General features: G+C 39.5%; 5 protein-coding genes across 6 annotated transcripts in view; 1 reads left to right on the top strand and 4 right to left on the bottom strand.

Annotated features, from left to right (window-relative positions):
* Nucleotides 1-2,605: 2,605 nt before the first annotated feature.
* Nucleotides 2,606-7,257, top strand: fgf16 (fibroblast growth factor 16). Its single transcript, XM_072438605.1, has 3 exons — nucleotides 2,606-3,454; nucleotides 4,494-4,597; nucleotides 6,090-7,257. Exons 1-3 carry the CDS (start codon nucleotides 3,151-3,153, stop codon nucleotides 6,333-6,335), a joined length of 654 nt encoding a protein of 217 aa, XP_072294706.1. The 5' UTR covers nucleotides 2,606-3,150; the 3' UTR covers nucleotides 6,336-7,257.
* Nucleotides 7,258-8,065: 808 nt separating this feature from the next.
* On the bottom strand, nucleotides 8,066-34,310 carry atrx (ATRX chromatin remodeler). The gene is made up of 35 exons (XM_072438636.1): nucleotides 34,139-34,310; nucleotides 33,161-33,204; nucleotides 32,504-32,547; nucleotides 32,284-32,405; nucleotides 32,136-32,207; nucleotides 31,944-32,053; nucleotides 31,797-31,864; nucleotides 30,052-31,597; nucleotides 29,379-29,865; nucleotides 29,242-29,311; nucleotides 28,940-29,091; nucleotides 28,695-28,856; nucleotides 28,469-28,595; nucleotides 28,066-28,168; nucleotides 27,755-27,958; nucleotides 27,442-27,583; nucleotides 27,264-27,373; nucleotides 27,008-27,154; nucleotides 26,755-26,932; nucleotides 26,467-26,604; nucleotides 26,225-26,400; nucleotides 25,470-25,587; nucleotides 23,896-24,026; nucleotides 22,429-22,517; nucleotides 22,207-22,349; nucleotides 20,643-20,793; nucleotides 20,457-20,563; nucleotides 19,692-19,800; nucleotides 19,437-19,614; nucleotides 19,160-19,351; nucleotides 12,612-12,761; nucleotides 10,264-10,392; nucleotides 9,808-9,903; nucleotides 9,606-9,734; nucleotides 8,066-9,482 (listed from the first exon to the last, which is right to left on the bottom strand). The coding sequence occupies exons 2-35, from the start codon at nucleotides 33,197-33,199 to the stop codon at nucleotides 9,267-9,269; spliced, it is 6,135 nt and encodes a 2,044-aa protein (XP_072294737.1). The 5' UTR covers nucleotides 33,200-33,204; nucleotides 34,139-34,310; the 3' UTR covers nucleotides 8,066-9,266.
* A 1,670-nt stretch (nucleotides 34,311-35,980) lies between these two features.
* kif3a (kinesin family member 3A) lies at nucleotides 35,981-43,526 on the bottom strand. Its single transcript, XM_072438650.1, has 17 exons — nucleotides 43,382-43,526; nucleotides 42,754-43,027; nucleotides 41,971-42,115; nucleotides 41,802-41,886; nucleotides 41,111-41,216; nucleotides 40,877-41,016; nucleotides 40,595-40,792; nucleotides 40,336-40,510; nucleotides 39,311-39,409; nucleotides 38,480-38,636; nucleotides 38,211-38,391; nucleotides 37,555-37,665; nucleotides 37,353-37,478; nucleotides 37,208-37,261; nucleotides 37,068-37,136; nucleotides 36,858-36,988; nucleotides 35,981-36,522 (listed from the first exon to the last, which is right to left on the bottom strand). Exons 1-17 carry the CDS (start codon nucleotides 43,385-43,387, stop codon nucleotides 36,474-36,476), a joined length of 2,106 nt encoding a protein of 701 aa, XP_072294751.1. The 5' UTR covers nucleotides 43,388-43,526; the 3' UTR covers nucleotides 35,981-36,473.
* An 86-nt stretch (nucleotides 43,527-43,612) lies between these two features.
* Nucleotides 43,613-56,244, bottom strand: sh3rf2 (SH3 domain containing ring finger 2). Of its 2 annotated transcripts, none has more exons than XM_072438663.1 (11): nucleotides 56,140-56,244; nucleotides 55,383-55,860; nucleotides 52,896-53,132; nucleotides 50,249-50,344; nucleotides 48,982-49,365; nucleotides 46,072-46,181; nucleotides 45,509-45,679; nucleotides 45,094-45,359; nucleotides 44,713-45,008; nucleotides 44,337-44,632; nucleotides 43,613-44,149 (listed from the first exon to the last, which is right to left on the bottom strand). In XM_072438663.1, exons 2-11 carry the CDS (start codon nucleotides 55,851-55,853, stop codon nucleotides 43,969-43,971), a joined length of 2,508 nt encoding a protein of 835 aa, XP_072294764.1. In that variant the 5' UTR covers nucleotides 55,854-55,860; nucleotides 56,140-56,244; the 3' UTR covers nucleotides 43,613-43,968. The 2 variants fall into 2 exon arrangements, with proteins under 2 accessions (XP_072294764.1, XP_072294772.1); XM_072438671.1 differs by having other exon boundaries at nucleotides 55,383-55,831; nucleotides 56,140-56,229.
* Nucleotides 56,245-67,084: 10,840 nt separating this feature from the next.
* LOC140353903 (BTB/POZ domain-containing protein KCTD16-like) overlaps nucleotides 67,085-70,951 on the bottom strand; it is a 10,937-nt gene continuing 7,070 nt past the window's right edge. The window contains exon 2 of the mRNA XM_072438682.1: nucleotides 67,085-68,220. Coding sequence (XP_072294783.1) covers nucleotides 67,781-68,220 — 440 coding nt within the window. The 3' untranslated portion in view covers nucleotides 67,085-67,780. The remainder of the gene's footprint in view (nucleotides 68,221-70,951) is intronic.

Here is a 70,951-nt window from a genome sequence, read left to right on the forward strand (position 1 = left end):
AACTTGTGTTTGCTGCACTGTTCATTTGTACAGTTAAGTTTACCTGGAATAACAGACAAACAATTTTTATTTTATTTTAGGCAAATACCAATAAATTGTTTGTTTTTTGTTAAATTACCCAGGGTTAATTTATACAGTTAAAGGAGAATGTGTGAAACACCATGCTCATGCACACATAATATGGACTTAATATTTTCCAAACATTGTAAATTAAAGTAAATCCAAGTAAATCCAATACACACACACACATATCGTACCCGTAGCAAATTATCTGCCTTGTTATATTTGCAGTAATTGTTTCAGGCCTGTAGGCTTGATTTGACAGGACAGTGCAGCGTGAAATGGGAACGAGAACGAGAATGACATGTAGCACGTTGTTAAACTCACAACCCTGCCTGCCCCACACAGCAGGCGTATATGTGCTATCCACTCGACCACGAGCGACACAATTGTTTCAATTTAATAAAAAATGGGAGAGACAGTTAATCATGAACTTCATCTCAAGAAGCCGAGACAACTGCACTATAGCTCTGCCACTGAGGACCTGTCAACTTTCTCTGTGTTCATGAAACAAACTTAAAGATAACACCTGCCTGCCCCTCATTAGGACTTATGTTAAACCCACTGATTGTATTTGTCCAGAGCGACCTGTGCTGACCCTGCACAAGAGAACACATATGAAGCTTGGTTAATCCAAACAAACAGGTGAGGCTCTTATTAGCCCCTAATTCTCAGTGCAAGTGTAACTTCATTTTCAATTCCTCTTCATTCTCTGTGAATGACTCATGGGAGAGGCTTCAAAGCTGCAGCCATGCACTTGAGGTCATTATCTTCATTTCTGTATCCTCGGCAGGTTCTCCACATATGGGAACATTTTAACTCTTTTTTGTTTGCAGCCATAAATCTGCCATGTCAACTATACAATATGTTTGACCAGCAGCAGATGTATTTCTAATAGCTACAAAAACTTAAATCAAACATGTCTACGTCTTGATTTTGAAATAGCTGAGCTATATCTTAATAGTACATACATTAAACACAATGTGGTTACAATCTTCTTCTTCTTTCAAGTTTTATGGCAGTTTGTATCCAAGTGTTACATTACCGCCACCTACTGTACTTGTACATCTTAGAATGTTTACAATGGGATTATTTGTGTGTTCTGAAGGTAATTGGCATCTTCAGGCCTCTCATTGATCTAATAATATCAATAGTTTCAAGCAAATGTTGAGTTTTCTTTCACTAGCTTCTTCCAATGGACAAGCATGTGATGAGAGAAGTGTTAAATCTTCATATTTGTTTGTGTGTGTGCAAATGTTACCTCTATGTGTCCAGTTGTGCAGTCCTAAGGTCTCCCAAGCAACGTCTTGAATAGTGTATGTATAGTATATGTGCAATATGTTGTTTGTCCTGGAGAATCCTAGCTGTCTTTCTCCCTCTTTTTTATTAATTCCTCTTCTACCCTTTGGCTTAAAAAATCCTTTCATAAGAGGCAGCAGCGTGGGCCCTGGTGTCTGAACGCACAAAGCCTGACCATCCCTGACTCCTCGTCAACCCCTTCGCCCAATCCATCAAGAGGAGGCCCCTGGGCCACCTTTCATATCCAGCACCAGCTGAGAGCCACTGTCCCTGCGCTGACTTCAATGCAGCCGTGACACACCCCTAAGATTTATAGTGGCATAATTAGTAGCAGTGAAAAAGGCCTGTGTGCTTCAGAGGGTCACTCGTACTGTATCCCACTCACATCTGCTTCAAAATAGATTACACTGCCACCACACAAGTTGATAAATTAACTCAGCAACAACGAGCATAGAGATCCATCAAAGGCACACAGTGACATCAAAACAATTATACATACTTTGAGGAGAGTTAACATACTATTTGTCACCATTCATTGAAGTGATACGCTGTGGTAAATACCATCTCTCTACAGGGAAGGGTGCCACTTGTGAAGAACAAGTCTCAGTTGAAATCCCCCCTTGGGACGGGGTTTTCCTGGAGCAGCTTGAAGGAGGTCTAAAATAACATGCTTAATACTTAAACAGTGTATATGTAATCATGTCCCCTCTCACCTATTTCACACTCAAAACAGTGAACTAAGTAAAAAACTCATGGATATGTTTTCATTTCATAGTTATCAAAGTCTCCACTAAACAGCTGCAGCATTTAAGGCTATATGTTTTTTCCTACTCACACAAGTTGGAGCCTGTTGCTCTATTGTGAGCCGAGAATTCCAATTAATTTATTCTTTTTTTCTTTTTTTTCCTTCATAAATTATGCTCATTATTCATTATTATAGTTCTGTACCTTCTTGACTTGAGTATGTCATCAGATAAAGGTCCTAAAGTCACACGTTATTGGCCTATAAACAATTGAGTTGTTGGTTTGTAGTCTGAAAGAATCCTGCCCCAGTGAGTCTTGATAGGTCATGTCATCAGTATTTGCGGTATCCTTTTCTCCTTGTCAGTGGTTCAAGTGGTTGTGGTTGCTGGACGGCAGCTTTACACTGAGCAGAGGGGCGAGGAAGCACCTGCTCCCAAAGAGGAGGTGGAGATAGTGCTCATGAAAACGTCCCACTGCAGCGTCTGGCGCTGTCACTTGCGCGGGATTGCTCTGAGATGATCCGCAGCTTCTTGGGGAATCCAGGACGATTGCAGATTCTATTAGTTGTTTTACCTTTTTTTCTCATCGTGACAGTTTGGTAACATGGCTTTTTTCTGACACATTTGCTTGTTATTTTTTACCCACTTAGTTTTTCCTAAACTTCAATTGGGATCTGTAATTTTCAGAGCTCACCAGTGCGCATCTAAGAATTGTTGCTTAGATTTAGGCTAAATATTACATCCAAGGTAGCATTACTGTAAAAGATTTAACAGAAGCGCACATTTTGAGAGGGAACTGATGCAAGTAAGAAGGGATGCCAGCCAGGCGTGGCTTGTGTTTGAATATCCAATCTGAGAATGCATGGGGAGTATGTATATAACAGAGTCTTTCCATCGATACACAGAGAAATCAAAGTGGGTGAATATAGGAGCATTTATAAAGTGAAAGGACTGCTGCGCTGTTTTGGAGGAGCAGAACGCGCTTTGCTTTGTGCGTGAATGGACCGTCAACTTCCCAAACCTCCATAAGAAACTGTCCACATTTCAAATGCCTTTGCTTAATCTGACAGCTGTGCACACCATGGCAGAGGTTGGGACTTTTCTGGGGACGCTCGATTTGGATTTACAAAGTTTCCCTGCGTTAGGAAATATTCCATTGGTGGAGTCTCCGGTCGGGTTGAATGAGCGCCTGGGACAAATTGAAGGGAGGCTGCAGCGAGGGTCTCCCACAGACTTTGGACACCTCAAAGGAATCCTCAGGCGGCGGCAACTTTACTGCAGGACAGGCTTTCAACTAGAGATATTACCCAACGGGACAGTGCACGGGACAAGGCAGGACCACAGCAGATTTGGTGAGTCTTTACTCACATACTGTATCTATTTTGATCTTGGGTTACATTTACTTTAATTAACTTGAGACAAATTCATACATTTAGAATGAATCGAATAGCTGAATTAAACCTAGACCACTATTACAACAACTGGGTCTGCTATGGCAATATTTCATAAAGCCAGTGAATGGAAAGAATTTGAAACATGGCGAGCATCTTAAATGAGCATGTGGTCCATTTTTAACATGGTTAATGGTGGGAATCATTCTGGTTATTTGCCAATCCGAGCTATATAATCAGGAGTGTTTAATTAGGTTTGCTGTGCTCCTATAATCCCAAGCGGCCGCATTGCGTGCGTCACTGCGCCATAGCTCCACACCTCGCGCTGTTTATCCCGCTGCGCGTGGGACACAGGTGTTCTCCACTGCAAACAAGCACAGGACAGGAAACTGATAAACACATGGCATGTCCCGTCCGCCCCAGTCCCATCGTAGACGTGGAGGTCTGTCTCAGGCGCAGAATTTGAAGCACAACTGTGGGAGTTCAAAGAGTTTGTTAAAAATGTAGCCAGCAAAAGCGGATGATGGGTGGTCCTCGTGCACTTGTTTCTGTTTAGTCTTAAAACGCAAGGTCTTTGTGTGAGATGTGTCTGATTAAAGGTATCCTACTTTGGCTGCAAATGAGGTCTTGTTGAGATGGGGACCAGGTGCCAGTCACCAGGGCCAGATCTATGACTAAGCTCTGCATCACAACACACAACATCACAACAGCCGCTGCAGGCCTCTCATTTTACATGGCGTTTCCTCTCCTTTGAAGTAACATGTTCGTTTTGACACTTAACTTCCAGTGACTCAGCAACGTTTTAGCCACAAGCTATCTTAATAAAAGTCCCTGCATGAGCTCAATGATCAGAACAGTAATATAGATATCCCAAGGAGAGACTTCACATTTACAGAAAGTATACAGACTGCTAAAAAGGAAAAAGGGTGTTGGTTACCTTCTGTTTAAGACAAAGAAAACTACTTCAGTCATTAAGCTGGTGCATGTGTGTGTTCTGCAGGTATACTGGAGTTCATCAGTCTGGCAGTGAGCCTCGTCAGTATCAGAGGCGTGGACGCAGGACTGTACCTGGGCATGAACGAGAAAGGAGAGCTCTATGGGTCGGTGAGTCAAAAACCTCTTTAAGATAGAACTCATCACTCCAGTGGTCCTATTCAAATCAATTTGATATCAAGCAATAGTGTCTTTCTCACATAAAGCACTAGACCAGAAGAAAAAATCAATTATGATTTCTTTTTTTTTTTTTAAGAAATAATACTAAAAAGATGACACTCCAAAGGGAAAGCGTGTAAACAAATACGATATGTTTTATCAGACACCACTTTTTGTGGGATGCTCACTGAGTTTTGATGCAAGATTGTATCTGGCTGCACAGCTGGACTCAAGTCGAGTTAGATTGATAAAGTACATGAGTTCAAACACTGGCACATATTGTTTTGGCTGACTTGGATATTCAGCAAAGGAACGCAATTACAACAATAGAGGGGAAGTGTGTAAAGGGTTACATGGATCAGATGTCCCAGGGCAGTTCCTGAGGCCCTTCAGGTCTAGAACAGCCCCCTGAGCCATGAACAGAGGCACCTTTAAGTACAGCCATTGTGCTAAAAGTGCATATTTCGTTACCACTCTATCAGAGTCTGGCTGATAACATGACCCAGGTTGGAGATATAATTGTCATTTAGGGGTCACTTTTCTGACACTGGGGGTTGTTAAGATTTGTATTTCTGAGCTAGAGCCCATGAGACGGGACGGGTTCCCTCCAGGGGACCTGGAAAAAGGAAGAGGGCTGCTTCCGCCTCGCGAGCACTGGACATCAACAGCATTTGATCCAGTGAGAGGTGTGTATGCAGTCATGTGCCAGAGCCTAGTGTTTACAGACAACAGCTCAGACTCAGCCAAGCACGGCCAGAGTTGATCATGACAATTATTGAGGATTTACTGCTATCGCCGGTGCATTGTGTTCCTATACTCTTGTCTACAAAGGTCAATAGAAGAGAAGATTTTGCTTGTTGGTTTTGGACACTGCTGGGAATAGTCTGACATGTATGTGACTGCATGACTGAGTGTTCTTGGCTGCTCTAATGGGTCTTATTGTTCTCACACACTCAGTGAGCCAGCACAGTTCACCTGCTGAACCCACAGCCATCGCTCATGCTGTGATGTCAGCAGAGGCCTCTGTCTGTGAGTCTGGTCCAGCTTCAGAGCAAGAGAAATATTTATCAGAAGCCCACGGAGAGGTTAACAGGTCTGAGAAGTGCATGTGGGGCGTAAAGTGAAAAAGACACTTGTAATGCCTTACCCTATTTTGTCATAATGAGCATCAGTTTTAATATGTTTCAACTGGTTAATTTCAGTTCACGGGGCAAACACAATAAGCTACGCCTTAACTGTTGTCAGTGGCACAAATTAGACTTGGAACTTTGTATGCGGGAAATTCGTGAGCAACCTTTTTGTCCTGTTGGTACAGAGAGCACTTTTGTCACCCAACATCAAGAACGTCATAAGTGTGATCCTTAAGAATTTGTGGAGATTCATGATAGGCTCAAGATGGATTGATTCCAGTGTTTTAATCACCCACTCATTTTTTGTCCTACAGAAGAAGCTGACGGCAGAATGTGTGTTCAGGGAGCAGTTTGAGGAGAACTGGTACAACACCTATGCTTCAACTCTTTACAAACACACGGACACGGGACGCTTCTACTACATCGCCCTAAATAAAGATGGCTCGCCCAGAGAAGGCAACAGGACTAAAAAACACCAGAAACTCACTCATTTCTTACCCAGACCAGTGGAGATTGATAGGATACCCCAGGCTTACAGGGACTCCTTCCTGTACAGGTGACCACAGCTGTTTAAACAATTCCTAGAGGTCAGAGAAACCGGGACAAATGTGAATATGCGGGACCTGCGATGAAACAGTTTACTTAAAGTTGTAGCTTGTTTCCGTGTCTCCTGAAGTCACTTTGTAAGACTGCTGCCAAGTATGCGGAGCACTGACATAAACAGCATGGATGTGCCAGGACGACTCGCTGACCTGACGGAGAGGACACGGAGAGGAAGAGACAGGACGAGTGTTTCTGAAAACACTACACACCTTTAAAGGTCTGATATCCCACTAGAGGCCAGGTTTCTTTTTGACCACTTTTTGAAGGCAACTGCATTTATCAAAATTACATGAAGTCATGAAGTGCTTTAACTAATAAGAACGCCATGTAAGAGGAGACAAGACTGCACTGCAGTAATGCCAATGATAAATATGAAAAGGACACATTCCGACAAAATGACAGGCTTGTCTACAGTCAGGTACTAGAACATTTTTTGTCAATCTGTTAAAAGCCAAACTGGAAATTAAATCAAAGGTACTGAGTGGAACAAAACCACTAAAATAAACATGGTATCAATACAATAGCACTTACTGCACACGCCTAGAGTCACATGTGTGTAAAAGGGGCTATGCTTGAGGGAATGCACTTGTTTGACCGCAAATGTAAGAGTACAAATAATGGTGACTTGTAATGTTCACTGTCTGGAACATTATTAAATGCAAGCAACTGAGGTGTACAAATGGGTGATCTTATTTATAAAATGTACAATATATTTATTTCTCCATATCAAATATAAATGTATATTTATTTATTGCAAAGACTTTATTTTGTAATGAACTTGAAGCTATATGAACTGTAGATTCTACTGAAATGACTCAAAAAAGACTGAAATGAAGAAATGACATGAACGTGACAATAAAATTGTCTTGCTATTGAAAATTTATTCTGCGTTTGCTTAAATACAATGTATGGTGCCAAACCAGATAGAACATTGGATGTCTTTTTTTTATTCACTCTTTAGTGAATGGATGCATGTTTACCAGTCAAGACATGCACATACCTTCTCAGGGGAGAACACCGATGCAATCCCATGGCAATATTCCCTCATAAACCCTTTACACTGCGACCTCAGTCTCCAAGGTCTTAGTCAGCTCCATACACCATATCAAATGAGATTCCTTTGGCAACTGGATACCAAATACTAATTGCCTTTACACATCAGCATGGTTTAGACCTACAATTGGGGTAGCATTGCTGGGGCCCCAGTGACCCCCACCCCATCATTGAACAGACAGAAACAGCTGTTTGCTGCAAAGAACCAGTGTGGATGTGCCACAATCCCAAGCACTGGTAATCTAGGGCTAAGAGGGGGTGGATCAACATTTCAACATCTGCAATAGTTGTAATGTTCCTCCACTGGCAGATATCTGTGAGAGCAGCTCCCTTGGGGAAATGGAATGGAAAAGTCAAAGACATGCAGGAAAACCTTGGCAGACTGAGAAATGAAAACAATACTGGGAAAGAAAACGGGATGACAGATTGAAGAAGAGGGACATCAGGCACTTAAGAGTGTGAAATGATGTGACATAGTGAATAAATATTAATGGTCGGCTAACATGTGATTTTTAAAAAGTATTAATAAAAATATCAAAAAGTTTATTCAGTGAATAAATGCCTCCTTTCAATAAATTACATTGATGGACTAATTTATTGATGGGACAAACTTTTAAATAAATCAAAATGACTCGAGAGCACACCGTTTGGTCACTTTATTAAATGTAATATTAAATACTTATCAAGATAATAGATCATGGCAAATCATGTAGAACATAAAAACATTCTTCAAAGGGTGTAATTTATACATTATGAAATACGATTCAACAGTTCTGTGTTAACAGCTACACCAGTCTAAAAGATAAAAAGCAAGAAAGTGGAAAAATGAGGTCTGAACAACTCCTGGTGCAACTAAAAAGACCAAGGGAGCACATGAAAAAAAAAAAAAAACAGACAACATTCTGAAATTCAAATTCAGTCCATAGGATCCACAGTTGTCAGACTCTGACAGATGAGTGAAGTAATCAGTCAGGGTGAAGGGGTTGTGCTTTAGGAGAGCCAGTCCTTCACACCCTGCCTCTAGTTCAATACAAGTGGAACTTAAGAACAGAAAAGAGGACGCACAGTGCTATGCTAGACAACACGTGACAATGCAAATGTTACCAAAGGGTAAAGAACCGGCAGGCAGTTTTGAACACCACAAGCATTGCATTACCACATTTCAGCGATAACTAAACACTCAAAATGATAATAGAAAATATTTTAACAAACTGCAATTTTATAATCTTTACATGTTTTTACGAAAGAAAGAAAAAAATATATAAAGACATTTCATGTTTTCTTGTCAATCTCTCTAATAGAGCTTCAGAAGCTCAGAATGTGTAGTTGTTGTATGTTGGCAATATCTATGGGGCGTATTAAGAAAACGCTTTGAATGATTCTGCCATTGACGACAATGGTCCCACTCGGGGTAATTTAGGCATTTAAAAACAGTATAAAAACTGACTTTAAATAATACCAAACCCTCTTTTAAACAAGAAAACCATGTTTTGCCTAAAAGCATTCTGGGCCTTTGTAAATACATGGAAAAAATAGGATGTAGAACAACATTAGTGCTGTATTTACACTTAAAATGTCCCTAATAGAACTGGTTCACACACTTATACAACACAATCCCTCTTCTCTGAACTACGAAATAATGAACTGAGAGATGATCCCATTTCTGGCTCTCACTGTACAGCAGGCGAGTCCCGAAATGACACCACTCGCATCCAAATTGAACTGCACCGGGCCGCTCTTGGTTCTTTAGGGTCTTATAAGTGGTGTTAATGGAAACAGAACCTTGCCGGAAGAGGCCTCTGGGACCAGCGAGCGGAGCGGGGGTCTTGTCTGACCTACAAGCCTTTGGAAGGCCCTGGATTTTTGCTCATAGTTTGATGAGGACTTAAACCATGGAGCTGCTGGTAGAGTCCCAACAGGTCCATCTGGCTCATCCCAGATGCTCCCAGAACGCCATTTTGCAGGGCCATGTGGTACTGCTGGTTGGCCAGGGCGAGCTGCTGCTGCTGCACCTTTCTGTTGTTGATCAGCTTCTGCACAAAGCTCATTAGCTGCAAAAGAGTAAAGGGCGCATATCAAATGTGGTCTTGACAGGCATCAGATCATCATATTCTATGTGCACGAGTAGAACAGCTGCTGTAAGGAATCTACAGGTATTTTAAACCAGCGCGTACCCCCTGCTGCCGGCCGAGTATGTCACGGTAAATGGCCTCCCGGCGCTTGATCTCCATCTCCACATTGGCCTGTCGGTTCAGCGCAATAGCATGGACCTGGTTCTCAGTCAGGGATGGGTTCTCTTTCCACTGAAATGTAGATTCACATTTAATGTGTACACAAATTACATAATATATCATGGGAAGATGGTTCCAGACTTACCACCCTGGCAATCGTATCCTCCAGTGTCTCCGGACTTAAAGACTTCAGTGAATTTGTGGCTTCAATGACTTTTGCTCGACCCTGGTTGATAAGATCCTAAAGAGAAATAAAATTGTGCCCGTATGAGCTTTTCAAACAAATGTGTAGCAAACGTTTGAATATTTGTCTTGTACATACTTAATAACATACTTAATATGTCAACTTAAATAACATACTAATTGAAATACTAAAAGATCATATGCCATTTTTAAAAAATAAAAATGCCCTTTGTAATTACCAACATTCAAAGCCGACTTTGGCCCTCACTTACATGTGCCAGCGTGTATAAATAGCCGCGGTCGCAGACATGGAGTATTACAAACTGTCACAATTAGCAATGGGGTCCTGAGGAATGTTGGATGCCATGCCGGGGGGGCAAAAGCGGAGCAGAGGGGGCATGTGGAGCTCATTACTTACCTCCAGCTGCTGGTTGGACATTGTGGTTAAGGCCGCCATGTTGAAGTTGACGTAAGATTGGGCGCCTGCAGTCATGCCCATGTCCATTTGGGGGTAGCCAGTAGGTGTGTTCTTCATCATGGACATGCCCTGCGACAAAGACAAACCGTTAATATGCTGCTAAAAAAAGTTGCCAGGGGCATGACAGGGAATCTGTGAAAGAGACACTTGAACATGATCATAAAATCCTGCCAATACTTTTATCCATAGATGCAAACAAAAGTGTGCGCTGCTATCCTGAATTTATGAGTGCGTTTACAAGTGGAGTGACCCAGGGTAAACAGTCTTGTCCCAGTAAAGGACAGCAGGATGCCGATGTTTTTGTGTAATTGAGCCTCTGCTGCAGATGGTTTCTCAGTGCCCTGTAATCTGGCCATCCGGTATGCGAGTGTGTGTGCGTGTTAGGGGCCTTGGACAGTCTTTTGTCACAGACAGGTGTGCAGTGCCAAACTGTACAAAACTTCAAAACAACCACTTACTGATGTCTACAACATTTTTAAACTTAAAAAACTAAATGTATAAGTTAACAGAAGAGAGTTACAAATTAGAGTACACAGGCTGTCTTGAACTTATGTGGACATGGTTTGCATGCATTTTAAATGTGCACGATGCAACTTTCATGGTGCAAGGTCTACAACCCGCTCGTCTCCATGGAAACTATTAAGTCTTTTCTTTAAATATTCCACAGTTTTGCAGGGTGCACGGTTGCAGACCCTAACCTAAAGCTCCCGCCTCTCAATAAGTCATGGGTTCAATTCCTGGGCCAGACCAACATCACATCTCTGAATGTTATGGTCTGCACGCCTTTCTTGTGTTCCAATGGGTTCTCTCCGTGTTTTTCTGTCATTGTTCATCAAGACATGCATGTGTTGGGTAAACTAACAACAGTTAGCAACTGTAAATTGCCCCCGAGTGAATGGTTGTCTGTGTGTCTATGTCTCTGCACCCAAATCAATAGAAAATTAATGAAAATACACTTCAGCAGTAAAACAAATCTAAAGGATATTTTGATTATTATTTTTGTGCCCATGTGCAGTCATCACAAGTGAACTGTAGGTCGAGTCTACAGTGGCGCTCCAGCTCAAGTTCTCACAGGTCTGTCCAGTTTCCTGAGCTGCAAATCTGATATTCATACATACAGCTTATTCCAGCCGCCACTGGCAGAGCCTTAAGGACATTAGCCGAGGTTGGGTTGCATTCCAGTTGTTTTCATTCCACAAAGCTCCCCAGCATTTAGAATGATCCTGCAGCCTCGTGCTTTCTCTGCATCCTCAGCGGATAACACACAGAACTACTGTGAAGACAAATTGGATCTCCTAACTCAGCCTTTGTGACTCTGTTCTTTTGTAAAGCAGAGGACGCACTGAAAACCAGCTTAAGGCAGACAGACAGGGCACAGGGGAGAACGTGTTGGAAAAATAATCATTAGAGTGAATTAGAATCTAGGATTACACAGGGAGAGGGACCAGCTTCTGATCCATTACAACATCAGCTCACCAGAAACACACCTTTACAAATAAACTGCACTAATTGCCTATTGAGGTTGGGGTGCTATGGAAAAGTGAAAACTGGGCAGCGTTAGCGACCCGAGTATCTACAGAGAGACCCTGTCAACTGCCTCAGTGATGAAAGGATTACAGTGATCCAACGCAAACACATCTACAGAAACAAGAAGGGCTTTGGTTTGATCCACACCGAACTGGAGGATCTTAGGAACGACGGACACAAAGGCCAATTGCTATTGTTATAGTGGGTTTACATGAACAGAGAATTCTGAGTAAACAAATTAACCAAATGTATATAGTTTTTGCCCCAAACTGTCAGACCACTCTTGTCCCAGTCTACAGCAGGTCAAATAACCAGTTAGGAGCGAGGGCCGAGAGACGTTCAGTGGAGTCTCAAAGCTTTGCAGATGTGTTTGTTTGTAATAAAAACTGTAATCATACATATAACATTAATCTGGCAAACACAGATAAGCAACAACTCATTTACATTGAGCATTTAAGTTTGATTTTAACATCAAAACAGCACAGCACTTACTAATCCTGATGTCTAATAGTTCCCTGGCTGTTTCCTACCTGGTGCAGTTGAATGCCTTTCCTAGTTTTCCCTCGTCTTTATTTGACAGTGCTTTTATATAAAGAATCAATAAGACTACACAGACTTCTCCAGATGTGTTGTTTCGATCTTTGATAAAGATGCCATGAGTGTACTTCCCAGGTTTAATGTATTTTGAGAAATCGATTCAAATTAGACCGGGCCACTTATCCAGCTTTCCCTGTAGTATGTAGTGAGTTTCTGTGTGTCACCTTCTTCTCAGCTTCATACTCTGTCCAAGCCGCCTTTCGGTCCTCTTCGCTTAGGGCTTCCTCCTCCTTATGGTCCAGCAAGGAATCATGCTCGTGGTAACCCACAATCTGGTCCTTGTTGTTCTGGAGCATCTCAGCCAAAACAGCATCCTGCAGTAAAATAAAGTGTAAAATCGTCAATCTACTGAATGGTTATTTGTTCAATTTAGGTGATTACTAGCTTTGCAAAATATATAAAGCATGATAGCCCAATCACCAGATATTGTAAACATATAATCTATACTAAGATATTAAATCTATATCTAAATCTAAATTGAGTACTGACACGAAATACTCATTTAAGCAGGTATCGATACTGACACACACAAACAGGACACTGGAATCTGCGCCGCAGACAACAATGAAGACGTCAGTTACATTTGCCCTCATACATGATAAAATCCTGCTTGTACATGGCCAATCGCAACAAGAACGTGACTGATGAGTAGAACCAACTCAAATGTTTGCCTTTTAGCATGGCAGTTAATTATATTATGCTTTATTAAACCCTCACACATTTTTAGAGCGTGTTGAGAATCCCCTCCCCACACACAGAAACATGGACTGACAAAACTAACACTTTTATGAGGTAAAACTTGGCCCTGACTGTAAAAGGAATTAGACAGATTAGACAACATATAAAAAGGAAAACAAAACAAATACCACATACTTTTTGTCAGAATCTGGTTTCCATGACCACATTGTTATTGAAAACAATACCTGAGTAAAAATGGAGAGCTGGACCAGATGCCGCTCACATAAACATGGTTTAAATTACTCCACACAAAGTTTTTTTTTTTTTTTTTTTTTTTTAAACTTTACATTAAACTGGGACTTCTTTCTGGAAACTACTTTCTGGAAACATCATACAGGAGTTGCATCATTAACCTCAGCAGGAGCCAGTTTATAAAGGGAGTGCCCCACAAGAGGAAAATTACCAAAATATTAATGTACAGATTTTAATTTAGGGTTTTCCATGACTTTTCCATAACCATTTTCCAACTTTTCATGACCTTGAATAAATTCACACAAAATATTTAATCATTAGCCTTGATTAGGTGACTGAGATTGTAGGTAAATTGCACCGGCTCCAGATTGCCAGAGTACAGCCGTGCTTTTGGGACAATTGAGATAGAATTTGGCATTTGGTACAGACGCTTGAATTTCGGATCATGCTATTTCTTAGCATTTGAAGCAGGCAACGGTGCACTTCTTTGTTCGTGTTTATTTTGTTTGGTAAACTCTATGTCAAGGTCTCTTAAATGCATGATTTCTTATCAGTTTTTAATTCCTCCAAAATAGTTAGAATGGTGCACACAGGTCTGATCTAAGCGGCGTCCCCTGTGCTTGTGGTTCTAACAACAGTGCTGTTTATTCCCAGTGTCAGGAGGGATTCACCTGAGCCTCGAAGTGGCTCGTGTGCGCTCCGGTCCCTGGTTCCTGATTCCGGAAGGCAGCGGGAGCTACTTTTTCAAACTAGCTACGACAATATTCCATACATTTCCAAAACCAATACAATTCTAAAAGTTTTCCAGGGCTTGGAAATTGGATTTAAATTTTCCATGACTTTTCCAGGTTTTTAATTTCCTGTAAGGCCATAGTTATTACTTGGTTTACAGTTTTTTTAATGAAATGTATTGCACAGGCGGACGAACTATAAATATAATTTCAATTTCAAAAGACGTTTTCTTCCAGGTTTGCCCAAAACGCACCACGGGAGGAGAGGGGGAGACGCGGCGCGCAGGTGAGTGTAACAGTAGATTTAGCGTGTTTTAGACGGACAGAACTGACGCTTAAGTGTGCACCCTCCCCCACCCAGTCACGGCAAAACGCGCTGAAGAAAATGTGGTAAACGGGTTTAAAATGTGTATTTGCGATATAAAGGCGCAGCAGACAGAGAGACGGGCGCGCACGCTCTCTCTCCGGGGCCGCGCGCAGGGACAGACCCGCCCGGAGTAGCCTCAGACTGACTTCCACAGGAGTTTGGCGAGAAATTGCTTCAAGCGCTCTTATCTTTTGACTTGATACCGTTTTTTACATTTAATTTAATGCTATTTTGCGTTGTCAGCGGTACTTCAAAAAAAGACAAAAAATAATTGTATTTATTTTGTAGAAATCAATAATCTAAGTGCGGCGGATCCGTAAACCAAGTAATAGAATAACTAAAGCCTAACTAAAAAAAGAAAAACTTGCTAAGTGGAAACAAAATGTATAAGAAAATTAGTGACACAATCTCACAATGACAAATGCTTTAAGAAAATAAAACCACAAAGACTAAACGGGAACATACACAAGAAGCCAAACATTCAACAATTCAAATAGGATACAAAGGCTTGGGTCAAATAAAGGTCAAAATCGATGTCACACCATGAGCCGAAACAACACTTTTAATGTCAGTCAAAATGTTCCAAAAATGTTTTGAACATGACAACTATTGTAGTACTCTGCTGTCAATCTCTAGCTGGTCAGAAGGAGCGCTTAAGACACTAGTTGTAGCGGGTCAGTGGCGCTGCAGGTCAGATGACAGTACACAGCCGGTGAGCAGTGCATTTGGAGGTACAACAGTAATCTGTGCTCGCAGTGGCTCTGGGGTGGTCCGTCCATCTCACAGGCAGCGTGCAGTGTGCCGCTGTGTTCAGAGCCAGCACTAATGATTGTAGGTAACTCTACCTGGGCTATTGTCATCCTTTAAGGGCCGCACGCTGAAGCCTATCACTTTACTGAGGGGAAACAGAAAAGCCCAAAGCAGTACTGGGTGGGCAAATGTACTGAAAAAGTGGTAAATTAACCCATTGGCCCAAAGCGTGGGGCGCAAAGATTGTTTTTATAGAGTCACATCTCAAAAGGAATTTTGGCATGTGGCATCACAGACGGTTGTTTTTATTCAATTAGGAAATGCCAAGCCATAACAAACAACAGGCTTTTTACATTCAAGACCAAAGACCAGACGCTGTCTCAACCCAAGTGCCATAATCTGTTGTTCAAACTTAAACACAAAGTATGCCTTATTTAACAAAGTATCTGGAAAAGTGCTAATAACGTGATGTGAGCTCCAAGAAGGAAATCTGCCACAGCTGACTTGGACAAAGAATCAAAAAGATAATAAGGCTAAATTTGTATGATATTTACACATTCTTGAAACCTATTTAAGTTCAATATTTGAAAGCAAATTAAAGCACTCTATGTAGGAAATGTACATCAAAGTCAACTGCAAAACAAATAGCGTTACTAGATTTGACAACATTGCCATGTAATGGAAATCCAAGACAATACATTTCCTAAAGATAAATGTATTATTTAAAATTTTGCTGAACCTGAAGGACCTTGCACTTCAATTAGCAAACAGTGAGGCAAACATAAATGAGGAATGAGAATTTGTATACTGGATTAAAAAAAAGAAAAACAGACCCTCTTTCTCCCTTATTCAGCTAGTGTTGCTTCTAAGAAATAAACTGTTACATATTGAGATCAGACACTGTTTGTCAGACACATCTTAAAACACAGGTGGGTTTACCATGGCAACACAAGGGGCCAAGACGGGATCACAGCAGCAGGAATGTGCGGAGCCAGGATATTTGTAATACCTAAACATAGCCCGTCAAAACTCTCTCCCCACCAGCTGCACATAAACGATACACATAACCCCAATGGCCCACTCCGAACAAGGTTTCTGCTTCAGGACCACGTTGTCTTAACACCCTCCAGGCCCTGTATGCAAGTGAGGGGTTGATCTGGCTGTCAGTCAATTAACAAAGAAACAAAATCACGCATGTCACAAAAGGCTAAACAAAGACAATAAACATGGTACATTCCTATAAAAACAAGCCCCAGCGAGCACCAGAGGGGGGAGGGTGGGGCTGAGAGGAGCGCGGTACAAGGGCAGGCCAGCTGGAAGGTCAAGCTGGATTCAACCAGACATCAAGTCCATTGTTGCAAATTAATAAACTTGTAGCCCAAATAAACTAAAAAAATGACAGATTATGCACACGGCTACCTACAGCAGAAACATCACAGCTAGACAACAGTGCACCCAGGATTACAATTTGTTTGTAATACAGTATCAACTTCAATTATAAAAATGAAGCGCAAACAATACAGTAATCAGGCATTATATAAACAAAGACCAGAGTGAGAAAGGAAAAAAAGAAGGAACATGGTCTCATGCTGTTACTATCATTAGAGCTCGCTTCTCCTCCAATCTGACAAGTTCAAACTTGTTCTGAGTCTGGAAAAACGCTGAAAAGCCAAACAAATCTCTGACTCAAGCACAAGTTGAGTCCTCAAACAAGAAGCAAAATATATCCTGGATGTGGTGTACATCCAAGACGGGTGATATATGATGATTAAATAGTGTTTAAGGATTTCCTTTTAAATCAAGAGTTTTCCTTTGGCTAATGAGACAAGCATGGTGAGGCTTACTGATCCAGTCTGTGTAGCACAGGATAAGTGCAGCCTCCCACTGGCTCTGTGCACCGCTCAGGGCACAATGACAAGAGGGCTGTAGCAAAATATCTAACACCAATAAATTAGGAACTTTATTTAGTGATACAGAATCAATTGCAACGGCTTCTATATTGCCATGCCCATTTCTAGGGAACATTTTAACAAACCGACGTGTAACAGACTAAATTTGGTGTGACGTAGTCCTACAGAAAATATCACAACATAATGAAAGTACTTCTTGCCACAGGCACAAGGCACGTAGGATCATCTCGATAAACCACTTTAAAATTTTCCATGTGATGTTGAACAGACACGCACGCACACACACGCGCAATTATAACTTTTTGGAGAAATAGGTCTCTTTAGTAATTAGCGTGAAAGGCGTAGGCTCTATCATTGTCCACAAAAGCAAGGCAAATATCTGGAAATCAAAAGAATTGGGTATTTTATCCAATTGTGAAGGACCCCGGGATTCCTAGAATACTACTGTACAAGTTTGACATTGTGCAAGGATAGGACAAATCTCATGTCTGGGTCACATGTACACTCCATGTCATTAGAAGGAAATGTGCCCTGTCGCTTTGTCTCCAATTATTTTCTCTGAGCCATCTTTAACAGTGGGGTTTCAATAATGACCCTTCATCAGAGTAGAGGCAGCCAGAAGGGGACAAGAAAAAACAAGTGATGCCGCTTTGAACATTTCGGAGTAGTGATGAGTAAGAGTAGCAGATGGAGACGATATCGAGCAAAGGAACAACAGTGAGGACATGGGGCGTGGTGGAAAAGATGATAAAATAAAAAAGGAGGCTGCTTATGTTGTGCAATAGGGCAGAGTGGAGCATATCTGAAAAAACTTCCTACTGCTACTACTACTCCCTTTACGCACAACGTGACCTTTAACGCACTACGTATCTTAAAAGAAACAGAAGACTGACTCAGTGGAAAATACTGCAGCTTACTATCGTTGCAAGGACGAGAATATGATGTGGTTTGTGTGACAGGCTCTGGAAAGATAAGTTGCAACAAACCACCACAATGAAATATGTGAAGCAGTGAAGCTCCATACGAAATGACGTAATGAAACGCATTTGCCTGATATGTAGAGAAAAAAAGTTGAGCCTTAATCGCTTATGGTTGACTTTACAGACACTTGACAAGCCACACATGGAAAAGCAAAGAAAACTGTGTAGATAAATATCTTTAAAAATATTGCACACCTGTTACAATGGCTGTTTAAACCATCGTCATGGAAGTGGTCAGCCTACTTTTGGCTCGCAGTGATGGATAGTCTGACTCATCTTCACATTTTTCCAGACGGCAAATTCCTTCCGAACAGCTGTAGTTTGACTGCCCCATTGCCAATAACCTTAAGGCAAAAGGTCCTGGTGCCGGACTATTTGATATTGTGTTACTGGGTTTATTAGAGATCCACTTGTGTTTACAGACCTCTGCCAAGTCAAGCTAATCAAACCAAAAAGCAAAACCACTTCAAAAAGAAAAGGGAAGATACGTGGGTAATTTAGAGACGAGAATAGTAATGAAAGGAAGAGAATTTGGGAAAAACTGTTTTATAGTGGTCTAGCAGCTTTGCAATGAGCAGACTGTTTAGTAAATAGCTGTAAACAGACAAACTTGTGCAGCTGTTCAAAGCTGCATGGACTATGCCATGGCTGTTTATTCTTATTAAACCCTTGGGGCCCAAATACTGACACAGCACCAGCATTATGGAGGAGAGGCAGATTATGAAAAGAAAACGCTAAGTAAAAGATCCCGGAAAGGCCAACCAGGATGCAAGCTGGCATGCCGTTTGGTGCAATTTTGGAATAACAAGCTTGGCATTTAAAAGTGAATTCCTTGCCATGTTTGTTAGAGCATAAAAGACACATTTACTACTGTTAATAGGTTTCAACCTAAAAGGTTTTGTTTGAAGAGTCAAGAAGAACACAATGAAATTTCAAGTTAATGGAATACGATTAAATCTAGTTTCCTGATGTCTTTTAGAACAGACCAGTTTATAAGTGTTCAAATGAACATGTACAATATACGAGGCGAGCGTATTGGTTTACCTTCGGAAGCATTGGCGTGTCCCTCTTTTTCTTCTTCTCTGAGGGGTTGTCCAGCTGGTCTGGATCAAAGGTGTAGAGCTCGGACAGCTCGTTCATGGTAAAGTGCCTTTCAATTTGTTGCTGGTCCACAACTCGGAATGCCAAAGACTGCTTAGTTATTTGTCGCTCATAAATCTTTTCTTCCATTGTACCCTGGAAAGCACAGCACATTTTATCAATGAATGATTGTAAAGCAAACTATAAATAATAATAATAAATACTGATTTAATGTTCATACCTGAGCCAAAAACCTGTAGACAAAAACAGTTCTAATTTGGCCAAAGCGGTATACTCTGAAGATACTCTGGATATCGTAGGAAGGATTCCAAGATGCATCAAAGATTATGACTCTGTTAGCTCCTACAAGGTTGATGCCCAGTGAGCCAGCTCGTGTTGAGATGAGGAACAACCGACCTCTGGTAAGATTGGAGGTTAATATTAACTATAGATCTCAGATAAAGTATTGGACACAAAAGCTGACTTTGAGTTGTACCTTATGTTAGTGGGGTCATTAAAATCCTCAGCCCACTTCTTTCTAGTGGTTGCGTTGGTAGAGCCATCCAGGCGGTAGTAATCAATGTTTCTGTACCACTTGCCTTCACCTGCACAGAATAATAGACTATAGAGTGAGTTTCAATGTACAATACATTTATATTTTTTCATTTGTCAGATGAAATGTATTAATTGACAGCAGAATTGTGGTTGTGTTGGTCAGACACCAACATGTTTAGCTTTCATGGCCCACCCCCTACCAGCCTTCATAACCAACATCTCTGTATGTTTCCAATTACAGCACTGTGATCTTTTCATTACAAATTACGAACCCTTGAGCAAACATTTTTTGTGGAATAAAAAGTCAAGGTCTAATCATTTCCAAAATGAAAGTAAAAACAGCTGCTCAAGTTTAATTAGAAACATGACCTTACACCAGCAGCGGTGAATTTGTAAGCGCCTGTGTGTGTTTAAAGTTAATAAGCACTCGAGTACAAGTATGTTGCATACAGGCAACTTCAAACGGGCATATCCATATGAAAAAACAAAAAACATGTTGGCATTTTTAACATTTTACAGTGTTTAGTCAGTTCAAAATCCATCAGCATCAAATAAAAACCACAAACCTTTGGACAGACATGTGGGCACATACAGTATACAGTGGCTGGTAAAGTATAAAAGGTACAATCTGTAAAGGTGTTATATGAAGCTACATTAGGCCCAGCCTTTCACAAAAAAGTAACTTTTAAGAGTCATGCTTCAGTACCTTTGTAGGGAGATGGCTTCTCTTCATCGTCTTCACCACTTCTACAAGCAAGTTCCAGGAAGTCCTCAATTAGGTCCAGAGAAATAAGAGACTGACTGAACACCAGCCTGAAGTATGAAGTTAACGTATGTTAGTAACAATTTAACAAACTAACAAACTATCATCATCAAGGTGCTGGGGACTTACACTTTCTCCTCCAACTCCTCTGCCATTCGAAGTATCTCAAAAAGAAGCGTCATTTTTCCAGAATGCGCCAGGATTTCAGAATCAGCTTCAGTGACAAACTCTCGGTGCCAGTCAGCAGAGGGACTCCCGGGATGTGAGCCAGACGGCCGAGCTGCTGGCATAAACACTGAGTCAATTCACTGCCACGGCGAACATTGAAATTACAATTGCACTGGAGAAAAAAGTGTCACCATTTCATAATTTTGTTTTCATCCCTAAATTTTTTTGTTAGAAAACAAGACAGAGAGGGAACAACAAAAACATCAGTTGAGACTCATGCAAGGCATTCTACTTTCTGATTGTAATTTGTTTTGAGAACCAAAATACGAAATTAGAATAGATTAGAGTCACGATCATCGTGAGGGGAAATATCGCGATTACATGATTATTGGCAAAAAGAAAGGAAAACCAGATATTTTTTTATTTCAACGTGCAAATATTCTTGAGATGAAAATGTTAATTGATTAATTTGAAAATAAAATATAATGGCCACAAATTGATTAAATAATATACATTTAAGATTACTGACACCTCATTTTAGCTCTTAAGCATTATATCAGTTATTAGTGATGAGCTCCATGGTAACACTCAGGGGAGGGGCTTGAAACTTTGAGAAAGTCACTTTCCCTTAGCTTACATCAACCACAAACAGCTTTGTGAAACTACCCGTCTTCTGCTCTTCTTTGAGCTTGTGTGTTCCGTGGCTCCATTTTCGGTGCGTGCCAAGCGGCTGCTTTGCCCCGTGTAAACTCATGAAGCAGTGGAATAAAACAACTGTACTCGCGCTGACTGCAGCTCGCACAGTTGACTCGCAATAGTGTGGACCTCTGTGTGTAACGGTGGACCTTGTGTGTAACGGACCGGTCGTTCAGTGCGTTTCCACAGGCATGTGTGCACCAGACAAATCATAAACAGATCTGCCTTGTTGACACGCTAGGCTCCATCCAACACACACATACAGGTGCGCGCACACAGCCTGTGACTCGCGTTGCGCCTGGACACATTTCTGCGGTATACCATAGGTTCTCAAAACCCCACGAATAACCTACCGTGGCCATAAATACTCACGGTTATTGAAAAACTGGCTAATTTTGCAATAAAGAATAAATCAGCATTACCATCGTTGTCAGTAGAAGCTATATTTGATTAGAACATGTATCTGTATCTGGGGACACAGAGGTCATGTTTATATTTTAAATCTAAATCTTACATTTGTTTTCTTTAATGTTGAAAAGAAATTGCAGTTTTGGGATTTTTGACTGCTCATAAATATTGGACTGTAATTATTGAAGCACCATTAATTACAGTCCAATATTTATGAGCAGTCGACCCAAAACACTTGATGGGCTATTTCCCTGTGAACAGTGTGCACTATGACATGGTCTTATGAAATGCATTTTCCCCCAGACGTGATTCTTCGTCTGAAAAAGCGTCACCATTTTGTAAGTATGTTTTTGTTATGATTAATTAGTTTATGTGTGTAACATAATGAACAAGTGAGGGTGTAAAGCTAAAAGTAACCTACGTTCTTCTACAGGCTCTGGCCGGCTGCGACCTCCTCCGCCTTCACCGTTTCGGCCTCGGGAGCTGGTGTTCCACTCCTTGATCACTTCCACATCATCACTATCAGAATCATCCGATGCATTTTTCTTGCCCTTCTTCTTTTTCCTAAAAACATTAAGAGGCCAGGAGAAGTTAAAAACACTCTATAGCATAATATTATTAAGTATTGTATTTGAATTTTTACTTCTTCTCGTCACCAGAGCTGAGACTCATGGATGACTCATCAGTTTCCGAAGCGATAAACTCATCCATACTGTCCTCATCAAAGAATCCCTGTGACACAAAGCAGATGGCAGGACAAGGAGTCAGAATCATATACAAGACCAGAAATCTATAGTCCCATTCACACATGCCGTCTGATCTGGGAATTTCCCAAGCATTTTGCCAGAGCAGGAACATGTGTGAATAAAGCCAGAACTGCTTTTCCTGCATTTTTGGTCAGGCAATTTCCCTGATAAATTCCCAGGACTAAAGCAGGGAAGGTGTATGTGTGAATAAAGCCAGAACATTGCCAGTACCACTGCTCGTTTCTTTAGTTACAAGCTTGATTTCCATGTACACTGTGTAGTTAAGTTTAATTTTCTGTTGTTCACTGTCGCCTGTCGAGGCCCCTCCTGTTTTGATTCTGGGCGCAACAAAAATAAATGTGATTGATTTGAATTTTACTGTCATCCTATTAAAATGATTCAGCACAGTACAATAGTGAGAGAATACAGATAAATATAATCATATTTCCTTTGTTTTATTGATCCATCTAAGTTTTAGTGATGTATTTTATGTCACTTCCTGATTTGACACAGCCAGCAAATATGACATAGGTAGAGGTAATGCTTCAGATGTTACTTAGCAACCAGATTGCAAACAAGGGCCATGTCCTTTTAGATTATACAAAAGTTTGGATTTGACAATTAATTACACCTGATAACCTTTATTTTGTTAAATTATTGTTGAAACTGTCAACAGGTGCAAGTTGCGTGTAAAGTTTCTCTGCGTTTTGATAGAATGTCGCTTTTTAAGATAAGATAAGATAAGATAAGATATTCCTTTATTGTCCCACATGGGGAAATTTCATTGGTGCAACGCAGGTAGATACAGAGGTAGATACAGAAGAACAGATCACTTATAGGAAGTCTGAAAAACACTTTCAGTAGAAGATCTCCTATAAATAAATAAAAACTCCCATAGACAAATAAATACATAAATACCAAAATACCATTGCATGTGATCCCGACAGTAATTGCACATGAATATGTGTCACGACAGCACATAGATTGCACATGAATTTCACAGTAATTGCACATGAATTGCACATGAATTCCAACAGCAATTGCACATATGACAGAATTGCACATCAGTATTAGGTTAGGTCAGTATTGCGACAGAGTTGCAGGTATTCGGTTATAGAACTCGGCACTACTTACAGTAATTTGCAACTTTGTCAAATTTTCTCAACAAACTGCAATTTACAGATGTAAAACTATAATTATTTACCACAGGGACTAGCTCCCCAAAAGTCGTCATAAATAGAAAAACATGAGAACCTGTCATATTGGGCTTTAAGTTTGAATGAGAATTATGTGTGAAGGGAGGTTTCATTAGCTGTGATGTTGACTTATTTACATTTTTGATTTTTGATTATCAAAAGTCCTACCCTGTTTTCTTTACTGATGTAATCCAGCTGAAGGCACCATGGATGGGTCCAAATTCTGCTGAGCATCTGGAAATCCTGGAAGAGTTTGGTACCAGTGCGGCCTCGGCCCCCTTCCACAGCATTTCCCGCACCTGCACCAAACAAACCCGAGTGAGAGGGATTCATGTGGAATTATTAATATGCACCTCACGGCAAGAAAACAAGCACTTTATATTCAGACAAAGGAAAAGTGAAATACCCATTGTTACTATCAGTCAAGTGACCATAATAAAAGGTCATTAAATGTGTAAATAACATTTAAAAATGTGATCAAACTTGAATCAGAATTGATCAAATCTCACAGTGAAAAGATTCAAAAGTAAGATGTTAAAAAAAAAAAAAAAAAAAATATTATATATATATATATATATATATATATATATATATATATATATATATATATATATATATATATATATATATATATATATATATATATATATATATATATATATATATATATATATATATATATATATATATATATATATATATATATATATATATATATATTTGTGTGTGTACACACACACACAAACATATGCCCAGTCATAGGTCAGTCCTGTATACAATTAAAAAAAATAGCTAATCACGTCACTTCACTTATCTACAAGTCTTCCAGATTTTTGACCACAGGAAATGTCTTTCCTTTCACTTTATGCTCCTGCATTCTCCCTTGCAACCCCACCCATGGTCCCCTCTGTCCCTGGGCTCTTCATTAAGGAGACGTGGGAAACTTGACTTAAAATTTTGCCTGGGGCATTTTGCCAGATGCCACTCTTCCACACAGGTCCTAGACCACATTTTAAAGCGGAAGTCCACTAAACGACTTAACAAAGCCGCTAAAAATGGCAACTCCAATCATCTCAAGTTTTACTTAACCAAAGGACAACCAGAATAACAAGCACTGCAAAAACCTTATTATATACAAAGCAGTCTTATGGTAGTCAGGTTGGTAGACAGACTAACATTAGCAAAATGTAAACTTGGCAATTCAAAGATCTGAAACACACTAGGCACGTTATGACTTGCTCTGGTCCCCACCAGGTCGCTTTGGAGCTCCTGGGCATGATTAGGGTATTTCCTTGCACCGGGTTTCACTTCTGTTTTAACGTCTATGTAACGTACTGGATTTGTCTGATGATAGATGCTTTGTATATCTATATAATATTTTCCGTCTTGACAGGAGTGATATACGTTGATAAACATGAAAAAACTAAAAGCTTAGCTTAGCCTAAATATGCAAGTTACCATCACTAGAAGTACAGCGGCTTATCACAAGATCAAGTCAGCGTTTAATGACAAATTACCATTTTCCATTAATATCTGCTTTTTGCCATATTGTTTTAATGAGTTTGTGCAGCTCCAGCTCAGCTAAAGCAGACCCGTAACTGAGAAGGGCAAGGACCCTGATACGGTTCACTTAAGTCATTGCACTTTCGGACCGTGACAATCATTTCCGATGCAAACCAATAGAAACAAGAGTACGAACCGTGACATGAAGACACAAAGCTGCTGTGTGACCGAAAACCCACCTGTGAAGTGCTCCAGGTAGTATCTGTACAGTCGACACTGGATGGGAGTCATTCTCACAGAGAGCACATATTCATGCTTCGGAGGCAGAAACTTTGTAAGTGCCGAGTAATCCTTCCTCTGTGGAAAACCGCAAAGAAGAAAATATAGGATTACACACTGTGGTACATAGAGTTAAGTATTTTTTTTTTAATTTAATTTCTATGTTTTTGGTCGGACATGTTTATGAACATACATGATACACATGCTATAAAAATGTTGAATTCAGTCATTTCTTTAGTAGTAACAAAGACAATGTCATATTTTCTACTAAAACAGAGAAAGTGGAACTTGGTTTGATAGCTTAATACACTGTATCAAGCATTTTGTTTTTGTCAATCAGCAGAGATGCAAAAATCACTATGTTAAAAATAACAGGATGAGAAAAAGACATCAGTTTAGATTCAGTGTTAGCTCCTCCCTTCAAACAGAGCCCTGGCAGAATTGAAGAAAAAAAAAAATGTAATTTTCAGTTGACAGAATTACATTTTATATGAAAACATAACATCTGGTATATGCAGACCTGAAGTTTTTTGGCATATTAAAAAAAGGTCCTAGATTATGCATTAGACCATCAAAAAAGGAGGATTGCGCAAACAAACACTTTTTTTTACTCAGTTATTTTGATAAGCATATAGACAATGATTATATGAATGTCACTTTAGCATAACAAACCTTTAACAATTATCAGTGAAGTTATTTTAGAGCCATAAATTACCTGAACACAACCATTCAACATCTCGTACAGAATGTGTGCCCTCTTCTTCATAATGCGGACATCCTGCATCGTGGAGTCAGCGCACTGTCCATTCTGGATCGGGTTAATGAAGCGGTTCCTAAACTCCTTCACTGAACCAAGCAGGTTTTCCTTGATGAAGTTAACCATGCAATGGTCTGACATAAAAAGATATTTTTAGACAAATAAAATAATAAACATTTCAAAGTACAATGGAATCATACATTCAATAAGGTTATTTTGCAGTGGTGTTCCTGTGAGGACCACCCTCCTTCTCGTCCTGATGGAGTTCATGGCCTTGGACACCGCAGAGGCTTCATTTTTAAGAATATGACCTTCATCACAGATCACCAAGTCTGGGCCTGGTCAAAAGAAACCAATGTAATGAATATCATGATCAAGTGCCTATTCAAAATGCACATTTTCCACATTGAACTGCAGTTTATATTGTCAAATATTTAAACCATAAAACAAAATAATTGTTTGAAAAGTACAAGGAACACATTATGTACCTGGATCTACAAGTGTCTTCTTAATGGTCTCTTTGAGTTTCTTGCTTTTGATGTTTCTCCCCTGAGTGAGATTTCGATACATCTCATAACCCATAATCATTATGCCACCAGATTCTTGCCATTGCTGTAGTGCATAAGCCCTTTCTTGCGGTCTTTTTACTGTGGCCAACTCTGTAACCTATGACCCACAAACCAAACAATTGCCATATTAGACAAACAAAGCCATGTGTTATTTTACAAATTTCTCCTTTACCTCCAGTGTCTCATCATCCTTAAAACCTTCTTGCCACTTCTCAAACTCATTGAGCCAGTTTAGGACAGTGTTCAGAGGACAAACCACCAAGGCAGTGGCGAATTCCACTTTTTCAGAGAGCAGCAGAGTGTGGAGAAATGTCACCACCTAAAGTACAAAAGCAGAATTACATATTACTGTGGATATGTACTAGCTACAGCATATCATCCACACGGAATGCAATTCTGAATGATTCTACCAAAAGCAATTGTTGTACCTGAAGTGTTTTTCCAAGACCCATGCAGTGGGCAAGGATGCAACCTGAGCCAGCAGATTTCTTAACCTTTCTCACAGATTCACAACAGCAATCCCACATAAACTGAACCCCTGAAACACAAGGTCACAGTGTGATTAAAATAAAATTATAAAACCAAAAAAATGTTTTTTGTCCTTACCGTCAACCTGGTGAGGCTTGAGCTTCGTCACAAGGTTTCTGTGAACCTGCACTAGAGGCTCCTTGGTCTCCTCATCCTCATCCAGAATGAGTTTTGTGGTGATGGGGCATGTCATTTGGGATGATTCTTTCACTTCAATAACCTAAAAAGGGGTCATGTATGTTGAATATTAAATGTAGGAGGAGAAAATAATTTAAAGGCAGTAGAAAATCAGCTTGGAATAAAATCAAAAGCCAAATATTAAGGGCAACAACTTCGTACAAAACAAAATTATAGATGCAACAGTAAAAGTGAAGCACATATCGTACGGTACCTCTCTGAGTCTCTTCCGGAGTGCTTCTCTCTCTGCTATCCTCTTTCTCCGATCTTCCTCTTCTTTAAGGGCATCCCGTGTCTCTGTGCGCAGTTTGTCATCCTTTAAGATTTTGCGGATCTTCTTACGTGCTTTGCGGCCTTCTTCACCCTCCCCATCATCGTCTTCACCCTCCCCATCTTCACCCTCCCCCTCCTCTCCACTCTGTAAAAATGATCATAGCACTTGGATTAATACCACTTTTACAGAGACCGTGTTATTAGGAGTTTAATTTTGTGGAATAACTTTATTTGCAATAGACATGGCCTCACTTTCTCATTACTAGAAGATGAATCCTGAACTTTGATCCTGCGCCGCTTCTTCTTCTGCTGCTGCTTGTAACTTCGTTTCTCTTCAGCCTTCTTTTTTGAAGCTCTGTAGTCATAAAAATAAAAATGTTAAGCGCTGCAGATGACTATTACAAACTTAAAAAACAAAACTAGTTCATTTTTCCAGCGGCCGCACTTTCTTAATACAATCCTAGCACCCAATTATTCAAAAACTTTATTATTCAAAACTTTCAGAGGACTCATTTTGACGAGAGTCGTTTTAAAATACATCTGTACTGGGGCAAGACACGTTTTAATTTCATGACATAAATGAAATTGAGTGCAGTCACTTTAGTTTGGCTCAAGGCTCTAAAGAACATGATACTAAAAAAGCGATTGTTCATACCTCGTCTTTCTTCGCTTGCCTTCTTTCTCAGAGTCGCTCACCTCCTCACTTAACGCTTCTGAACCTGAACTTTGTGGGCTGGAGTCCGGGTCCTCAAAATCCGAATCTTCTGAATTATCACTTTCCACTGAAAAAGGACAAGGAACAAGAAAAAACAGAAGGCACTTAAAAGGCCCCATGCAACACAGGAAAGCTAGGACAAATGGTGTATAGAAGTTATACTCACCAGTCTTCTTAGCCTTCTTTTTCGATTTTTCCTTTTTAGCCTCTTTGTCCTCGTCCCCAGATTCACCCTCGCTCAGGGACAGCTTGTGACGGAGAAGTTTGTGACGTCTGGAACCTTTCTTCACGTCAACATCAGAACCCGAGTTTTCTGTATCACTGGAGTCTGTACACGTGAAAGGCAAAATTATGTCTGCACTAACTGAAGTTATTGCTGAACATGGAATTAGCATAGTTTAGTATGGCTACCTGATGTATTATTCTCATCTTCTTCACCCTTTTTCTCTTTCTTAGCATTTTTGGAGGCATCTTCTTTATCCGATCCTTCATCATCAGATGAACTTTCAGCACCAGATGAATAGTTTGATTTAATTTTAGCAAGAAGCATCTTCTTTGCAATTCTTTAGGGATAAAATTAACAGACTTACAGTACAATGAGGCCAAATGCAATTTGGGAAAAGGGAAAATATCCCTAATCATTATTTAAAAAGTTGGCTTGATTAAAAAAGGCTATTTAAATATAGATTTTTTAAAGCCTTGCGAGTCATTACCTGTTTTCAGGGTCATCTTCAAAATCATCTTCTATTGGCTGAGAGACAGTTTTCTCATCAACTTCATCTCCTACACAAACCAAACTGTAAGTGAAAGGGATCTGAAACCTGAAGCATGTGTGAATCTGTGTAATTACCTGAAGACTGATGAAACTGCGCACTTTCACCAACAATATTCTCCACAATAGGCTGTATCTTCTGATCATCGCTGTCCCCTGCAGCTTCTGTGTCAACCTGCTGCTCTTCCTCCTCATCACTTGATGACGATTGCAATTTAGATGCCTCTATGGGACTCTTGCCTGTGCGTTTCTTTTCGTAGGACCTTTTACGATCCCCTGGCTTCTTCTCTGGAGAACTTGTTTTCTCATTGCTTTCTTTTTTCTTTCCTTTCTTTACTCGGGTGGATCTCCTTTTTGATTTGTCCACATCTTCTGAATCAGAAGAGTCAGAATCCTTTTGTTTTTTCTTCTTTGGCTTAGTTTTGGTTTTATTTTCTTTATTGTCTGAATCTGAGCTTTCAGACTTCCTCTTTCGTTTTGAAGAGGGGGATGTGTTTTTTAGTTTGAATAAACGTTTCTTAGCACAACTGGTTTTCTGCTCATCCCCAGAGCTATCAACCGCTTTCTTAGCACAACTGGTTTTCTGCTCATCTCCAGAGCTATCATCCGCTTTCTTAGCACAACTGGTTTTCTGCTCATCTCCAGAGCTATCATCCGCTTTCTTAGCACAACTGGTTTTCTGCTCATCTCCAGAGCTATCATCCGCTTTCTTAGCACAACTGGTTTTCTGCTCATCCCCAGAGCTATCAACAGCTTTCTCAATAAGTGCATTTGGAACTTCATCAGAGTCAGAATCCAGAGTCTTTTCTTCCCGTTTCTCATCTTTATTGTCATCCACTGATGTACTGGACGCAGCTTTTTTTTTTGAGTTTTTCTCAGAATCTGAATCCGATGACTCCTCTTTGTTCTTGGTCTCTGTCTGCTTCCTTAAAGGAGTAGTCTTGACACGACTTGACTGATGAGTGCGCTGTGGACTGCCACCTTCCGTCTTAGTCTTCTTCTGCGTCTCCCCTTTCTCTTTGTTTTTAGATCTGGACTCACGGGTCGTTACAATAGGCACAGGAGTTAATTTGACTATCAGATTCTTGACCTTGGGCTGGGATCGTTTGGAGTCTGCTGGATTCCCATTTGACTTGCCATCTTCTTCTGTAACTGACGTAGTGTCACTATGTTCAAGTTTGGCAGAATCAGCAAGACTTTCAACCATCTGAAAAAGTTCTTCGGGGACTGAAGGGGGAACAGCTAAAATATCCTGATCTAGTGACATTTCACCAGAGTCTTCCAAGGCTTCCTCGCAAATCTCAGTCTTTATTTTAATTTCTGGAGTGGTTTGATTCATTTTGGAATCCACGTCAATTGTACCAGCATTTTTAATTTGTGGCTCTTCAACTGCATCCATTTCCTGCATCTCTTGAACTGGCAATTCTTCAGCTTTTGTGTCCTCAGTGCTGGGGCTTGCCGGTGTTTTGTCCTCCTCCATGTCCGGGGTGTCCTCCTCTGCAGAGCCCGGGTCATTTTCCTCCATCTCTTCCATAGATGCTGAAACCAGACTATTGCACTCTGCCATCTCCTCAGCAGCAGATTCATGGTTGGTTTCTTCGACTGGCTCCTCAATAGCAGTTTTCTCATCTAAAGCGTCCGAGGAATGGTCAACATCTAGATCATTTTTCAAGAGGCTCGGTTCACTTGAGTGTTTTGTTGCACTGGGCAGGCCATTCAATAACTCCATATTTATAAACTCTGGCTTTAGTGCAGCCTCCAAAGCACTGTGGGCCTTTTTTAAATCTGCAAGTACTGATTTGAAAGCTTTCAAATGCCGATATCTAATTGAATTATCAGTCTCTTCTTCTGCCGTCTGTTGTATGAACTGAATAAATGTATTGTTTAGACTGGTAGTAGTTTCAACAAGTTTTTTCGTTTTCTTTACAAGCTCTTTGGGTACTTGTAGTTTTTTATAGGTAAAGGTCATTGTCCCTGAGGCTTCAGGCTGTTCTTTACCATTAACAACTGCTTTATGTTCCTTTACTGCTTTCTTTTTATCTTTCTTCTTCTCAGGCTCCTCACTTTTATCAGTTTTCTTTTGTTTGCCATGTTCTTGAATCTGTTCCATCATACCATGACACTTGGAAACTAGATCTTCTAGAGGTTCAGCCCTGCAAACAAAGCAATGCCACTTGGAGTTTTCATCAGTGATGAGCGATAGCTCTTTTCGTCCCAGGTTGCGCAGGATGCACTTCTTACAGAAAGCATTACTGCAGTAGTCACAACAGATGAGCTTCCCTCCTTCAGCGCACCACCTGCAAAATAAATGTATGCAAACTTAACACCACAAACATTTTTATAAACAAAAAAATTGTAGAGCATATAACAATGAATATAAATGTAAGCGAAAACAATTTAATATTACATTGAATCGAAATAAGATAGGTGGATAAGTGTTTAAGAAGATAGCTTTGGTTATCCCTTGAAGAGAGTAAAAAGAGTCAAATTTCAGACCTGCATTGTTCGTCCATCCCATCAGAGTCCTTGCTGATCTCATCACTTGTGTAATAATTGTAACATGACTAAAAAGGACATTATGAAAAATGTAAACATACATTTGAATCAGCAACTCATATACTTTACAGATTTAATATTCCCTACCTTACAAATAAGCACTTTGAGCACAGGGTGCACATACACCGAATTGGACCGGAACTGGTTAACTTGCTTCCCACAGCCTGTGCAGCTGACATTTTTTGAGAGAGCATCATCTGTGAAGGGCCAAAACATTATTTCAATAAGTTTGACATTGCAGATAAATGCAGATTTTCACATTTGGTCATAGAAAATTACCCTTTTGCTTTTGTTTGAAATCCACCCTAAGCTTCATGGCTCCTTTACTCTCATTTCCAGTATGCTTCATTCCTACAGGAGAAGAAAAAGATGAATGAATTTGCAAGTTTTCAGCATCTACAGTTTGGCCATAAATGGTGCCCATTACCTTTTGAAGAGTTTGATTTGTTTCTTTCTGAAGGACTGTCAGAAGTGGCACCTTCATTTCCACTTTGCTCTGAGGCATCAGATTTGTTTTGTCCAGATTGCTTGGTCATTGTGGCGGATTTTCTAAATAATAGATAAAAATATTTCAAGTGTCAAAACTGGAAAAAGTTTACACAATTTGAAATAAAATGTACAAGGTTATTAAAGGATTGTTTTCTGACCTCTTATTACGAGACGAAGGCTTCATAGTTTCTGAACTACAAGGCTGATGTGATTAAAAGAGTTTAATACAAAAAAAGGGGAAACAACATTAGGTCTAATAAAGTGGTACAATTAATAGGACAATCTGAGAGCTTGAGTTCATGGGTTTCAGAGTGAAGAAATTGTACTGTTGCCGTGGCAATCAACAATTCAAAATAGTCCATCTTTGAATGGTGAAACATCCTAACAATTGTCACCAGTGAACAGAAACTGGAACCATGAATAGCCTATATAGACTTGCTTTTCAACCAGTGTGCCTTGAAAAAATGTCCAGATGTCCTAGACACTTATTTCCATAGAGTTCAGAATTATGCAAAACTAAAACTGGTGCCATAGCAATTAACAATCTAAAATAAGATATATTTTTTTAAATGGTAAAAAGTCCTCAAAAGTTGCATATAACAGGAAGTTGAAACCCATACCAAAAAGAAAGCAAAACAATTATCATTGCCAACTTTAAAGAACGTGATAGTGGCACAGCCAAATTTGTCCCATAATATACCACATTTTTACCAGAAAGTGTGCCATAACTCAAAAAAGGTTGAAAAACACTGGCCTACTCATATTTGATAAACGTACAATTTGGGATCTTTTGAGGATTACTCTGAAAAGCCTACCTCTTCCGTTTCAGTCATTTGGCAGAGATCCTCATTCATTTTATCTAAAACAAAGTTGAAAAAGTTATTAGAAGCAACACTAAACACAGGGGAAACTGTGCATATTAGAGTACAATAACTGCATCAGCCATTGGGTTAGAGTTTTTTCAACTGGGCCATGAAATTATACATTTGTTAAGACATAAAAATTCCCCTTTACGGAGGGGCCCAAAACCATGAGGCGGGCGGGCGGGCTTCGTTGTTTATTTTCCCGTTTTGCGTCATCATAATGTGCTGATTACGTCTGAGCCGCTGCTTGACTTTAATGGCGCTAACTTAACACATTGTGTAACAAGCACAATCAGCAACATTAAAGCAAGTAACATTTTATAGACAAGTGATTTTATTAATCAACGTATGTGCAATGTTTTAATTCCCTAAAAATATCTCACCATCTCAAATTAGGCTCAGTCACATTAGCATTTTGAGTAGCTTGACTAGTGTGGTGAGATTTGTGTTCATGGCGATCGCGTAAAGTATGCGGAACATACAGTCCAATGTGCTGGTTCGCACCAGAACATGCGTGAATCCCACCCAGGGCCCGGTTCTTGTACTACTGTCCAGGACCATGGCCGAGACATGAAGCAGAGCTAACTCCAACACCAAATCTAGCACCAAAAGTAGCAAAAGGCATTTTGTGCGCCACAGAACAAGTAATGAAAGTGCTCTTTTTAAATCATTAACATTAGAATGTGAATCACACACTACCGCAATACTAGTTGGCATTATGAGACTGGGCAAGTTTATAAGGGAGTAAAAGAATAATAACATTGCCGGGTGCGCAGCTAAGTGTGCTAACCTGCGGAGCTTGTAACGTTAGCTGGCACTCATGGCCCGGCTTTCCGCTAGCAACTGTAGCTCTGTGAGCGGCCCATTAAATATATATATATATATATATATATATATATAGGCTATGCAAACACTGAGCTGTTGTCTTACCCAGTTTTCACGACTGACATTTCTGATGGTGCAGAGACGACTCTTGAGATGTAAATTAAAAAGTCGTTTGTGTTTCCGATGTCACGGAAGCAAAGGCAGCCGAAAGCTCTCCAGTTACAGGAGACAAAGCGGGAGGACCATCTTGCCGGATGGCTGTGGACGCAGTAAAATGGCGCATCAGCCTAAAGCCCATGTGCTTTCCCATTGGCCAATGGCGTCAGATGCTCTGGCTCTCTTCACTCAGGATGAAAGTGGTCTCTGATGCTAGTGAATTAATGTTGTGTCTGAACAGACAGAAAAATTTATTGATAGATAGATAAATGGATATAGATGTACAAGGTCTGAAACAGGACTAACCCAGAATCAAACTCGGTCTAAAGCAGAATTAAACAAGGACTAATTAGTGCAAACTCAAAACTAAACCAGTAAAAAATATTAAAATTTCAATATTTGGAAGATATGGACCGGATTAAATCACTTGGAGGGCCTGATTTGGCCCCCGGGCCTTATGTTGAATTGCCCTACTCTTAAGCTATGTGCTTCCAAAGCAAACAAGTCTAATTTGAAACTTGCAAGAGTTTGACTCAAAATAGCCCAAATGCACACACACACACGCACACGCACACACACACTCACATGCCGGGGAAACACTAACTGTTAATCTACATTAATTCAAGTTAGGCTAGCAAGATTTAAGCAAACATAAATAAAAGGGGGTTTCCTTTACACCTTACTGTGTTACAACAAGCTTGTTGATAAGGGTGATTACCATTAGATTGGCAAGTATGCTGCCAATCATAGTGGAACATGTAAGAATGAAAATTATGAACAGTTTCCATAAAGAAGTGTCCATATTTGGTGTCTTCCTCTGATGCATCTAAATGCTGTGGTTTATAAGTGAGAAAATGCATGTGATCAACACACTTTCGACCCAACCGTGGATATCTCCTCTCCTCGCTCTGCCAGTGGTCTTTAATTATGAAGAAACTCATTTACACTTTTGGGCTAGTCATGTTTGGTGCTATTCTTAATGCAACAAGATCAAAATGTGATCAACGTTGCCTGCTGCAGAAAATGAATAAAACCGTGAATGACTTGATCTTGGAGGTAAAGTAACTCTTGTCGTTGTATTTATGCTTCGTTTAAAAATCCTAACAATTGTCTTGTCATTAAAGCACCCACAGGGAAATGTGCCGGCAATACCTGGAAAAAGCATTTGTAAAGTAATAATTGTTCAGCTTTTTATATTTATATATATTTAGTTTGTCTTTTATAAACTAAATTGTCTTTTACAGAAATGTTGCTTCTGTTTTGCTGAGAAGTCCCTGCTTACCACTAACAACAACAGTACAAATATGAAGGATTTGAAAACACTTTTGAGAAAGTACAACGAGGTAATGTTACTATCTTATTATAATGTGAACACTTTTTTATAGTGAAGTCTAAACTGTTTCAAAAGTATCATTGCATTTATAGTATATGTATTAATCTCCCAATCTTTTTTACAGATTCAAATGGAAAATTGTGATAACAACTCCACAGTGACAAATACCATCAATGTGGTGCTGTTAGACATCAGAAGATGCGTTATTGCTGCTTTAAGGAATCTTCACCTCCCGGGATCGAATTCTTTGTAGCAGTCTACTTGTGGTTAACACGCTTATATATCCTGTATTTATCTGTATTTAAAGTCAAAATATTTTACTGTATTACAAATGGCATTTTGTATTTAAATTTCTCAAAAATAAATCAAAACGTCAACTAATGTTGTTAAGCTGAATGTGAGCTCTCTTTTACACCAGGGTGAGAACTTTTAACATGAATACAGGAAAGAGCAGCAGGTGGGGATATCACCTATTTATTAACAGAACAATTGTATGCGAGATAAAACATGAAAAATAATTTAATAAATAAAAGCTGCAGTTTGGTGTTTGTAAACATTTGACACATCATGATGCAAAACAAAAGTTGAACCGAACAGTAATGTGCCCCAGTCCACAATAACCTTCCAGTGCAGAAATCTAAGGCGGCAGTAGCCTATATTTGTGACTAAAATTACGATATCATAGAGAATGTGAGGACATGGCACTAACATGGCATGCAATATACGTTTCACTTATTTTAGAATGGAAAAATTACCATTCAATAGCAATGAGAACTATTGCGCTCTAAATGTATTTATGTATACAGTTAAATACACAGCTTAACAGTTCCCCAAAATGCGTGTTCAGTCATAATATAATACAAATAATGTGGACAGTGTGATTAAGTTTACAACATCAACTTTAACAAAATGCTTCTTCACATTTTGAAATAATTGTTACCTAAACTTGTTTTACTGCAGAAGAGATTCGATAACAGCATCTGGCCTTGCTGATCTTTTCCTGTGTGAAGATAGAGACATGATAATTATTATCAATGAATTCAGGAAGCGTGTTAATTTTTTATTTTTAAATAGAGCACCAGTACGCTTGCTTGAATTTGTCTCTCGTCTAAATACTATACATGTGAAAGCTACAAGTTATTTTTATTAAGATATGGCCTAAGCCTTGTCAAGCATGCAAAGAGCAATACAATCATCATAGCTAATTAAACTTAAAATATTTGGAAAGATCTACTACAAAGTCTGGGCAACAAAAGATGGGCAAGACAGAGCAAACGTTTGAAAAAGTTGTTTTGATGGTCGTATTTAGGGGAAAAAACTGTACACTGTAAATACCTCCGTCCTGTCTTTGGACGTCCACTTTTACTGCTTTTGGATGTCCTGGGTCTTTCTAGCTTCATGAGTGACTGCCGCATGCTTTCTTCTGTGTATGCAAGGTACACATAGGACAAGTCCACCTCAAACGGCTGAAAATTGCAGAATTACAATTTGTTCACTTGGTTAAGAAGAAACTTTCAAAAACATTGAAATAAATGGAAAACATACATCTTTTTCTTTTTTGTCTGGCACAGGGATTTGTTTTCTCATATTGTTGCCAGTATAAGCCACACATTTCTGTAATTAAGGTTGAAAAGTCAAACAGATTTGGCCAGATACATTACGGCACTATGTCAGGGTTTACTCACCAACTGCCATTCTCCAATGTCTTCATTCCAGTGCACATAATTTTCGATCATCTCCTATTAAAAAAATCAAACTTAAATCACAATAGTCAAATTTCCCCCCCCCCCCCCCCCGCAAATTCATAAATCACTGTGAAATGTGGTAAACCTGGTATTCCTGTGGAATAAAGCTGTCTATGATGAGCATCTGCAGACGCAGCTCTCGGCTCAGCTGACGGATGTTTTCCAGGAGACCCTCAATTTCTCTGTGATGCTCCTGCTGCAAATCGGCCATCTAAAACAGCAGACACCGCTTTGTTGAAAAACTAAAAGAGGAACACCACAAATACTATATTGAAAAAAGTTCTTACCTCAGACTTAGCAGCCATCAGCATGGTCCACACTTTCTTTAGTTTCTTTGTTTTTCCTTGGGCTTCTTCTTGAAGACTTGTGTACTTTTCTTCAATATCTAGACGTTCTTGCTGTTTTAAGATTTTAAAGAGATTTAGAAATTTTAAAGTTACGACACATAATTCAGATGGCAACAGATTGCTCAAACCATAAAGTTCCACATGTATACAATTCATTGCGTCTAAATGCTTAAATGCAAACAATCCATTATGACCAGCCCTACGTCCACCTAATACCCATCATCTCCAGCCACAATCCAACACTAAAATGAAAAACAATTATAGTGAAATGTGGTTGTGTTTGTATGATGTCGTGTCCTGATGGTGCAATACAAGAAATGCTATGCTAGTGAAGCATTTAATCAGAAGAGACCAGATTTTAAATACAATTATGTCATTAAAATGCATAATCTTATTTAGTGTCCAGAGAAACACAGCTATATGCAAATGTAGGCTCAACATCCATGTTTCAGATCACATCACAACATTGGCAGTTATTAATTGGCAATTTTTTGTCATATTTCAGGATAATGGACCTTGTCAATAATTAAAAATATTATGCGTATTCACACTTTTGGGGGCATCATAACAGTGTAGAATTAGATCAAAAGACTAACCTCTTTCTCCTCCAATTCTTTGCGCAGCTGCTCCGCTCTCCTGCGACGTTCTTCCAGCTCATTGTTTGATTCCTCCAGCAGCTTCTCTTGTTCCTCAGCCTTAGCCAAGAGGTCTACTCCACCAACAATAACCTTTTTCTCCAAGGCGGATAGCTTCTCCAGCAGAAGATGGTGCTCCTGTCTGTTGGAGTGTAACTGGTTTACTATTTTTATGTTCAAGCAGTATTTTTCAAGTTTAAAATTAAGGCAGAAAAAAAGAATATACATACTGAGCTTTGAGTAGGTCTTTTTCCCTTTTCTCCAGCTCTGCTCTGGCCTTGTTTCTTTCCTCTTCCTCCATATCAAGTTTGGCCTCTAGAGCCTTTCGTTCCTCTTCAATCTTTGCCTGCATTTCCACCATCTTGTCAGCAGATACCTTCTTTCTCCCTAAAGAAAAGGTGGTGTGTAAGCATATAAACATGGAGGTTATGGACAACAACAGTGCAGTGCTAAAAATGTTGGCGGAAATATTTTTATGGTCAGTAAGGAATACCCTTTAGTTTGGTCAAACCACAGTGTGCTCAGGATCAGGTCCATAGTTTAATCAAATCAATAAGGAGATTATAGAGCCCTTTTCACACATGTATTCGATTTATAACTACACAATGTATAATACACTATACAGCTTATTGCTAATGTGTCCGTAGAGAAGTGATATATTTATATGATGTTGTTGTGAAAATAGGCTTAAGTTTAAGAGTGGTTGAGAAATTACTTTAGAATTTATTCTCTGAAAGCGAAAATAAAAGCTCTGAGTCACTGCTCCTGAAGGTGACCGTTATGGGTGAAATAACTAAATGACACACCAGAAGATCGTTATCATCAATCAGTCTTTCTATAAACGTAGGACTGTTTACGTGAACTATGTGGCAAAGATGACAGTATTTTGGAAATTCCAATGTTTAAAAAGTGCATGATAAAGCATAGTAGAGAGTCTGAATTTTAACCTCAGATTGAGATCATTTTCTTAAGTTTAGTCAGTGTCAGACTAATACAAAAAGCAGATATCAAGATAAGTGAACTAAGTAAACAGTCACATTAGCCAAATTAACTTCACCCACCTCGTCTTCTTCTACGACCTTCTACGGCTTCACCTGGCTCATCTTCACCTTCATCCATTTCTTCAGACTCACTTCCCTCAGAACCTGAGATCTCCTCTCCTAGAAGTGTACACAGGCGCAACACATAACATAACAGTGTAATTAGCAAACGCATGAAAGAGGCCAATTCATAATTCACACAGAATCAAGTTTGTTCTTGAACCTAGGACTACAAACGGATGTAATGATTTAATTTAGTTCTTGCAGCTCGTTTTTGACACCTCGGCTGAGCAGATCTTTTTGGGTGAGGCTAATTCGAATCGCTTTCTCTTTTGAGAAACAATTCCCATTTTTTGTCATTTGGATTATCAAAAGGCTTTGTTAAGTGATGATTGTAAAATAAGATATCAAAGAATATCGTAGTTACACCATCTGATATTATTTTGTGATATTATTTATGTCCCCTGCATTGTCTTTAATTCATTATGAGGCTCAAAGAAAGTTCCTACTCAATTTGGTCACATGACATCACACTTTTAACAATTATTAAAACTGTGCTGCCAATGTTGACAATCTTCATAGCAACAACATACTGTATCTGCTGTGGCATAGAGCGGTTAGGCAGTTCTGATGGAGCTTGAAATGAGGCTCGTTTTTGGACAGATTCTCGTAGGAGGAAAGGAACTTAGCTGAAGACTTTTCAGAAGAAAATTCAGAAGTACCAAAAAAATTGCACTCATTTATTTTATTGAGACGACTGTGTGAGGGACTTTTCTTACAAAGTCTTAAGCTTGTTATTGAGGCTGAGAGAACAAACTTCTTATGGATTGAGACATTTCATGCTTCTTGTTCTTATTATTAGTATTGTTTGGCAATACTAATAATAAGATTGTCTGACTCCCTCGCCACCACAGACATTGTTGATTCATTTCTCCCTGTGGCCCTCAGAGGCAACTGTTGTTGTGATTTTGGGCCTTACAAAAATAAATTGATTTGATTTGGCCTTTACATTATTATAGGTCAGTGGAAATAGTTTGTAGAACTACCTTCCTCGAGCTTCTTCTTTAACTCTTCAATTTCCTTCTGAAACTGACGAAGTAGAGCGTCTTTTGGATCCTCGTTGATCCTGGCTTTGTTCTTGATATTTTTAGCCCTGTTAGCATAGCGCAGCGTGCTGATGGTCTCATCATAGTTGTAGTCAGCAGGGCCTATATTTGCACACTAATATAAAAAAGAAAAAATAGGTCCGTTTTCAGAGGATGGAGTTTAATGGTCTACATCTATGTTTATATTTTTTCACATTACCATCATGGTCTTGGAGTTGCCACCTAGGGAGTCCTGCAGAAGGCGTGTCAGTTTAGAGTTCCTGTAGGGCACATGAGTGCTCTTGCCATCCACCAGAGCAGAAATTACATTACCCAAAGTAGAAAGAGACAGGTTGATTTTGGTGGCTTCTTTCAATCTCTGACCCGTGGCTCCAGTTTTACCCTGTCTCTCTGAACCCTGTGTGGGGAAAGGGATAGAGGAGGTGATGAAAAAGAAAGAAATATGACATTTCTACACTCAGATGTAAAAAAAAATACATACAGCAAGATCAACCAGATGAAGCTTTCCCATGCGCACATGCTGATCCCCATCAACACCCTTGTCACTGCACTCAATTGTAATGGTGAAGATGGCGTGAGAACGGGAGCTATGTTCGTTCATATTGGTTGCTCCAACTGATCCTAACAAAAGAGAAAATGAAAATATAATTCAACAGTTCATCCTGTCACATTTCATATACAAGACCATGAATAAGTCAAAGCCCAAAATGCTTACTGTTTTTGTGCCCTAGTGTCATAATTCTATCCATGTCATCGGCATTGTTAACAACATAACCAGACAAGTCCTTAATGTACACACCAACATCTGGCCGTTCCTTTACCTGTTAGGAAAAAAATGCTCAATTGATAAGGCTTGCTTTCAAATATTTAAAAATAATTATTGTAGCAAAAACATACAGTAATCTGGACAATTTTTTTTTTTTTTTTTTTAAACAAGGCGACTTTCATTCCAAGTATCATTATCAATCCAAAGATCTAGTCTGGGAACTTGGATATTTATCCTACTCTGAGCTGTGTAACTCTAGCTCAAAGTAGAATGAATATCCGAGTTTAGATTAATCAGGTACTCATCAGTGATGAGGGGGCTAAGGGAGCAGCAGCCAGCTAACAATAGGATTTCTATGGTCCATTACTGGGCTGTTAGTCCAACAAAGAAGATTAATTTTGGGGGAAATTTAAAACAATGCAAAGAAAAAAATAGGTGAACAGGACAGGCTATTATCAGGAGGTTCCACGTCAGAGAAGGATAAATATCCGAGTTTGCAGACTAGGTCCACAGATTGAGAATGACTTAAAAAACCATGTCCAGATGACTACAACTGAATCTTTTTTTTAAATAATTGAACACTCTTGGATAAATTAGAGATGACACCAAATAGTGTTTATATGTAGATACAACACACTACCTCAAGCCGCTGCAGCTGATCTTTACCAAGCAAATCTCGCACCTCTTCATTGTAAATTTCAAGATATGAAACACGAACCAAAAACCTATCCATTTACAAACAAAATCAAAAAGGAATTATACAGTATTAAATAATTGTATTAAATACAACTCCTACATTTAGATTATACCTTGTATCACCCTCTGCCTTTGCGATGTGGCCAAATATGTGGGCAAAAGAATTTGGGATAATGCCTCGGAGTTCTGGCACAGCTCTTACACCTTCCATGGTAAAGGTTTTTCCTGTTCCCGTTTGTCCATAAGCAAAAATTGTGCCTGAAATTAACATGGAAGTGTAAATTAGAAAAGTGTACAATATTTCGTTACCAACTTGAGGCTATTTGACATTGTTTCAAGATGTATCAAAGTCTTAATTTAAATTGAAAATGAATAACCTATGCCAGGGGTGGGCAATTATTTTCCTCCGAGGGCCATATTCAAATCCAGGCAAGCAGCGGAGGGCCGGCCTGCGATCATTGGTGTGAAAAAAAAAAAATCCCCAAAATGAAATATCAAATAAAATATCACTTTTCTGTCAAATATAGGCTATTGAATCTATTATTTAATTCATTTCACGTCATATTTATTAAGGATACAAGTGGAGACAGATGCCTGAGGGCAGAAAAAGGAAAGAAGACAGATTTTTTTTTTTTTTTAAATATTACTTGGACAAGCTTGGCGGACCGGATGTGGCCCGCGGGCCGCAGTTTGCCCACCCCTGATCTATGCAGTAGCTGTTTTGATTTTTTATTTATTTGTGGTAATATTTTTTGTTTTTGTGTGTAGATTTTGGAAAATGAAATGTGAATTTAAAAAGCAAGTGCAATAATAAGAATTACCTTTGAACTAAGTGTGTGTTTGTGTGTTTATTACCAACACAAGAGTTGGTGCTGGATTAATACAGTGTAATATACCATTATATCCTTCCAATACCGAGTCGACGATGGGACGGGCTGTAAGGTTGTAGACGTCCAGCTGTTTGCTGTCTGGTCCAAACACTGTGTCAAATGTGAAGGTCTTGGGGGGCTCGTTGGGAGTCTCAAGCTTGTTAACTGTGATTGTCCCTCTGTTCTCGTCCACAATGACGGCCCGTTTGTGGCCCATCATAGTCTCTTTTTGATTGAAGGGGCGACATCGGACAACCACTTTGACATTGTCACTAACCTCCTGCTTTTCGAGCTTATTGCTCTGAAATGAAGAAACACATTCAATTAACAATGTCTTATAAAATAAGGCTCATGGTTTACTAAAGGCTGGTTTCGGGTGAGGGATGTAAATGATCCGTTGCTAGGCAAACCTAGCAAACCATCAGTGTCGCGAGTCAAAGCCAAGAAGACTGCTCGTTCATGCTGCAAATTACGTGAAATGTGTGATTTTACGATATAAAAGGCATCTGGAGAAATGTTATCCTAGAGAATTTAATAGTTTTTAACAATTATACGCGCTTAGGCTAACTATGCTAGCCGGGTAGCCTCAGCTGCGTGAATCGGAGGGAGGAAACATTCAGCAAAAACATCCTAAACCGTAGATGCGCATACTTACCGGCATCGTGAAACTCGGGTATGTGAAATGTCGTGACAATGTTTTATTCTGATGACTCTGCGCTGCACTCAGAGAACATTAAAGCTAGAGCAGTGACCATAACAAATGATCCTATCCGACCGACGCACCGTGCCAGTCAGCGCATGCGCACCAGTGAATAAGGATCTACCTTGGTCAGTAGACAGAACATTTGTCCCATAAAATGTACTTTCATAAAGAATACAACTCAAATCAAGGCTCTCAAAGTATTTTATTTACAGAATTGGTATTTTCCTATTTCTAGAGTAGGACAAAGGCACTCACCAAGCACAGAAGTAGGGAATAGTCAAATGAGATTCATGTGCAAAATCTGCATGTGTAGTAAATAAGCACAAATACCTTTGGAGCTGAATATTAAGTCTTCTATAAATACTGTCTACCATACAATAAGATTCAAACACACAACACAATATGATGCACGAAATACAATCAGTGGGATTTCAAATTGGCAGCATTATTTATTTAGAACTCAAAGTATTTCATTGTTTGACCTCTGCAGACCTCTATTTCCTTTAGAATAAAATGAAAATAATCTGATGACGGATATATCAGCTGAGCTTCTCCAGGACTTGAAGCATGTTATTTTGGAACAAGCCTGTGTGTCCACTGCTCTCCTGTGTCACAAGGAAACGTCCATCAGGTCGAGGTCTGTGGACCAATACAAGCTCTCCTTGAACTAGAGTGAGCTCCGAGTCCATCTGTGCCAAATGAGTTTTCGTCACTCTGTGTCTAAGGGAAATAAAAACACAAATTAATATGAAGCACCACTTGTGTAGATAAACTTACAAAAATGTTTTATTAACAGTGTGCCTATTTATTACAGTGCTAAGGCCCAGCTAAATCAAACAAACCAAATTATAGCCTAAATGATTATGGCAACAGTAGAATAAAAAACAATACAAACATATTAAGGCACCTGGTGGGGCTAAATTGAGCTGACACAGCGGCAAACACTGGCTGGGGCAATACTGGACCATTTGAGTTGAGTTCCGTGATGGTTTTCTCCAGGCTCTTTCTAAAAATAGGAGCTTTTCCTTCCGTCATGATTATTCCTGGTCCATCTCTGCCCAGTGTGAGCGATGGGGCCCATACTTCTAGAGGAGAGAGGCCAGACTGGTTACTAGATGCAACCTGTCCTGCAGACCAGGAGGAAGTACGTCGTCTTAGAGGGGGGTAATCTTCATCCGAGAGGAAACGGACCGACTTAGCAGGCTGAAAGACATATAAATGAATAGTGATACATTATAATCAGAGAGCTGCAGGTAAGACACTAGACAATTCTTTTTACAAACCTTTTCTCCGAGGTTTTTAAGAGTGTCAGGTCTGACAAGGATAGACTGTGGAGCAGTGGGAGGCTGCTGAAATGCTGCCTCAAGTGCTGAAGAAAAGTCTCTGTCTTTATGATAAGCAGCAGCAGAGGGCGCTATTGACTCACTCATCCATCCAAAAGGTCTGACACAGTTAGCCAGGATGTTGATATTCCTCCTCCTCTGCAAGGCTGGTGAGTAGCCAGATTCTTGAACTTGAGCAAAGTGCCTTGTATTGGATGAGCTGTTTGTATTTGACATTTGGTTGAACTGATTTACGCCTGGACAGACATACTTTAGTGAGTATTGTGCACCCCACAACACACTTGCATAACACAGCAAGTGGACATTAAACTTAGCACTCACTTCTGTGTGGGTTGAAGATGCGCCTAACTGTGTCCCAACCCTGAGAACCCCCATGAAAGGAAGCTCCTGTAGATGACATGGCGTGCACTGCTCCGTTGGGTACAGATGGGGCTTGTCCTGTTGGGTATATTGTTCCATCAGCGTTTACTTTATCAAGAGCAAGTACCACAGCGGAATTCCTAGTAGCTGTGGGTTTCCTTCCAGATACTGAGTTGTATTGTGATGGCGTATTGGCTGCTTTGGTCTCAAAAAGTTTGGCAGATGTTCTACAAAAAACATGCATATGGACATTACTGATCATTTACATTTAACAAAGCACATTGAAAACATTTCATTCAGCTTTTATTGTCTGTGCACCAAAAAGACTGGACAATCTCTAAACAATATTACATAGCCAAAGATCATGATCTTTTACCTCAGCACAGGCGTTATGTAGTTACTTGGTAAAATGCCCACTTTGCCAGTTCGTAATGATAACCCACGGAGCCAGCCTTCTTTAAACTTGCCATATACGCCCATCATCTCTCCTCTTCTCAGCTCCAGCTCCTCTGGACGCCGTGGTTTGTAAGAGTAGAGCACAGCACAACTAAGGGAACATTTATTACTATTTAAACTGAAAAGCTTTCTAAAAGGCACCAAATGTAACTTTTCTGGTTGAGGGTCTGACACCAACTGGAGATGGTATGGTTTTGCCTACAATATTCCACAGCATTTAAACATAGACAAACAGGTAATGCCACCAGGCCGAGGTTACAGGCCAGATCTGTGGAGACCCGACTAGACACACCAGAAATTGTTTTAATGCAAGATAGTATATTTTAATACTATACTGTTGAACTTTCCAGGCAAAGCGGTAACATCTCCATGGAGACAAGTAGGTGGCAGACCTTCTACCAGAAAAGTTACATAGTGCATCTTTAATTATTGGTCATTTTTGTTCATTCAATACATTTTAAAAAATAACAATATATGACTCACACGCTGATGGAAAGCTGCTGTGTGGAGGAGTTTATGCCGTCGACCGATGACATTTGAGGGTTCATCAGAGTCAGAGTGGGTGGAGCCTCGTTGGACATCCTCTTCTCACTCTTTTGAGATATGCCAAGAAAATGTCAAATATTGATTGCAAAAGTCAAAAAATGAATACATTTACATCAACATGCAGCCGTCAAGATTTGTTTCTTTAAAAAAGCTAGTTCAAAGCGTTTTTTATTAATATTATAACGATAAGATCAGATAAACTGTATTTGTCCCACAATGGAGAAATCCAAGTGTTGCAACACAGATTAGGCACAGAAGTATAATAATAATTCTGTGATGAACCATAGAATATGCAGTACGTTTGAATATAGGTTCAGGTGTAGCAAAATAAGGAAAAGGTGTGAAAAAACACATGTGAATAATACAACAACAATAATAATGCATTTTTTACATTTGGTAATACAAAAAGGACAATTAAATATTATATTTCAGTTTAGTGCCTCAGATGAGTCTGCCCTTATTGTTGTAGCATAAGGATGAGGTTCCTGCATATTATTATCTGCACAGTGATGTCATGGATTGCTCCATGCCATTTACTGGACTGTACCACTCAGCCTCACCCTTGGGCCAAGCACTCATTCTTTAGAATATACTTTGCTTCAGTGCATAACCGTCATACTTCAGAAGGGCACAAAGCTAAATTGTAATGAGGCAAAAGTAGAAAGTACGTATTTGATTTAGATCACATGCAGGAACTCCTTAGTGTTTATGTATTCAATATTTTTCAGGCAAGTCTATTGAGAACACATTATCATGTACAATGATGACTTGGCCAAAGGCAACAGAAAAAACACACAAGGAAGGATACAGTAAAAATCCATCATGCTAAACCATGCTACAACGGTACAGCCTTAGTTCTATATATCCTCCATGTTTGTCTTCAGATATGTCACTCAGAACTTTTCATGTGGAAATAGCCATTTATCTCAACCTTGTTTATAAAAGCCTGGGCATGTGCCCGTAGCATTTAATTATTTATGGCTCTTATAACCTCTTCCATTTCTGTATTTTGCGGACCTCTTCTCAGTCACACAAAATCATAGTTATGGGAACACTGGACAGAACAAACTTACATTTGATCATATATAAAAAATCTAAAACAAAGTTATATTTTCTATTATAGACCAAAACATATGACACAAAGATCCACAAAGATGCAGCAGTGTTGTAAGAGTAGAATGAACATATTAATTTATGATATCGTAGGTCATTCACTGTACAACTGGAAGAAATTGATTTTGAATAAAAAAGCCCTTGGATGCAGATCTTTTGGTTGTTTAGTTGATTAATTGGTTGATGACTTCTAAGTAGAATATAGTCAACTAATTATTTTTGTTGGGATTATAAGGATTTCAATAACAACAAGAAGGAAAAGGCATGGAATGAATTAACCGGAGTCTTGAGAGTCGCTTAATCAATGAGACAATGTCCTTAATCAAGCAATAATTTGTTTAGTCAACTACAGCTCTACTGGATTGAAGACATTTAGGATGTAACCAGACATATTGATGCAGAGAGTATACAATATCCAAGTGGCATTGCTACCATTTAGTCCAATGTGAAAGCCGTTAATGAGAAATATCTGCACAATTTCCTCCCATCCAACCCAGTTATGCCACACAATAGTCACTTTGTGTTGATGGCTAGCAAATGTTTATTTTTGACGACATTTTATTTTGCAATCAGGTTAAGTTTTGGGTCAAGTTTAGGAATAAGTAATTTGGTTAAGGCTAGGGCTGTGGGACAGGTTTGCTAACTGGGTCTTGGTAATGAGGTAGTTTAGTTAGTAAAAATACCATTTGTAGCAAGAAAGTGCATGGACGCTCCTGTTACTGCTCTACTGATGAGGATTACCTTTAAAAGGCGAGGAAGGAGCGGGGCAGAGAGAGGTCTGTTATGTAACAAACCTCAGCAATGACTCATCGCCATCATCAGCACAGAGATAAACTGACACCAAGGGGCTCTCAATGCCTCCCACTCGCCACATGCAGATCTCTGTTTTACTTCTATCCTCCCTTCCTGTTTTTATCACTTTCTACAGGTCATATTTTGATCCGTTCTTCTATTCCTTGGCACTTGTCTTCAATTTAGAAATATTTGCTACGAAGCGTCTATGATGAAAAGGTAAAATACATTAGAAACATAGAAACACTTTCAATTAATCTCATCACTTTACTGTGGATTGTGTCATCTGGTTATAAAATAAGTACTCTTCTCTTCTAAAATGAATTGTGCTTATATTGCACCCTTCTTTCTCTGTAATTACTTTGTGTATAAATTGTGCTTTGTAGTATGTGAGATGACAGCAGAGTTTTATAAAATCCATACAAAAAATAATCTACCTCTCAAAAACACTTTGGATACATTGGAACAAGATAAAAGGAAATAAAGGTTGAGAAACACAATTAAAGTACCGTACCTATATTCTGATGTTGTGTTCACACCTTTTGTATTAGGTCATAATTTATGTAAGGAGGGGAGTACAGGCTCCCAGTCTCCCTTGGTTCAAGACCTTTAAAAGTTTCTGAACATCATTCACACTTGATGTTTTATATCTACGTTAACCCGATGTCACGGCCACTGCATCATTACGGCCCACACGAGGGAGAAATATTTTACTTGTCCATTCTTTGAGCTTTGTGTCACAGTTTCCTCCCTGTTTCCTAGGAACATTTAAGTATTTTATTGACTAAAGAAACTATTACATCATGAAGAACTGAAGTCTCTAGCCAAACAGATGTTTTCAATTTAATTGGGAAACAAAAAAAAGCCTAGGCTAGTTATCAAGAACTGGGCAAAAGGTGACTTAAATCTATGAGAATGTGTGGTGAACAAAACGTGGCTCACCTGGGACAGGCGTCTGCGTGAATTTTCAGAGAGACGTCTTTGCTGAGAGTTCACGCTGGATGAATGCGAGTGGCTTCGAGCGGCCGGGGGCACAGAGCCACGGTAGTGATGACCGTTGTGACCGAAGCTGCTGATGGCGGCCCTCTCACCTTTGGAAGTATGCAGGTTGTTTCTGTCTGCGTGCTGTTTTCGATGGTTTGAATGAGTCTGGGCATTAACAATAGGAGTCTGTTCCGAGACTTGAGAGGGTCCGAGGTGACTGATCCTACTTGATGTGTCAGTGGCCTTGCTTTTGCTTCCGCTACCGGTCCAGTATTGGGAATCCTTTGAGTCGCTCCCCTTTCGACTTTTACCTTCAAGTAGTTTGGCAGTCACCAAATTTGGCTAAAAGAAATGAAAACATAACAAAAATACACAGAGAAAGTGAGACTGACTCCTACAAAAGTACATCAAAGAAAGCTCTGCTCCTGCTGAATACCGACTTTCTATTAGCTTGACTTCACTCCCCTACAACTTGTTGGACGGGCTGTCAGGTAGAGGAATAAGTACCCTTCAAATGAGTCAGGAAAGGCTGACTGGTGTTCAGAAAGCAGCAGCAGCAGCAGCAGGATCTGTGAAATGTAGAGCTCCACGGACAGACAGGCATGGCAGGGTTAATGCTTTCACTTCCCACAGCGATGTGCTGTTATGCCACTAGAGCAGAGAAAGCATTACGGTGTCTTCATGCCTGACTGCACCACACAAGGAGTCAAGTTCAGAAAGACACAAGAGCGCGATGAAAGGATTATGTACAGAGACGGCCCAAAGAAGCACGGACATGAAGATGTGTAAAATATGGTCAAAGTGTGTGTGCGTGTGTATGTGCGTGTACAACTCAGCTGTAGAGCAAATTTCTTAAAGACATTCCTTATTTCAGCTTGATAAGAAAACATTGCAAACTAAGCCACAGAGCCCAACACTAATGAGCAGCTGCAGAATCAGCAAGACTCTTTGCCTCAGCACTTTGTAGCAAGCAAGTGGCATTTACAGATGAATCGAACATGTTAATAAAAGACCAAGGTAGTGTCTGGGCACTGACCTGAATTAATGACATCTATGGGTCAGTTCACCACAAGAACCCCACTATCAGAGCAAAGACCTAAACGGCAGGTGTCAGCCTTGATTACGGTGAAAAGGCCCACGATTCACAATGTTTTGGAATTAAAGCGGAGAGAAAGACGAAAACCAAGAAAGAACGTAGTAATTACACTATAAAAGAAGCACAAACCTCTAGAAACTGCAGAGGGCAAATTCCAGTTTTGACCCCAAACTTGGCTTCAATCCAGTGTTCATCCACTCGTCTGATAAAAGTGAGAATGTCGCCCTAAAATGAGAAACAGAGAAGACTGAATCTTTGCAAAGTTTACAGTAACTGTAACATCCTTTACTGTCTTCAGGCAAAGACCCTTTCTGTTACCAGTCTAAAATATCATACCATGTGCCATAAAAGGGTATGCTTCAGCTTTCCTTAATGGAACGCAAACCCATAACTGAGCTTCTTATGTAACGCCAGGAGAAGGCTTTAGGCTAAGTAACTGTCATAGCAGCAGAGAAAGGACAAAAAGCACCGGCCATTAGTGGAGGCTGCTTGTGCATTTCAAATTTATTAAATAATGAACATAAATGATTGTGTTGTATGTATTGTTTACATTTATTTTAAGTTAGAAAGGTATAGACCTTTCTAACTTGAAATAATTGAATGGTTAAAAGGAAAAAAAATGTGTGTGTACAGGAAGTATTATACTTATTTCATTCAATTGTGGACATCACCATTGCTTTTCCTCACGACATTAATTCATTGAGATAAAAATGCATTTCAAATTCAATAAAAAGTAGGTACAAAGCAAGTTTGCAAATGATGCAAAGCATAATAAGTTTATAACTAAGAAAACTAAGCTCATTCTCTATGCCACCACTTAGTTTACATGTAAAAAAGTGTGGAAAAATAAATGAATAAAAGAGACGTGGGAGACAATAAAGAGCAGGGGGAAATGTTCTAATTGGAATGTAACAACAGTTCAAATGAAGAAAGCGGTGTGTGGAAAAGGTAGAAGAGGGGGAAAGGAGGAGCAAAAAAAACTAACACATGCATGCATAATATGTATGTTTATGCGTAACTATGAATTAACCGTCATTGGCTCGAGCCTTCCAGAATGGAATGACCGAGACATTGTTCTTGCCATGGTTTCTTATTATTGTTGTTTTACGTGGTAAAATTTTGCCACAACTTGGGCATTTTTGACCCCCTAAACATTGATGAATGTCACACATGGGGACATAGACGCGATCGGCTCGGCCCGAACTCCAATAAAATGGAGCTTGCGAGAACGCCCGTCGCAACAGTGACGACTAGTTCAAAAAAGAAAAACATGAAACGCTTAATTTTTGGCCTAGGCACATGAAACTTGGGACAGTGATAGAGCTACCTTTGACCTCTGACCTTTGAGGAGTAAAACGCACCTGGCAGCATCGGTGTATGATAAACAGGAAGTCAGCCATGTCGAAGCAAAGTGGCCCCACCACTTTTGACTTTTCTTTTTCAAAATCGTACTTGTCCTAGGTTTTTCGTCCGATCAAGCTCAAAACAACACCTTTTGCATCTAGAGACATTGAAATTTAATAAATATCCAAAAGAATGTTGATATTCTTTACAGTCTCTGCGTAACACGCCCTGAAAAAAAGGCTTAATTTTCAGTTTTTTCAAGGACATCTACGGAGCTCATATTTCACTCACTAATGCGTTTTTATGGTCTGATTGGAAATAAATACCCATGTAACAAATTTACTCTATAGCGCCCCCTACCCTTTGTGTGAAAACCTCAACATTGTCTGATTTGTTTGAAACTCATGTTTTATATTCTCCATGAAAAAAGTGCATTACAGATATTGTGTATTTCCACAATTGGCCAGCAGAGGCACAATGAATGCCTTCACTTCCTCTTCCGCTTTTATTTTGATGGGACATTTCCTCTCGTGCCGCATTAGAATTATTATTCTTTAGACTTTATTCTTCAGGCTATATTCTTTAGACTTTAGACTTTATTCTTTAGACTTTATTCTTTAGACTTTATTCTTTCTGCCACAACTCGAGAGGGGGAGAGAGAGAGAGGGAGAGAGAGGGAGGGAGATTGTAGGATTTTTGACGTGTTTCCACTCTGTAGCCCGGGTCATTTTATAGTCTCACTCCATTTTTGTAGTTCCTCCTCTTTATTTTCCTGCCTCTGGACAGACGTGAAGGTGGTCGCGCGTGAAGGCGGTCGCGCGGGAAGGCGGTCGCGCGGGAAGGCGGTCGCGCGGGAAGGCGGTCGCGCGGGAAGGCGGTCGCGCGGGAAGGCGGTCGCGCGGGAAGGCGGTCGCGCGGGAAGGCGGTCGCGCGGGAAGGCGGTCGCGCGGGAAGCGGGAAGGCGGTCGCGCGGCAGGCGAGAGCCATCATCGCCGCTGTCATTATCTTTGCCATCATGTTACTCATAAGAGAACACTCTTTATACAGCTTTCTAATACTCTCCTGCATCATGTGGCATGTAATGTCTAACTGTACTTGTATTGTAATGTACCTTTGTGATTTTGTACTGCATAAATCAATTAATTAGATCAAATAAATGGTAATTAACAATAATCAGTAATCTTGCTCTTTTGGTCAGTTATGTAGCAGTCAGACAGAGTTTTTGCAGAGCCGCTGGTGAATATGGAGTTCCAGTTGCCCTCGATCACTATTGGTCGTGTCAATCATGTCACTTATTTTTGAAAGCACTACCCCCATTGGTCGAACCGTAGCCTCCTTTTACGTTTCGCTCTGACTTTTGGCTGACTTGACACCTGTGCGAAAAGCTCTAGTGATTCAAGTGTTCTGGCGTGTGAATCTTTCAGAAACAGACCTTGAGGAAGGCGAGGCAACAATGACTGTCCTGCAGGTTCATCGCTTCTGGGTTGAAATCACACAGTGCCCTGCATAAAGGTGCCGGGCTGCTGGGAGCACTGAACACCCTTCTGTTGTCACTGGGGTTTCCATAGTCCAAGTCTTGATCCGCCAGGGAAACACCATTTCCAGAGATAAAGACAAGGTCATTCACCAAACTTCGACGATGGTTTTGCAATGAAGATTTAACCAAAACCTGTAGGCCCAGAATGTTTGTTGTTTGAGACAGGATTAAAGTAGAGTATACAGAAAGAAGATAAATAACACAGATCTATATTAATGCCCTGGATCAAGCAATGCTTTAAATTCAAAGGCAAATTTTGACTCAAGCACAATTCAATTTATTTGTAAAGCCCAAAAGAACAACAACAACAACAACAACAACAACAACAACAGACTCACAAGCCTTTTGATTGGACTCAACCTTGGACTAGAATCTCCTTAAATGCACTGAAATTAAACCAGATGTAACTTTTCTTTCATAAAAAAAATTAAAAACGTAGATATTTGGCTTATTTTACCAGCATTGTAGAAGATAGATATGAGCTCTACACACTGGCAAAATTACATCAAACCTCAAAATGAAGATGTAGGAGGAGATTAAAATGTGTCAGTGTATTTCATTTGATTCACCATCCATCTGTGCAATTTTCTGAAATATGTAACATGTATAATAATGTATAACCTGTTTTTCCATTTTAGACTTCGCTGAGGTGTTATGCCAATGAATTAACACTATAGACCAAACCAATAAAAGAACAAGTTTGCTTTTGGGCGATATTGACAAAATGGATCATCTTGATATTTATTGGCATTTTGGCAGATCGGTTAGAAAAGTGCTAGTTCCTGTAAATAGTTTTTTTTTCTCCAACTATATTAAACACAAAACATATTTATGTGTTTTATGGACATACAGTACTGGAATCTCAAAAGTTGTTGTTGTTGTTTTATGGCGGTTGGCATCCAATTGTTGCATTACCGCCAGACTTTATTCCTCAGACTTTTCGTAGTCCTCAGACTGTCGTAGTCCGTAAAATAACTCCTTCCATTGCTTTGGTGTTACAAAGCCCATGAGGTCATGATATGTCTTTGTGACTAGAATAGTTGTTGTTGTTGTTGTTGTTGTTTTATGGCGGTTGGCATCCGAGTGTTGCATTACCGCCAGACTTTATTCCTCAGACGTTTCGTAGTCCTCAGACTCTGTTGTTGTTGTTGTTGTTGTTGTTTTATGGCGGTTAGCATCCAAGTGTTGCATTACCGCCAGACTGTATTGCATTACCGCCAGACTGTATTCCTCAGACTTTGTCGTAGTCTGTCGTAGTCCGTAAAAGTACTCCTCCCATTGCTTTGGCGTTACAAAGCCCATGAGGTCATGATGTGTTTTTGTGACTAGAATAGTTGTTGTGTCAGAGACCAACCGGCCTTATTCCAGGGAGACTCTTCTTCACCTTCCTCGCCCTCTTTGACGTTCGGTGCTTAAGTTAAATCTGTCTCTATTAAGTTTGATCATGATGATATTAAAGCAGCACTGCATTCTGCCATCTTAAACAATCTCCATAGTGATAGCAGATGGATTTCATGTCATACTGCGGAACATTATCCCGCAAAGCAATAGTTTATGAAGACAAGCACAAAGAGGCATGTTAAGTTTTAGTGCAATGAAAACACCTGTAATTGAATAAGTGCTTTTATTTTAGTATTTATTTTAACTCAAATGTGATGCAGTGAAGCATTAATTCAATTATTAAATAAAAAGGTTAATTTGAATACAGATTTAAACAGAAATGTATACATTAATTTTGTATTAAACTGAAGAGTGTTATTATTATTTTTATTAAGAGTATAAGAGAGAGTTTTTCTACAAGGTTTTTTATAGTTATGTTTTTTTATAATTTACTTCTGTGCCTAATCTGTGATGCAACAGTGGAATTTCCCCATTGTGGGACAAAAAAAGGTTATCTTATCTTATATTAATTCATAAAGCATAATGATGGTTTGGCTGACCACTAGACTAAAGGAAAAATATTTAGTTTTATTTGAAGGTATGAAGAGGGAACAGCTGACCACACAGCTCTCTTATGGGTTTGCAGTGAAAAAGGGTTGTGGATAAATTTGGTGCAATTTCAGATCACAACATTTGTAGAATATCAGCCCAAAAATATCAGCAGAGATTATTCATTGGCCATCGGTTAGTCTGATTTCCAAACAACCAACAGCCATCAGCCATGGGGGAAAAAACAAGAACAAAAAACACATTTTGGCCAATCAAGTTTTTGCAATTGCTTTAGTACATATCTAAGTATCAAATGGTTTCTATTTGACTGGGAACACTGTTAAACAAAAAAAAAATATGCTATATTTAATGAACATAATAAATGGGAACATCAGTGCAAATAACTGTTGTCGAGTTTGACATATATACTAGTGTGAGGGGGGCAGTACTCACCTCACTCTGGCCTTGATTGTCCTTGTAGCTATAACTTTCTGGCTGTGGTCCCTCTGCGTCCTCCACTCTGGGCTGGGAGAGGGGAGAGGGCACTTTGTAGTGGGGCATCAATATGTTCTGAGTGTGCCCCTCAGTGTGCCCCTGAGTGGGCCCCGGAGTTGGCCCCTGGGTGACCCGCAGTCTCTCCAGAAGGTGCACAAGCATGATGTTAGTGGGCAGTGCCTCTGCTGTCCCAGCCTGGGCAGGTGTTTGACACTCTGGGCACATCAGCTGGGAGTGCACCGTCTCCCGTCTCTGCAAACATGGCTTGCAAAAAGTGTGTTGGCAGGGCAGGACCTTAGCCGAGGCGTCCAGCTGCTCCAAGCACAGAGGACACTCCAGCAGGGCCAGGAGAGACAGCTCCTCCATGTCCACAGGTCCAGCTCTGTATTTGACTAGTCCAGGTTGATCTGAGACACAGTGATCCAGCATGCTACGGCTATTACAGAAAACAACATTGGGATTTACTTTTTCACAAAATGAGATCAGTAAAAAAATGCCAGTTTTATTATTGTCTTGAAAAGCGCTATATTAATGAGGAGTCTGATTCAAATCTGAGCACGTAAACAGCTTAAACGCACAGTGTGGATCAGAAGTGTGTAGCAGACGTGCCACAGGTGTCATGTACCTGGCTGCACAGGTAAGACCGGGTTTTGCGACGCGCTTTTTTGGATTAGCAACCAAGTAAAACAAGCAGAACACATACATGTAAACTTACATTGCGTTTGTTGGATGGCAGACGAGTGTTTTTGTCCTTAGTCTCCGGCTGGAAAATGTATAAGTTCTTGTTGTGAGTGGCTGTGACGCAGTGTGCGGAGGACGGACGGAAAGCGGCAGGACAAAGACGCGCCGCGCTGACGACACACAACACCCACCTGTGGAGCCAAAGTTGTGCTAAGATTTACTGCTCCCCGGGATGGATTTATAAAATAACTATTTAAAACCACTAAAATGATCAGCCTGTAATGTTAACTTGAAAATAGATAATGTTGCTACAAATGGGCTGAATCTGGAAAACAGTCATTTTGCAAAACCCGATGCAAGTATAAGATTGCTTCTGGTTCTAAATACGATATTCTCAGAATCGCGTTAATCTGTTACAAGTAATAGCTATAATGATATCAGAATGTGCAAGCTTTAGAGTTAGCCTCTTGTCCTTGGCTAAAGCAGAGAAAAGCAGTGCATTTGTCATGTACCGTGGTCTCCCTCTGCTGGTGCTTCACTGACCAGCTTCTCACTGAGCTCAGGAAAGGGGTCTAAAAGATTAGAAAAGCTGCTAAAATTGATCGTTTCTTTGAATGACGTGTTGGAAACCATTACAAATACAAGATTTTTTTTATTATTTACCGGTAATTTAAGTCTGAAGCGAGATGGTTTGATCTTGCATCTCACAAAATAAATATTTTATTCACATTGGCTATGTTTGGAAAGTTCAGGACAACCATTTGAATTTTTCAAAGAAACATACATTTTTCATGTCTTTCTGCACGTCAGCAGAACTCGGGGAATTCTAAAAACGTTCATGTTTGGCTTTTACAGCAGAGAGTGCAATGGAAGCCATGACTTATTTACATGTTCATATCAGTGTTGAGACAGACCTTTCCTCTCAAGCCTCCTTCACAGTTTCATGGAGTTAATTTTAGCTCATATCTCTAAGACTAAAAGTTAACCTGACTGCAGCATTCTTGTGCTGTAACATGTATCTGTGATTGGCCAAAGGAAGTCAATGCATTAGTGCTCATCAGGAGACTGACTGTCTGGCTCCGGCTAAAGGACTCTGCTTGACAAAGTACATGGTCTCTGAAGAAGACTCACCTCTGTAACCCACAATATATATATATATATAATATAATCTTTCTTAATCCTAGCAGATTTATTGGGATTTTCCACAGAGTGAGCAGTGCGTCAAATGTGCATCAAAGCATCTTAATTAATTTAGGTTTTTCAGAAGAAAACTAATACTAATGTTCTGGGGGCAAAAACCTTGTCACTCACTATAATAATGGCAGCGTGTCATGATTGAAGATTGAACTAAGTGTTAAGTAAAGAAATGCGTAAGGTGAGGCTGCAGGCTTTTGTAGACGAAGAAAACCACAAACGTGCTCAACTGGATCTTCTGGTTTTCTTTTTTCCTTTAGTTCAATGTGTTTTTGTGCACACAATTCCTTTTCAATGACACAGAGCAGGTAAGCTGGGTCAAAGGCTTTTGGCCTTATAACAACATTTAATTATTTAGGAGTAAGAGACAGAATATGCAGAGCAGTAGTCTGCCCGCTCTATAAATACTTTCAAAACATCATCCATAAAGCAACTTGGAGACTCTTCCACCCACTGTTGTTGGATTGAATCATATAAATATTTTATATTTGATAAATAAATGAAAAAACCTTTTTAACTTGTAGTGCTCAGAGTCACTGCTTACCTCTGGACACAGCTTATTATCACGGCCTATTATTTAAGAATTGTTGTAAGTTAGATTCAGTTTCATAGAGACTCCATTTACTGTTTGCCCATATTTCATGAATTAAATCTCTGTATTGGCGCTGTGAAGACAACTTTCAAAAGAACACCATAGTTTAACAATGTTACAGTATGAAGCCAGTTGTGTGACGTAGACATGCTGTGTTTGCTCTGTTGTTGCAGATATATATCATCCTTTCTTCATTAGTAGAGACGTCTTAGTTATTCATGTCTGTGGTGACCTCCTTCCACTGCTCTCTGCAATACATTAGTCACATAGGACTTTCATTTACAGCTGTCTGACTGTCAAGCTGCAAGCACTCATCATCATCATCATCATCATCATTATCATCATCACAGGGCTTTACAGTCTGTGCCTAGCCTTGCTTGGGCCCTTGAAAACAACTCATCGCAGATATAGAGTTGTTTATATTTTCTTAACATGTAGGCATTTGCACCAAAATGAAGGCAATTTTGCATAACTATTAACATTATATACATCTCGATGTTTTTACTGTTAAGCACTTTGAATGGCAGTTCTGAACAAAAGGTACTCTGTAAATAAATGCAACATATTCAACTTATCATACAGCTATGTTTAAAAAAACTGCTTTAAACCATGCACACAAAACAGATGACAAAACAAACAATGACATTAACAATGAAACACAATTAACACAGTAATTCAAAATTGTAGTTACTACTTACTACTTAAGAATGTATTTTAAGATACTGTGTTTAAGTCATTTCTCTTGTGGATCAAGAAAATAATAATCAGATCTGAAAGTGATGTTTTTTGTTTTTTAATGTCCTGTGCTACTTGTGTACTTTGTATTTTGTCTATTACTCTATGGTCTTATTTTATGTTTTTTGTTGTTGAAAATAGTTTGCAAATCCTCCGGCAGCTGTTTGATATAGATATTTTCATAAGGGAAACTAAAATTAGAACACACACCTCTGAGCCAGCTGCCTCCTCGCTGCAGCAGCCTTTGGGACAGTCTGCGTCTCTTCTTCCTCCTCCTTCTTCGTCTTAGCCCACCATTGTACAGCCCCTGTAAACTCACTATACACCTCCATTCACCCCATTGAAGCCCAGTGCGCCTGACCACTGCCCCTGCTATTAAAATGCTGAAACATGACACTGCTGCACTCTGTGGTGCATTATCTGACATGGTGGGAAACTAGAACACTGAAAATGCATCCGTCCCATGTGTCCGGGTCCAATTATTCGCAGAGCACAATGAAACTAAACAAAGACTCTTAATAAAAGAAAATACAGGATTGGAAGTGTATCGTGCCAGACTTCTCTGTACTCAAAGGCTGGCTGTCATCAAGTGTGCTGTTGTCTTGCATTTGAACTGTATTTCTGCTTGTGTTTGTGCTTTGGGGATTTGTTTTTCATGCGGCCTATAATGTAAAACTAAATCCTTCTAGATTAAGTACACCTATTGATCAAATTATTTTCCATGCAGCTTCAAGTATCTCTGTTTGTCTTTGATGCACAATTCTTCGTATCATTTTCTTTCAATCTTGAACATTGAGTTTGATTTTGTATCTGACTTACTTTTGTTAAATCCACCTTTGAGCTTTATTTTTTCTGGTGTTGGACATTGTTTTATGGTTGCATAAAACAATGTCCAACACCAGAACATTATTATTCTACTTAAGAATAATAATGAAAGACATTTCTTGCAAGGGAAACCTTAAAAGTGCTCTATGTAACTTGTGTCCATGGAGATGCCATAACTTTTCTTGAAATGTCCCACAGTATAGCATTAAACCCTTCAAACTTAATTTTTTTTGTTGTTGCTTGTATGTGTTTTTACAGCAAAAACACATTAAAAGCCATGCATTATTACAGGGACTGGGCTCACCTCACCATAGATCTGACCTGTAACTTGTCCTGCTTGTGTTAGTGTAGATAGATGCAAATTTTAAAATGGTTGGCTTTTGTAATTCTTTAACATGCTGTAGTTCATTAAATATAAGCTTCATGTGCTACTTTATCCCCTTCTTTTGTTGCGAAAGTGCATTTTAAAAGAGAAAAACAGGATTAGTCTGGCTCACACAGAGATGATGAAAAGTTATTACAAACTATTGGCTGTTCTTTTACAATAACCTGCAAAGTGAATCTCATCATTATACCCTTTGATGTGTGTTACTCACATTAATCCGGGGTAGATATGTCTGTGTGAACTGTAAAACATATTATGCAATGGTCCTTTTCTCGCTTTCAGTGTTTTTTCTCTCTACGGCGAGTTACATACCACATGCTGCAATACGGTTTTCTGTAAGCAAAATATGCCTCAGATTTTCACTTTCTGCCAGTCTCAACATATCCCAACGACATTACTTGTTATTGGTGCGGATGCTGTCATGACAGTGATGGAAAGTGTGTCAGATTCTTGATTTAGGCTTGCCATATTTCACTCTATAGGCGTTGCTACTATTATTATTTTATTATTCATTGTCATCTAACGTTCCCATGTTTGCAAATTGTGTTCAATGACAATGGCAATAAACCTTGTCTTATTCTGATCTAATTCTGAGATATGATTAAGGTAACACTGAATGCCATCCATGGGCCAGATCTCGACTCTCTCTTATAATCACTATGGTGCGCCCAAACTGAGAAATGTCACCGGTCCCTCTGAGGCTTTGTGCTCTCGCTCGCTGCACTCTGTCAACTCTGCATACACCACCAGTGACGGGGCATGTTTTTGGCAGACCTACTTTTTGCACTGCATCCAAAGCGTCGCACAATAGTTTGTGAACAGCTAAAATAGCTCAGCGCTGTTAAGTTATTCACACGGTAGAGCAGTCCTTGTCTCATGTCTCATTGATCTCCCGTGTCCAGCGCAGCAGCTCGCGTTCAGCTTCACTGTGGCTCTTGGCTCTGAGCTCTTGATCTTCTGTCCTTTTTTTTTTTTTTTTTTTTTTTTTTAAGATTTTCTGGATTGTCTGTGAAATGGGAGAGTGGGGAGACACCCGGCATTCGACATTCGAGGCTGGGAATAACACCATGATGCCACGGTGATAGCAACCACACAAGTGCCTTAAACCACTAAACCACTGGCAAGCATGCACCCTCTGTCTTCTGCTTGATGCTAGCTGGACTTTACTTGATAACTGTGCCAGTGTGGCATTACTACAAATCATTGACACAATTGTAGTGAGTGATGCTGTTGAATCAGTGTACTAAGCTGAAGTTCAGGTTTGTAGGTCAAAGCTACACCAGTAAGCTTTTGATGTGTGCATCGACTAATTAAAAAGTCCTTGATTTTTAAAAATAACTTCTGAGTCCGACAGGCTCTGGTTTAAAGCCATTATCACCATCACTCTCATCCTTATTGTGTTTCAGGGTGATTATATCTTGATTTAGTTGCCATGGAGATGAAGTCTGACCCAACACGAGGGTTGTGAAGGATTAGACGTGATGTCAGACATCTGGCTCCATCTCCCTGCAGCTGTTCGTCATATAGTCAGTGACAGCCCCACATTTCGGCGAGAGTGAAAGGGCTTCGATGATGAGTTTCTGACTCTTGTTTATACCCCACTCCCCCCTCTTTAGTTCCCACCCTATCCCTGTGCCCCGGGTAATATGGCCTTTGAGGTAAATATCATTTGTTTTGTGCAGGCTCTATGATGGCTGAATAATGACTTGAAGTGTGTTGCTAAATGGGAGTCTGAGGCCTAAAATGAAAGTAATCTCGCCTTTCTGTCTGAATGGAGCACAGTCCAATGGAGATTAATGAGTGCAGGAGTCTTAACACTTTCACCACTAAAGCTTTGTGCTGAGGGTGTTTTTAGTCACAACAAGCTGCTCTGTTCTGTCACAGAAACTCACTTCTAATTACTTATTGTAATACAACCATCTTCTGTAGAAAAGAATAATACAGTTTATCCTACGTGGGGATTCTTCCTTGTATTATAAAACACACTAGAAAAGGTTAAAATATTGTATTGGTGGTGTAAAGGTGTAAAAACTATATTCGTATTTGCTGATAAAAACAATTTAATTACCAGCGCGGTGAATACACAAGTGAATTTCAAAAGCAAGGTTTTCTCTTTTATAAGCAGCTAATTACATTTTATAAATGTATTTGAAATGTAAAAAAAATATATTGATTGAGTATAATATTGCAATGAGTGTGGATAAAGTGCTCAGTTGATCCCTTGAAAGCTGTGGTACGGCAGGGTCAGCTGATGTAGAGGCAACAAGCCTGCCATCTGTGTGCAACGTTTAATCTCCGGGTGGATTAATCTGTCCACTGTGGGGAGATGAGACTGGTTCATTTTCTTATAATTCCCATTTTCAAAAATACTCACACGACATTCCTGCTCTGAAAAGATAAAAATTCCTCCAGAGAAAAGGGGCTTGTATAATGAATATGACTGGGAGACTTTCAAGTTTTGTTTTAATGCAGTTCCTGTTCACAGTTCTGTTACCTTCATCCTTTAAAAACAACAGATTATCACTCAAAATAAGATTGGATTCAAATCAAAGAAATGTAACAGCCTGAGACAACATCTTTCCCACTGTGCTCCACATAAAACGCCGCCTCCAGCCTCATGGTGCAAAATAATTGTTACGCTGACAATAACCTTTGTTCTAGATGTGAACTGAAACATCCCTTACACATGGCGTATAAATTATTTGTTTTAATTAAAAGCAAACCCCCTCATTTGCCTCCAAGTCAAATTGATCAGTCAGATTATTAACAGCTTAGTAATGTATTTTGAGCATGGTTCTTCACATGGCTCTTGTTTTACAGAAGAGATTAACGTTATCACAAAGTAGAAATGTCCTCTGAGGCAGTGTCGAGTATGCTTTAGAACTTTAGAATTTAATTTAAGGCTAGTATTTTGACTTTTTTTAACTCAAAAATGTCTTTTAGATTTTTTTTATTTATTTTTTTAACAAGGCTAAATTGTTATGCATTGCTTATTGCCATGCGACATGGAAAGACATGTTACTTGGACATTAACTCTGTAAATTACCTTGAAGCTCTGGGACTGAAATACGAACATTTTGGATCTAGTCCCTTTCCTTTCAAGCATTTATTGTTTGACAAAAATAGATGTTAGTAGCTGGAGTTTTGGTCAACAAAATATGTAATTTTAGTTATGAATTTAGTCATTACTGATGCTTTCGACAGTAAGAACTATGGGACGACATTGACTAAATTATGGATGAATATTTTAGTTGACGAAATCAACACTTCTCAGCGGCTATGTTTGATGCTATGTTAGATGTTTTTGAAAAGCACCTCAAGCGTTCACACCTAATTGCATTAAGTAAAAGGTTTGGACAAAATAGTAGGACAATTTTCCCTGACTGATTATTTTAAAAGGCGCAATATTAGCTGACAGCAGCAAATTGAGTATTATAATCTCATGAGCTCTCTTCCTGCAGTAATGGTATAGGCAAAAATCAATAACTAAAGTTGAAGTGTGAAAGGCTTGACTCTTGACTGTTAACCAGTCTAAAAGTGTATTCTCCTTTTTTGTATTTATTGGCAAATCACAACTCAACCACAATCACTGCTTAATTTCTGGATTTACAGTGAGAAGTACAACACTATTTTATCCCCTGCACTGTCCTCTGTCCTCCTGTTTTGATTCATATTACTGCACACTCCACGGCCTGCTCTTTCCTCTGTGTCTCGGCACTGCTGATCAGTAGCCCTTGGAGGTGATTTATGAGCAATGGGATTTCCGGTCAGAATGGCTTAATTGAGCCTGTATATTCTCCAGAGCAGTCCTTGAGAAGGGGATAAGGTAATGAGGGGGGAAATGACAGGGAGTAGACACTTGGGCTGTAAATCAGCTACTGTGGATATGTTCAAACAGTAAGTACACTTGCATGACTGCAGCAGCTTCAAGTTCACTGCTCTGGCCCCGTAACTAGGAGAGGGACTCCGGGCCTCTCTTGCGTACTCTCATTTTCTGCCACTTCTTCTTCACCTCCATGCTCTGTTGTCCCAAGGGAGTCCAGGCTGGAGAGCGCATCCACATACCTGCCCCACTCAGCACTCAGAACCTTTGCATCTGTTAGGAGTTTAGTTGGTGTTTTTATGCTTTTGGATCCCAAAGGCTTCTGGATGGAAGTTTGAGTGAGTGCAGAGCTGTTCTGAGTCTGTTGCTAACTGTAGTTATATTAGACACTCACTGGCTGTCTGTCCGTGCTGTGACTGAGAGCTGGCGCCAAAGCCTGGTGCTCTGGGAGAAGGTGGCGCCAAGAAGTGGAAGAGTAGACATTGGCCAGTCGCCTGCTGAAGTCATCATTATACCGACACCTGTCAAATGCACTACGGCCATCAATGTGTACTTGATACCATTGTCTAGTTAGATCTTACCTCACTGGCACCTACCTCATGTAGGTGCTCAGAGTAGGATAAATATCCAATTCTCAGACTAGATCCACAGATTGAGAATGGCTCATGAGAGTGGAAACGTCTTGTTTCAGTGTCCAGATGACTACAACTGAATCTTTTTCTCTTGGTCAAATGTGATTGGTTTAAATGCATTCATTGTCTCACTGTTTTTATCTTTAGCCAAATTTTGGCTAAGCGGTAAGTTTAAAGTTGTTATTTTATTGATTAACTTTTATTACAATATGAGGTGAGAAATTACCCTCTTTGTTGCCCAATCGCTGGTTAATTTAACAATAAATGGCCAAATGAAAAAGTTTGCGACCTTCAAGCTTTAGCTCTAAGGTAACAGCACTGGGCATTGGAGCTGGCTACACCTGCAACACAGCTAGACATTTTGAGATCTGCCACTGGTGTAGACATGGAAATCTGTGCGTGCTAAGAAGTCTCGTTTGGGGACTTGTTACAATATTGCTATTAACAATCACGATTTGTTATAAAATAGTACCACTTAGGGCTCACTTTATGAACGAGGTACGCATGTTTGAATTTGTTGCTACATCATTGTTCATTCTAATTTCATCAATGTGTTGTGGCCCATAACTCAAGCCACACTAATGTTCCCCGGCACACTGGTTGAAAAGGCAAGATTTGCCTTTATATATATATAATAAGCAAAATATTACATGGGCACATTCAAAAATACCAGTTTGACTTCTTACTATATTTCTTTACTGAGTTGATACCTTTTGTATATTTAATTTGTACCCTTTTCTTTCCCCAGAGTAATAAAGCCCCAGAATCCAGATATAATCTGGATAATACACTCCCACTGACATCTCTGACATTCACCTTCATTTTGTCACTTTCCCGGCACAAACATTTGTAATGCGTTCCACTGGTATTTCCCTGCATTGGACTTGGCAGAATCAGGCCAGAGTTAGACCCGAAATGTACTCTGTGGTTGCAAATTGGATCCCCTTCCTCTAAGTGTGCCCCTGCAGGCGCTTCATGAAAGGGGGCTGTTGCATGTAGGCTTAGTATAATCACAGCTCACAGCACAACGGGGATTCAAACAGGGGCATTGACCATAATCATAAACGAGCATAGGAAATATATGTTAAGCAAATGGATGCACATCTGTGGTCCTGGTGGATTCAAGTGTAAGCTGAGTTGATGAAAAGTCTTGGTTGTTTTTTTTTATTGTTGTTGTTTTGTTTTTCAATTCAGTGAATGAGACTGTTTGACTGTGAGACCATTCTGACTTCACCATTCAATGATTGAATATATTGTTCAAAATTGTCAATTGTTACTGCAGCAGTGCACATTTTTCATTACTCTTACTGACTGGGTGAACAAACCTTAGATTGTTCAATTCAAAGTTAAAGACATATAGTAGATTTGTGACTGTCCTGTGTGCTGCAGGCTGTATGCACAAATCTAGCTGGAAGTGGATCCAACAGGAAATCAATGCAGATTACTACATGCTGAAATGAAGAAGATCTGCAGCGTTAACCCTGTGGGAAAAGCATAAGAAAAGATTTATTCTATAGTTTGTAAAAAATATATATAAAATGGCTACTAAATTGTCACAATAGTCTATGTTTTAAACAACATTCTCTTGATAATATTACATGTTTCCTTTTAAATTCACTCTACAAGAAGCCATGAACATTTCTTAGCAATAGACAGATTACTGCATGATTAAAGTTCATAATAGCATGCTCAATGTAAGGAAATCAATTTGGTTGGCTGCACAACATGACTGCATTATGTTCATTTATAGATACAGATAAGATTATCAGGATTTTGTAGCCTTCATTTTCATTGTCCTTTAGTTACATTAAACTGTGTAAAGAAAATGGCCTCGGTTAACCCGCTAAATAAATAACAGTTAGAAGTTGCAGTGCCGTGTTTGATTGAATATTTAATCCTACTTTGAGCCCTAGAGAAGGATGTTGGATATTGATTGTACTTAATGATAGTTCAGGGTCGGGATCTGAAGCTATTGACTGAGGAGAGTGGCAGGGAGCAAGTTCGGGTGGGTCTGTGGGATAGGCCAATGAGGTCACCAGGACACCCTCCATTCTGATACTGGGAGTATTTGATATGCAAAAACACAAACATTGATTTTCCATTGTGGTATTGGATTCACAGTAGAGCTAAATAAATGCACAACCAACTCGTGCACATCTGGAGTTAAGTGATGAGGAGCAGAGCATTGAATTTTCAAACCGAAATTAAATGGAGAAGATGTTTGTTGAGATAAACATAGATCAATAAAAGAGCTGCAATTTGCATGTTCATACTGTTGTCAAAGGTTGAAGAATGGCCTTGAAACATTGCACGCTATGTATATACAGGGACACCAAGAAAGGTTACTATGAATAGTGCTTCGTACGGCGCTCACTTGGGATGTTAAACTATACTGTAGCTATTTATACACAGTTCATGTTATCCTCCTCGGGGTCATGTCAGAAGGAAACATCAGATTACAATGTCAGGAAGAGAGCTTTTACATATTGAGAATTAATCTGAGGTTTAGCTGGATGCAATGCAGTGATTGCCCTGTTATGCATGCACAGATCTAAACCAGGTCTATAACAGGACTAAACAGTAGTTTGAAACGTGGACTAGTCCAAAAGAAGAAGAAAAATAAGCTAAATCAAGCCAAATGAATGATCAGAAATGAATAAAGACATGGTCCAAATACAACTCTAAATAATTTATTAGATTTTTTGCACACTTTGTCAAACACTCATTGGCATCACATACCAGACAACATCATCTATCCAACACATGACAAACTTTGACGAAAGAAAAAAAGAATTACATGGCTTACAGATCTAGGCAGTGTACTCCTCAACAAAACTCCTTATTTTCCATCACAAAAACAGTTATTTAAGTTTTTTTTCTTTTCTGATATTGCATATTCTGCTAGTGGTGAAATGACATGCAGTGCGGTTTTGAAAGCCTAAAATAAGTTATATGTATGTGAATATAGTGATATACCGTTGCCTACTGTTGCTCACAAGGTTTTGAGGTCAGTTTGTCAACGCAAATGCAACAAAGTGCCACCATGTTGAAGAATTATCCAGTGCTATTTCACCTCACTGAGAGCAATGTTTTGTCTGATCCACAAGGCTTTATTTCATTCATTATTGTTGTGCTGTAAATATCACTGGTTCAGACTTAAAAAAATGCATTTGTGAGATAGAATTCATATTGTTTTGTCCATTCTTCTTGAAGCAATACCGTCTTGAGGTTATTTTGTTGCTCGATGGTATAGTCATATTTTAGTGCTAACACTCAGAACAAGTAAAACAGTGGAGAAACCTGATTGAAACGACACTGTGCTCAATGGACAAACCAAAGACTCAGGCGGCCTTGTTCTTGTGCTCCGATACTGTGCTGGCGGCAAGTGATCTTATAACAGTACAGCTTTGTGTCTTTAAGTGTGTTGCTGTTCTTAGCCTAGTGTATTCCGATACCTTTCACCAGTGGTAATGTTGATACCTCTCATATTCAGAGCCGGTACTTTCTTAACAGATCTGATTGCCACATGTACTTCCTCTCAGGGAAGCGATCTGGAATCTTAATGCGTCGGAAGTCCTGGATGCACTTCTTCAGCTCCTGCTCCGGAGTCATCTTCTCCTTGTTGATTTTCCTCCCCTTCGCGGCGCCGAACGTCCTCACTCTCATCATGTCAGTCTTGCGCCTCATCTCCGCCTGCTGCTGCACATGGGACAGCCCCTTCGTCATGGAGCGGTCTAGAGTTTGGGCGTTGCAGGGGCGGGACACAGGTCCGCGGATCACGGTCCCCTGGGGAGAGCTGGCCTCGGACTGCGACTCGGAGCAGGATGTGGACAGCTCGTTGAAGGAGGTGCCACTCTCGCCTTCGTGTTCGCTCTTGTGGCTCTTGCAGCAGCAGTCACAGTGAGAGGACGACCATTTAGACGGTCCACCTAAAACAAGAATGTACTTTAGTTACAGAGTTGGGTAGAGCAGCCAAAATGTTTACTCGTAGTACTGTAGTAACTGTCTGGACTTAACATCTGGTTCATAACTTATGAAGTAAATGAGGGACAAAACAATAAATAATGCACAAAATCTGGTATTTTCAAAGGTTTGAAACATTTCTGATGCTGATGGAGCAGTGCAAGAAACACAAATGTTTAAATAATCTATAATGTCAACATAAAGCTTTTGTAGGGTAATTGTAGACTTAATCGCAGGAAAAATAACCGACACGTTTACTCAAGTAAGAGTACTGTGACGTCAATAAAAATATTACTGAAGTAGGGGTAAACGTATGCTATAAAAGTACAATTTCTTTCAAACGTTAATCAAGTAGGCTAAATGTAATAATTGTGTATGCCATATTTGTAAATTCTGATATCCCAACTTTATGAAATTGTTTTGGACTTTGCTTAATGTACATATGACAGGTTAGGCTATTCATTTCACTAAACCATAGGAAACATGATATAATTTTTTTAATGTTAAAATAGAAAAACCTCGCCTAGTTTTCCCTAGTTTGAGTGTTTTGATGATGTTTATAATTTGTGTCTGGGTTGGACATGGGGAAACAGATGTGATTTAGAGGAAATACCACAATGGTGTCAAAGCTCACCTAATTTACACAATAAAACATTTGACTAATACAACCACATGACAGCACCTATTTTTTTTCTAAAATGAATGTTTCAACTGCCTGTAAACTGTTTTTGCCATTTTATCTCAACTCAACTCAAGAGCAACTTCCTGAAAATGTTAGTCTTTATGTTTCAACTTTTCTTCACAAACTGCTATTGGACTGATGTAAATGTATATTTAAGAAATATTTTCCAAATGTACTATCCCAAACCAGGTAATAAGTGAAATATATGAAAATGTGTCATGTGCACTTTAAGGGAAATGTGGGCAAGAATTTAAAACAATATATTGTGTTTTACTGCTTCAAAAACCTGAACTTTGCAGGCATAGCCCACATCCTTATGACTTCCATCTGGTTCTCGACTCTCATTTAGAAAACATGAATAAATAATACAAAATAAAATTGGTGGTACATTTTATTTAATAGTCACTTAGTGTGGAAATGATTCTTTCTAGCCATAATCAAATTATAGTTCTGAAATGCCTGAGTGATCAAGCAGCTACTGACAAATGCCCACACAGTCATACAAAACTCTCTGCACCAGTGTGAGATGTGCAGTTCCGCTTGCACATGTAGGTGTGCTTTACGAAACGTGGGGCCTTTGACATTAAATTGCTGAATCTCAGGAGTTGGTGGGCTGTGCATATTGCTCTCCCTGATAAGCTCTAGAGTGCATTCTCAGGGCAAGGCTTGTCTCAAACCCAGACCAATCCGCTTCAAGTTCAGGCTTTCTTAATATAGCCATATGCTCTCTCCTAAAACCTTTGAGAAAGCAAAATGAATAATCTAACAAATGGTAAAAAAAAAAAATGGTAAAAAAAAAGACTAGAATAGACTAATAGATTTGAAATCTATTATTAAACCATGACAAAACCTCTTTGCCTTCCCTCTGATTTATAAGGTTAACTTAATTGGCCATTACTCGATAGCAAGGGCAGCAAGGGCAACTCGTCAGGACATCCAATGACAGAGTAGCATGTCTGGGGACCTATCTTCACATCTTGAGCCAGGACCTTGGTCAGGAGCTACTTTTTTTTTATAACTAGGAAGTGTATGTGCAGTGTATGTTTTAGGTAGAAAGGAGACCAATGCAGCCTCCACTCAGCAGCTCACTTTGCAAAATTAAGAGGTGCAAACAGGGATTATTCAACCAAAAATAGAACAGGAGATATTAAATCTGCTTTTGAATGCTCTGGTCTCTTTTTTCGGTTTGCTGTTTGTCCTTCAATTTCCTCAACAATGTAAAGCAGAGGTTTTTGGCTGACTTTCTTTGTCCTGCACTTTTTGCCTCCTCCTGCTGCCTCCTACACTGTTAATTAAGTACTGTGTCTTTGTACTGCCCGCTGGCTTGTGAAGAGCTCAAGTAAAGACTGTGAACAGGAGCTGCCTTTTGTATCCAAAAATATCCACTGGATATGATTTTTTTAAACCATTCACTTCCACACACAAATACTAGGGCAGTATAGCTCTATTATGATATTTTAAACATTAGTGAGAACAATAATATATAATTCAACTGACCTTGGACATACGCATCATAACTGTGGCCTCTGACACTATGAATTATAACTGGTTTTAGCCTTTTAAAGTTATTGCTATGAGTTTTGCCTACAAAAACCCATTCTCTGTCAATGTTTTCAGCATCTGCAGCTTCCACAGTCGATTTTCACGCAGCTCCTAGTGTGCAATCTCACCAGATGTGGTAAAAATGTTACTCAACTAAGAGAAAAGTTACTTCAAAAAAATATTACTCGCGTAGAAGTACACACTTCCAGGATATTACTTACCGTTGTATTACTCAAGCATTATCTAAAGTGAGAGTACCCTTTATAATTTGAAGTCAAGGTAATTTGTAGGGCAAGACATTAAATCATACACAAAATCTTGGTATTTCCAAAGTACAGACCACAAATCTTAGAAAAACAAAATCATTTCTGAAGGAGCCGTACAAGAAACACAAATGTTCAAATGATTTATTATTGTTAACATAAAGTTTTTGTCCCTTGTAATTTACTCACAGTGGAAATAGATAACTTTTA

Source organism: Eucyclogobius newberryi, unplaced genomic scaffold (assembly GCF_026437365.1).
Source record: "Eucyclogobius newberryi isolate DKJ021-1_F unplaced genomic scaffold, fEucNew1.0.hap1 SCAF_11, whole genome shotgun sequence".
NCBI lineage: Eukaryota > Metazoa > Chordata > Actinopteri > Gobiiformes > Gobiidae > Eucyclogobius > Eucyclogobius newberryi.

Bases quoted from the DNA above. Each gene is read 5' to 3' on its own strand.
- fgf16 (XM_072438605.1), top strand. From the start codon at position 3,151: ATGCCTTTGCTTAATCTGACAGCTGTGCACACCATGGCAGAGGTTGGG. The intron at 3,455-4,493 runs GTGAGTCTTTAC...TGTGTTCTGCAG, and splicing joins GCAGGACCACAGCAGATTTG to GTATACTGGAGTTCATCAGT. The intron at 4,598-6,089 runs GTGAGTCAAAAA...TTTGTCCTACAG, and splicing joins AAGGAGAGCTCTATGGGTCG to AAGAAGCTGACGGCAGAATG.
- atrx (XM_072438636.1), bottom strand. From the start codon at position 33,199: ATGAATGAGGATCTCTGCCAAATGACTGAAACGGAAGAG. The intron at 25,588-26,224 runs GTAATTTATGGC...GGTTTTCCACAG, and splicing joins TGTTGAATGGTTGTGTTCAG to AGGAAGGATTACTCGGCACT. The intron at 10,393-12,611 runs GTGACACACAGA...TCTTTGTCGCAG, and splicing joins AGTATGAAGCTGAGAAGAAG to GGCATGTCCATGATGAAGAA.
- kif3a (XM_072438650.1), bottom strand. The intron at 41,217-41,801 runs GTAGTGTGTTGT...TTTTCCTAACAG, and splicing joins ATCAGCTGCAGCGGCTTGAG to GTAAAGGAACGGCCAGATGT. The intron at 36,523-36,857 runs GTATTTACAGTG...ATCTTCACACAG, and splicing joins CGTCCAAAGACAGGACGGAG to GAAAAGATCAGCAAGGCCAG.
- sh3rf2 (XM_072438663.1), bottom strand. From the start codon at position 55,853: ATGCTGGATCACTGTGTCTCAGATCAACCTGGACTAGTCAAATACAGA. The intron at 53,133-55,382 runs GTGAGTACTGCC...CTGGGCCTACAG, and splicing joins ACAATCAAGGCCAGAGTGAG to GTTTTGGTTAAATCTTCATT. The intron at 44,633-44,712 runs GTTTGTAAAAAG...TATGTCTTTCAG, and splicing joins TTAAAAACCTCGGAGAAAAG to CCTGCTAAGTCGGTCCGTTT.